The sequence below is a fragment of the Xiphias gladius genome, chromosome 23 (genome assembly GCF_016859285.1).
Source record: "Xiphias gladius isolate SHS-SW01 ecotype Sanya breed wild chromosome 23, ASM1685928v1, whole genome shotgun sequence".
In the NCBI taxonomy this organism is placed as follows: Eukaryota; Metazoa; Chordata; class Actinopteri; order Istiophoriformes; family Xiphiidae; genus Xiphias; species Xiphias gladius.
In genome coordinates this window covers 14,831,225-14,899,986 of record NC_053422.1, presented here as the reverse complement: position 1 = coordinate 14,899,986, position 68,762 = coordinate 14,831,225, and the positions used below count along the sequence as shown (strand labels likewise).

Below are 68,762 nucleotides of genomic sequence, written 5' to 3'. Positions count from 1 at the left end.
AGATATTTTGAACCACAAATGTCAACCTCATGGGGGAACCCCAGAAGAAAAGTCAGCAAACACTAAGGTCATCAGGATTCATCCACTGGTGACCATGACAGTCTGTAAACAAATTCATGGCAATTTATCCAGTAGTTGTCCAGATATTTCAGTCTAGACCAAAGTGATAGATCAACACAAAGACCCGACATTGCCATTAGAGCCATGCAAATAGCATGGATACAAATTAATGGTAAAACACATTTTTAAAGAACAGTCATGGTTTACAGAAGTAAAAAATCTTGGTTTGTGGATTGCAGCTATCTAATGCATCACCACTAAATTAAATGATGGTCATTTGGCAAATGTTTTTGTCCAATGCAAATTGCATTTTCCTGGAGCATTTTAGGGATTTTTGTGTTGCTCCTACGTGTACACACGAGGAGCTGGGTCTCGAACCGCCGACCCAAACAGTTATTGGCTGCTCTGCTCCAACACCAGGGCTACAGCCTGCCTTAAAGATTAATGCTATGATGTTAATGCCAACATCCGGCTGTCATGGAGATAAAAGAGGTAAAAAACTTTAATTTTTAAGGATTTTTTAAAAACAAGAGCATGTTTTCTGCCAGTCAAGGTTTCAAACTGTGGTAAACACATCAGTAGGCTTTGTCTTTTCATGGGCATTTAAAGCTTTTATTGAGCACTTACGTGCAGGCAGCGACCAAGTAAGTTCAACTCTCATAATAATTGATATTGTGGCTTATGGCAGGGTAAAAGTTCAAATTAAAGCAGCTTTGGAAGCAGTGGGCTTATGTAAAAAGACATTTACTGTGGGTCATGATTTCAAAGAATTGCAGAGATGGCAGTAACGAATGACTGTGGACATCCCCTCTCAGCTTTTCCTGCCAGGGTTAACCACCTCGAGAAATGCAGATCAAAACCTTTAAACATGACTAATGTGATTACCCTTCCCATATTTCCAAGTTGCTTTTTCATGGCAGAACCGTAGGAGTTTGCCCTCGGTGCCTGACGGCAGCTGCCTCAGTGGTAATGGGCAATGTTTACTGTTTTTCCGGTGCAGGAGCACAACCAGGCCATTAGCTGAGAGAATTTCTCTTGAAGTCGTCAGACTTTGATGATTTGCGCTTATCACAAACTGCGCCCACTCATTCTTTCCCAACTCTCTATCCTATTTTTCTTGCCTCTCTGTTGTGTGTTTGCCTGCCTTTCATATGCTGTCACTTTGTCTTTGTCTGAACCCCTCTCACTCCAGCTCTTCTCTCTCCCTGTCACAGTCTCCCCCACATGATTAAGCCTGTCTTGGCCAAGCCAGTGTGTTGGCTCGTACGTGTTCATTTGCATGTCATTAGCGTGTTTCGCTGACGTTCACCTTCACACGTATCTTCTTTGCAGAGGACGAACTGAGACTCAGGCCCTGACGTCAGAAGGCTCACAAAGGAAATGAAAAGGCTGGGAGAGACTTTCAGAGGGCTGATATGAACTCATTCACTGCCACTGCATGCTGAGCATTTACCCTGAGAAAGAATGGAATAATTGCCTTTTCTTGACATTGTAGAACATAACAGGTTCATAACTAAAGTCTGACAGGGCAGCTCTGCAGTCAGTGTGACAAGTGACCTATCACATCCATAACTGATGAACATCATTTGCAGCACTGTTGCACTGATCAGCTCCCACTGTCCAGCACGTGGAAACATGAGCCTCTGGGGCGCTGAACCTCTGCTCCTGAAAGCTCACCGAACGGAAGAGGAAGGAAAAAAGAGTGAGGAAAAACAGAGAGAGGAAAAGATCCTCGGACTACCGGAATAAATCATTTTGAATGGAAACACATAGCAAAGTCTCACTGTTTACTGTGAGAATAGTTCAAACACTGAGCAATAATGAGCCCATCGCTTCTGTGCATGTCACTGGATGAAGTGCGACCAAAAGGGCAAGCAGGGCATCAGTGGGAGAACTCCAAAACTTATACAAAATGTCAAAAATGAACACTTAAGGAGATGAAAATGAGACTGCTTTTAACTCATACAGTTTTTTTGTACATGTGAATGGTTTTGAAATGGTTTTCATCAGCCCAAAAACCACAGAGGTTCATGTAATTTTTCAGGTGCACCAAAAATGTAAAAATAAACAAAACTGTAGCTACATTCATACACAAAGAACCTCACTTATAGTGAAATGTAGTATTGAATATATATTTACACTGTAAAACATTACAGATTTAACTGGAAACAACTATCCATCTTTAATGATTAATCTTGCATGAATACGGTTTAATTATTTTCAAGTTTGGTCCACTTAAAATTTTAATTTATCAGATTTCTTTCCCTTTTCAGACCCATTTTGGAACTTATAAACATTAGTTGATCTTGTGACTAAATCGATCATTTCAATAAATATACTGCAGAGTGTACACTAAACTGCTTGAAACTTGCTGTGTGCATTTTAATACAAACAATACATGAGTGGCAGCATGTACCGTATTGTGTTTGAGCAAACTCTGGTGCAAAAGAAACTCCTGTAGGAAGGGATTGGCATGAGTAAAGTAAAGGTCTGAGTTGCAAATGAAGAACTTACTCTTCAGGCTGTGAAAATGTAATTGGAATATGGATAATGACATCCATTATAATAACTGATGAGCTGACTTTGAACCAATTATTCACATTTAGTTCAGTTAACTCACATTTCAAGGCAGTGGGGGAACGTATGTCTTTTAAGTTGAACCAGCATGTAGTGTCAGTGTTTTACAGTGTAAAGTTACAAAGTGCTTAACAGATCTACAGCTGGATTATCAAACAGAATACATCTTTATCAACCGGAGCGTCCCAGAGAATTAGACTATAAAATGCTGTAGCTGCAAACGTACAAAAAAAAAGAGACCTGAATTTATGAATTAAATATTTGCCTACTGTTGTTGCTCCTCTCCTTGTTTCTGTGTACGCACAGAAATGTCTGCATGGGCGTTTGTGAGCAATAATGTGTGCACTGATCATCAGAATACAGCCAGGAGCTCTCTGCATCCGGTCCTGAGTCAGTTAGAAGTAAAAGAGGAAAGCGGGGTGAAGACAGGGCACATCTGCCTGACGGTCTGTCCACTCCTCTGGAGGTTTACGCACACGGCTAAAAATACACTGCAACAGACTGCAAAGACACATTGGGAATTGAAAGAGACAGAAGAGATTTGATGTGTTTGGTCTGTTTCAGAAAGAGGGACACAATGAATCAAAGATTTAATCATATGGCAACAACATCGTTAGTAAAAGTGACTGCACAGCCAAGATGAAATGTGGGTCTAGAGCTTGCAAGAGAACAAAAGCACAGTGATTAGATGGGCGCATTGTGAGTCAGTCACATCACATCGCTCTGGGAGGCTGTATAGCCCATATTTGTTGGCACAGACGCAACTGGTGACGTCCTCTAGACAATTTGCTTGAGTGCCCAAAAATGGGACTGCCACATCCCCTGTGAAACACGGGGGGATTTGGTATTGCTATTCCGGTAACACTATATTTGCTCTTGACTTTGGAAGCCCTCAAACAGATCCGTCTGTTGCCCTGCAGGGTTTTCTCTCGATTTCTTCATGTTTGTCTTGGATGCTGTCTTTCAGCTGTCCCTCACATGTCTACATTAGGGGACCTGCCTTCACCTGTCCCACTGTTTACAGAGGACATTATAGAGATCTTCTGTTGGAATTGCCAGAAGGGGGCATTGATTTCAAAGTGTATCAAGGTTTTAGTTGGATGGGATGACGCAGACCTGGCACCAAAAAAAGTCTGTCAAAGGTCTAAACACATGTCGTCTGTATGAAAGTGGTGTCTTTACTCTGAAAATGTTTAAAATGTGGTACATTACATGCAGCATTTTTTTTTTATCAACTAACATAATACACCTGAATCTTTGACCACTCTGCCAGCGATCGAGTTGCATTGTGAGTAATATAAGCACCAGGTTTTGACAAGGAAGCAAAATGCATGGAATAAAAAAAAAAGATGGTTCTCTGGTTTTGCTGCAGCGATTTTGATCCTTCCTTTTATTCAAACTGTCCATCACAATACCGACAACGTCACTGCCTGTACGGCTTGCAATACGGAGTTGTGGAGTACTGTTTTAAATGAAAGCCTGTGATCGATCTGAATCTCTGTGGGGAACTGCTTTACCAAAGGGTGGCAACGTAGTCGAAATGGCACTGACCCAATATCATTTCTGATTTATAACCAGTCTACTCGGAGGAAATGCATTTAGTTATTAATCTAACAAAAACACATAGCTCTACATTTGTAAATTCTACCTGGTGAACAGTCGATTTGTGTTCAATAAAACATGTGAAAAATGTGAAGGAACTGGGGTGTATCCTCGGTAATGATCTCCTTACCCTTCATTTTAACATAGATGTGCCTCTCTTGCTCTATATATATAATCAGAAGAATTTTGTGAAGGTTCAGTGCCCCATCACATATATGTGCTATTGGCTATGCCATTATTGGCTTTTTTTTTTTTTTTCCCCCTAAATTTTGGTGATGTAGTATTTCAATGTTTATCTGTTGCTCCATTCATTTCAAATGCCCACAATAGACTACTTGGCACCTACTTTAACAGACCAAATAATGTTTGAATAATTTGTCGCACTGGGAACTTTGTGCCAAAAAATGTGGAGATTAGTGCCTGAAACCATAAGCCAGTTGCAAACAGAGACATCTGACGAAAAAACATTACTGGGTGCTGGATGAGAAGAACTGTGGGTGTACTTGTAAAAGGATCATGTCATAAATGTCATAAACATATTTGAATAAATCGACTTAAAAATTAACACTGACTGTTATGTTTTAGGGACTATATGTTGTTTTATATTCAAAATGACTTCACATAGCATATCAACAAAACCCTCCACATTATTCTGATTATGTTTTGTATATTTCACAAAACAACATAACAGTTTACAAAACGCAACAGCAACGAATAAGCCTTTTGTTGTGTTGTGTTTTCGGTTTTGTTGTTTTGTTTTGTGAATATTGTTGTGTCTTCTATTCAGTCGTTGTGTTTAGTTCAGTTTAGTATTTTTCCCCTAGGGTCACCATAATATTCGGCAGGGATGATGAATAATCTTTATGGTCGAAATGCGTATTTGTGCTTGTCCTGAAAATTAATACATGCACGCTGTAATGGTGTAATGTATATTTTTTAGAAAGTCTAAGTAAGCACGTACGTCACGTTGACAAGATGGAAATGTGTCAAAACTTCCTAATAATGGTTTCGTCCGTCACAGTGAAAACCCCTTCGGCAAATATATTGGTACAGTCCCCATGCGCGCCAAAGTTTTGTAACAGTAATGGCGTCGAAAGCAGGTGAGCCAGTTGTGCATGTTTACTGTGAACGAATACAACTGCGTGGTTTAGCTACATTATAGAGATGTGATTTATGTTCTTTCAAGTTGATACACAGTTATAGAGTATTATACCTCTTGGTGCAGAGGCTGTCGTCTCGTGATTTGGTTAGACTGCAGCCATGGAGCCAACGTTAGCTTCATGGCTAAAGAGAATTAATGATGATATATTTACATTATCCAGTTTCTGGATTTAATTCACGGCAAGTGTTTGATAGCTTGGACCGGCTGAAATGACTGACTGACTGTCATCTACTTGTGTCTAATTAATCATTATTGACTAATGTCTAATTAGTCATTATTGAAAGTGTAAGCTGCGTGAAGACAAACGAGTAACAAAATGTGTTGTTCAGGGCGTCGAGGGACGAAGCGCAAAGCGGAGGCTCCGGCTGAGGAGGAGAAACCCTCCTTGGAGAAGAAGGAGGACCGAGGAGACGGGGAGGACGATCAGGAAGGCCAAAGGGTGGTCATTGAACACTGGTGAATAATATCACATCCTACCCTCAAAATATTACATATACTGCTGTGTAGTTTGATCTATCATAATGGATCATATTCATGAGCTGAACATATTTTTTGTATGTCAGATCTTGACCTGCAAAGTAGTTTTTTTTTACTATAAAATCTATTGTGTTGCTTATATGCTCAAACCTGCAGGGAGACATGCTTCACTGTAGTGGGTCCCAACCTTCGTAGTCTCAAATGCCCCTGCAGCCCTGTTAGATGGGTGCATGTACAGTACCCTGTCACTGTAACACTTCAATAGATGGGATGTACTCTGTTTCGGAATCAGTCCCATGCAGGTCCCTCTGCAGTCGGCAGAAGAGAACTGGGAAGATTGTGGTATAGTTTTGCTTATTAAAGAAAAATGAATTATTAGCTGATCTTTAGTATATTTGTCACAAAAACCTTTCGTCTATAATAAGCCAGCTGCTCAGGACATGCCTCAATTTCCCACCAACCTAAGTCAGTTGTTTTGACGTCATGAAGCTCAGGCAATAAAGTCTACACAGGGGTATCAGCGATTAAGTACTCCAGTTTTGTTTTGTTTTTTACTGCATATGGTTGTGAACTGCAGTCCTTAAATAAATAAATTTCCCCCAAAAAATGCAGTTGAGCATGAGTATAAAATGTTAATATTCAAGTAAACAAACCTCAATTGTACTTAAACATAGTACTTGAGTAAATGTATGTAGTTTCATCATCATATGCAGCCACACACCTCATGAGTAACTTACATAGCCTATGCAGATGTCAACCTGATGGTTGTTCTGTTATTTCTGGCAGTAAGAGCTGACGAGTGTATGGGCGTAATGCTGAGGAGGTGAAATCTGCCCTCCTGGCTGCCCACCCTGGAATTACTGTGGTCCTCAACCCTGAGAAACCCCGCAGGAACAGCTTCGAGATCACTCTGCTGGATGGAGGCAAAGGTGAGGAGGACAAAAAGGGGAAATCCAGGAATAAGTCAGACATGTGGTATCCCAGAGGGAAGACCATCATTCTCAGCCAAGTGTTACTGTCTCCATTTTTGGTATTTTACCCAGCTGCTGTGGCTATTTAAGGTTCAGTTCACAGTATTTCTCCAACCACTGCTTGCCATGCACCTGGTTTGGTTTTATTTTCCAGGGTTATGAAAAATTCACCTGAGATAGATACCGGTGGTCAATGGAATTTCATTTGAGGTTCACAACATTTAAGAATTTCACTAAGCAATGTGTCTTCACAGAAACAATACCCCAATTACTCGTGACAATCATTATTGTTGTGTTACCTTCACTTTACAATGAAAAACAGTTCCCATTTAAAAAACTGTTTATAGCAAGGCTTGTGGAACCCTCCAGAGTAAACTGGGAAATTGTCAGTGGAAAGCAAAATAAGATAATGGGGTTTTTCAGAAGGAAAGATAATATATTGGCATGTGTTGTGAACTCAAACTTAAGAATTAGCCAGAAATTATTTAAACACATAAAATATTTTCCAACCATTCAATAAAGCCACAACACAAAACTTTATTTCATCCACAAGTTTAAAACGTTTCATGTCAGCTGTAAATATGAGACATTAATTATGGAAGTAAAGAAAGTAAAAGCTTGTACTAAGCCAGAGTCGGTGTATCTTAAGGCTCATTAAGCCCTGCTCAAACAGTCAACAGGGGGCTATGTTTGCTGGGAGTGCAGAGGTAGCTACAGACAGAGTGCTAACAGTACCCCCATGTCTAATTAGGCATAATGTGTGCTCTGTTTTTTTTGCGTTGATATGCATAGCGACATTTTGTGATTGAGTTAAGAAGTGGGTAAACCAGTTGCTCATTTTTTAACCACTTAGTTTTTATTTGACACATTCAAAACATCTTAAATTATCTTGAAAGCATTGGATTTTACTGCTACCCTTTTGAAGGTTTTGTAACGTGAGTAGTATCTCTTATCTTCTGTGTTGTTCCTACAAATGACACTGTTCTCTTGTGTCTCGTCCCTAAAGAAACATCTCTGTGGACTGGAATAAAGAAAGGTCCGCCTCGTAAGCTGAAGTTTCCTCAACCTGATGTTGTAGTTACTGCTCTACAGGAGGCTCTGAAGGCTGAGTAGACACCTAGTGAAGGTTTGTTTCAAAGCTGTCTGACAGAACACTTTAAATGGGAACAGACAAGAAACAAGAAAGCTCAGTTACTAAACTATAATTTAATTCAGTTGTAATAAATAAAAAATTCCGAATAAATTAAGCTTGAGAACTCATTACATTACTTTATGGTGGAGATAAAAGGTTGCTGCTTTTAAATGAAGTTTCACATGAGGGTGCAAAACAGGGATTTAACATACATGTATATACATGTATATACTTTTTTTTTTTTTTTGAAGTATAAGTTGAGATGGGATGCATTTAAAAGGAAGTTTCACATCACCATTTATTTATTATGGACTGTCTGGTTTATGGACAACAGTTGAACTTTTAAATACAGTCCTGGTTGAAATTGTTGGCACCCCTGAATTTTATGGACATAATTTAGAACATCTTCAGAAATAAATGCAAATTAACCAATTTTTTACAATCAAAATATTTTAACAAAGCGCCCACGCATCAACCTTGGCAGACTTCTCACCTGAGTTTCTTCCTAGCACCATGTCCTAGAAGTGTCTTGGCAGTTTTTATGACTGTAAAACTTCTTGATAACATAGCGAACTCTTGAAACGGGGATTTCAAGATCTTTGGTGATTGCCTTGTAGCCTGTTTGTAATTATATTTTTTGATAATAGCATTTCTGATGCTCTGACAGTTCTCTTGTCTTCAGCATTGTGAAAAAGAAACTACAAAAACATCAGCCCCTTTTTACATTTTATTTTTGTAGTTTTTATTTCAGTATATGAAAGCATTTTTTTTGTCGTTGTTACTACCACTACCATCATGTGTTAGTCAAGCTCATGACACTGTAAACTTTCAGCATTTAGACTATATCTAAACAAATTCTTACTTTGACTGGTCCACAGTTCACATTTGCTAGTTGAATGCTAATTTTTGCACATGTGGAATCATGTTTTAATAGACCACATTCAGTCAGTTTTATTCAATTCAGTCAAAACTGCTTTACCCCCATACCTTTCAGAGGTGTTTCAAACTGCTGCTGGTTTAGACTGATGGCCTCATAGGTAACTCAGGCTGTTTTTAAGAGTACCACTCTACAAACAGTGGAGGGTTGGGAATGTTTATATTTTAGAGATTAACAGAAAAATCCTTGCCTTACATTCAGCCAAGAGTTCAGGAGATGTGGCCCGTGGAAGCAGAATGATGAGGAGTGACCAAGGAGATGTTCTCAGTCCCTCCTCTGATGATCTGAGCTCCAAGAGCTCACATCCTCTGGATACATGGTGACACCTAGTGGAGCCTCTCTGCGCCAACACATTTCTCAAATGCAAAGTCTTCCTATTTGTCAATGGTTACTATGCTTTTATGTCTGTTTTGGTAAATAAAGTATTTCTTGTTGCTTAGTAGTTGTATGGGTGTTTACTTTTGTTTGGTTTTTTTAAACTTAGTGAAGAAGTAATTTTTTGGGAAGGATTTTATTTCTGTAGTTTCAGGAATTGTATTGTTGAGGTTTGGAGAAGAAGAACAACATCTGAAAGATTTTTTTTTTCTGTAGTGAGTTGTGTTGATACAACCATTAATGTATTCTCATAAGTCAATTACAACATATACTGCATGTCTTCTTTTGCTTAAGTTGTTAATAAATTCAGGAATGATGCCTTGAGAGAGAATTTAATTTGGTCTATTAATGTGATTTGGACCAAATGAGTATTAAATATGTCAAAGCCAAAATGTGTTAATTTTGGTTTCTAAACATACATACAAAAGTACAATTTGCATCTCAAAATTCAAGGGAAGGTTATAGAAACTAAACGCAGGCATTACTGTTGATCAGAAAATGTCCTGGTCTAGTCTTATTAGCAAAATTATATCTAAAATGGGCAGAGCATTAAAAGCAGAGTATCTACTATTAAAATGTGTCCCTTAATGTTTATCTCCAAGCATGTTAAAAAAGATTCTACAATTTTTAGTACTGACACATCTGGACTATTGCCCTGTGATAAGGTCCAGTGAAGCAAAGAAAAATTTGCAGAAGCGTCAGATGGTTTAGAATCAACGGATAGTGTTTTCTCAAGAATAATCTTTACTAGGAATAGGCAATGCCACAAAACTAGACAAGTGACTGGAGATGTAGCTCTTCAACCCTAGAACTTAATGCTTTAATGAAAACTCTTCAGGGTGGCCATTCTGTGGAATAAATTACCATAGTTTATTAGAGAATCTCTGAATGACATTGCTTTTGAAGAACAGCTGAAGAAGTTTTTAATGTTGCATAAATAGACTTAAGACTATAATGAGTAGTGTAGTCTGTACTGTTTTTGGATATTTGGTAGATTGCAGTGTATGTGCTGCTGCACTGCTGATTATAGTAACAATCTTGTACTGGACTTAGTTTTACTTAATTACCTGTTCCATATGTAAGTGCAGGTATTTATACATGTTCACGCGTATATGCATATAAATGTAATCTTATCATTTGTTTCATTAATTATTTTTTTTAGCTACTTTTTAGCCATGGACCACAAGAAGAGTGTCCGTTACACGGCTAATGGGAATCAAAATAAAATAAATGAAAGACGTATTCTGTATATAAAAGGCAGTTTATCCACTTCTAATCGCCTAAGTGACATCCAAAGCCTCATGGTAACACTTGTGACCATGTCATAACAAATTTAAGTTTCTCTTTGTCAAATAAAACTATTTTCACTTGCAGGTCGATACAACTAATTAAGAAATCGTTAGTTTTAAACGATCAGCAAACGGCAACGAAAATAGCTTTATACTAAACAAAATATTCTTCTACTAAAGCTTATCTCCAACCATACAGTCGTTTTCAACGTTTTGTTTGAGCTTCAAATGTTTATTTTTTTCCTGGACTGCAGTAAACGTCCCTTAGCATTGGTTGCTAACGATTGGTTGCTTAGGACGTGACTTCAACATCACATGGTCAGCCAAGCAGCGGTTGCTCATGACTTGAGAACCTCCTTTGATTCTACAATAAGGCTTGAAATTAGGCCGTAAGTACTATATATCAAAAAATTATCAACCCGTAGATATTCCCCTGACAATGAGGGAGTAGTATATGCTTATAATTTGAGCTATTGGAGGCAGTTATTTCACCTTTGCCGCTGAAATTAGTAGGGCTAAATTAGCCACGGCCTGCTAACTGCTAGCAAGCCTGTCTATTAGCCTGCAAGTGACTGATGGGCTAAATCATTTTTTTCAAGGTGTGCTTAGCCTAAACTTAACATGCCCTAAACCCTGCCGTACATTGAAGATCTTTCAGATAACTCTTACTGTAGCTAATGCCCAGTTTAAGACTGCACTACTGTCTCCAACAGGTTGACAGCTGAGTTGCCACTTAGGATCGAAGGTACATGATGACATTAATTGAATCCTCAGTTCTTTGGCTGCGTGGGTATGAATAAGTAAACATAAACCCATTTTTTTGAATCTTACATTCAAAGGCCACATTAAAAAAAAAAAAAAAAAGGAATTCACTTGTTTAAAAGTATCAATAATCCTTCTTTTTAGCCCCAGTTTGTTCCTGTTGCTGATAATGATACATGAGAGGCCAAAACTGGGGCTACTCTTTTTAATAAGTCTCAGTTACTATTTTATTGTTTTATATATGAATGTTTTTACATTAATTGGGTGTTAAGTACACTAAGATTGCTTCTGTTTTGTAAAAGATCTATGTCAAGCGGCTTCTTCATTAAATATAAGATTAAAAAAATAATGTAGAACTTTGTGGCTCAGCTTTTGACAATCATTTGTCAATATTCTTAACATTTTATAAAGTCAATGATTAATCATATATGTATTAAAATACAATGTAATGTGTCTTTAATTGCATCCCTGAAAGTATTCCAGTATTTGAGGCACTGTGACGTTTTATTGTGGTGTTGTTGTACTGTATATGCTTGTAGGGCTGCAAAAAAAAGTTATTTTCATTATTGATTAATTTGTGTTTTGTTTTTAAAATGTCAGAAAATAGTGAAAAATGCCCATTATAATTTTCCTAAGGCTCAGGGTGATTTATTTAAAATAGCTTGTTGTATGCAGATGTTTTGCTACCCCTGTCCATATTTTGTTGTTTTGAAGTGAAAAAGTGAAAAAGGTAAATACAATCCAGACAACAGATGCCGAAAAATTATCCTTTCTTTAAATGTTAGTGAGTTCACAGGTATTTTTTATTTCATGAACTTAAAAAACAGGGGAAAAAAATAAACAGTAATTGTAACTGAATTTGCCCAAACTTTTCATATAGATGTATACATGTAACTTTTTCCTTTCAATATGCTGTTATTGCCAGATGTTTGTAACATGGTATTTTTGTTATCAGTCATGGCAACAGAGGGTGTGGAAAAGACGAGTGAAGATGCTCCAGCAGCTGGGAAAGTCAGCACCAGATTTGACCTGGAGAAGGAGACTGAACTTCGGTTTGAGGTGGAGGCAGGAGAGGCAGCAGAGCAAGTCGAGCTGGAGCTCCTCACAGGAATGGCTGAAGTGTTTGGCTCAGAGCTGAACCGCAACAAGAAGTACACATTTGGACCAGGCTCTAAGATCGCAGTTTTCACCTGGCAAGGCTGCAGTGTGAATCTTTATGGGAAGCCAGAGGTGAGCACCTGGAGGAGGGTCTGTCAATTTCATGAAAGTTTCCATGTGGGTTGTGTTCTGAATACCTTAGTGTTTTAATTTACCAGTGGCTTATAGAGTCACATTTAACCCTGCGTGACTTAGTGTGTTTGACATTTGATGAATGAGAGGCTCAAATAACCATCTTTTCTCCCTCATCACCCCAGGTGTCTTATGTGTCTAAGGATACTCCCATGCTGCTCTACCTGAACACACACGCTGCCCTTGAACAGATGAGAAAACAAGCAGAGCGGGACAATGAAAGGGGGCCGAGGGTAGGTTTGAATAAAGAACTGTTTTCAGGGGCCTTTATGTAAGATTCTGAGATCCCAGTAAATGTATTTTGCATTGACACTGAATCATAAATCATCCCTCAGGTGATGGTGGTGGGACCTACAGATGTGGGGAAGTCAACAGTGTGCCGGCTGCTATTAAGCTATGCTGTAAGGGTGGGCAGGAGGCCAACACTGGTGGAACTGGATGTCGGACAGAGTGGGGTAAGATGAATTATCATAATATTCTTCGTGAAGAAAGGTGTTGAAGATGTGGGGGCAAAGCATGGCAAGGGCGTTTGAGTTTCTTAGTGCAGTCCACTTTAATGGCAGAACAAATAAGGAAGGGTATAGTATCTTGGCATAATGTTTACAGCCGATGATGTGCTTTCAAGCCATTGCCATCAATTTCAGACGACAAAGATTTCTGGACAAGATTGATAACCCTGTCATACTGCTAGGGATATAATCAAATTTCTATAATACCCTGGATGTAGGATGGAAGCTTTCAAAAACTAAATTAATTTGAGTGACATTTGTCCATTAAGTGGATTGCCAAGTGCAGAGTTCCAGTAAGAGTAGTTATTCAGGCCTCTGTTAGTAATACACAATCAAATGAAGTAATTCAGCTAATGTTTGTGTGAATTAAAGTATGTCTATTTCTTGTTGTGAGCTATTTTAATGTAACACTAATATTACACAACCACTGCCTGTGGATTCACAAGAGGCTATGTCTGTTGTAGCCTACACTTGAATCAACCTCCTAATTGATTATAAAGAAGGTGAACACCACAGAGAGAAGATTTGTTTTACTCAACATTTAATTAAAAGTGCCAGGTGTAGTGGGACTCAGTTATTTTTCCATTTCTTTTGGTCATGAGAAGCAGCAGTACTATCTAGCTGTATTGGTAGTGTTACTTAAGATAGTGTTAATGTATCATGGGTAGTTTTTTAATTTTCTGGGTCTTACTTGTTTTTCACCTGCACCTTTGAATTTCAGTTTTGGTTTTCTGTTCCCAAAGTTGATTTGTAAAAGTGCCACACGCTTTAAGTGAATATCCATTATACAGATCGTATCAATATGAGGTATAAAGTACATTCTGCTCTATCAGGTGTCTGTTCCCGGGACAGTGTCAGCACTGTGCATTGAGCGACCGGCAGACGTGGAGGAGGGTTTCTCAGTTCAGGCTCCTTTGGTCTACCACTTTGGCTCTACTACACCAGGGACCAACATCAAACTTTACAACAAGGTGACAAGAAAGATTCTACATATTTTCGTAACATAACAATTTGAAGCTCCAAAAAACCCACTGACAAACTACAAAGTTATTCTGCATTGTCCACCTTCATTTGTTTGTCTCTGCCGACATTAATCTGCTTTTTTACGTGACGTGTAGTTGACGTCCTGCTTGGCCGAGGTATTTTCCCAGCGCTGTGAGGTCAACAGGAAGGCCAGTGTGGGAGGCTGTATCATCAACACATGCGGCTGGGTGAAGGGCTCTGGATACCAGGCTCTGGTCCATTGTGCCTCTGCCTTTCAGGTGGATGTGGTGCTGGTGCTGGACCATGAGAGGCTCTACAATGAACTCAAACGAGACCTCCCTCACTTTGTGCGGGTTGTGCTCTTACCCAAGTCTGGGGGGGTGGTGGAGCGCTCCAAGGAGTGCCGGCGGGAGGCTCGGGATGAGAAGATCCGGGAGTATTTCTACGGCTTCCGCGGGGTGTCCTTCTACCCTTTTTCCTTTGAAGTGCGTTTCTCAGACGTTCGCATCTATAAGATCGGGGCACCATCCATCCCCGACTCGTGCCTGCCACTGGGAATGTCTCAGGATGACACACAGCTAAAGCTGGTGCCTGTGACACCAGGGAGAGACCTCACATATCATGTGCTGAGCGTGAGCAGTGCTGAGGACGGAGAGGAAGGTGCTAGAAAGGGCATAGTGGAGAGCCCTGTGTGTGGCTTCATTGTAGTGACTTATGTAGACACGCAGGCACAGGTGATGAAAGTGCTTTCCCCAGCGCCCAGACCACTGCCCAGACACACTCTGCTTATCATGGACATCCGCTTCATGGACATGAAATGAAGTAACACTTCAGGGAAGATGTTTGTACCAGAGGAGCAGGATTTTGTTGGCTAGATTTCTCTTGTTTGTGCTTTGCACAAACTACAGATAGCAGGGGAAAAGATTTAAATACTGAAATTGGTCACTGCTGTAAATTACGCCCCATTTTATAGACAACACTGTACAGATATTTGGAAAATTTGTAGCAAATGATGTTTTATCACCAGTGTAATTATTTTCTTGATAATCTGTTTTATAAACATCGTGTTTTTTCATGAACAATAAATTAAAAAAAAAAAGTTCTGCATTTTGTATTAACCACACTTAGTTCCATGGTCGGCATATTTTCCTATCCTACATATGCACTGTGATCAGTTCACATTTATTTGCACGTCCAGTGCCTAATTGGCTGGTTATGAAAAACAGAAAAACACTTGTGTCTGTACTTAATTCAATTTAATCGGCCTTAAGAAAACTTTAAAACTCCATAGATTTTCCTGGATTTTTACTGCTGAAGAATCACAGTACATTTTGCAAAGTATTTCCACAAAGCCTTATCCAGGTGTGCAAACATCTTTTGAATGTGTCAGTAAAGTGGGAGATGTGTGCTGTCTTCTCTTTTGTATACATCCTGTAGTGGGACCAGTGGCAGAATCTAACTAAGTGCATTTACTGTTAATTTACTTATTTAGCACTGTAATTAAGTACAGTTTGGAGGTCCTTTTACTTGAGTATTTCCAGCAACTGACAGCTATAGTTACAAGTTATTTTACAAATTAAGATTTTACATACAAAGCATATGATCATCTTAAAAAATATGATACATTGTTAGATACAATTGTTAAAATTTAGCTTGCCCTGAAAATATTAAAACACTACTTACATGTTAATGCATCAGTAATAAAAATCCAATAATATATATGATATCTGCAACACTGTTAATGGTGCCATTTTGCATATTGAGTACTTTTACTTTTGATACTTAATACTTTTGTGGTTTTTACTTAAGTGAAATTTTGAATCCAGGACTTTTACCTGCAATGGAGTATTTTTATACTTTGGTATTGCTGCTTTTAGGAAAAGTAAATAATTCCTCTCAATTCTTCTTCCACTACTACAAAGGACCCTAAACAGACATACCAGTATGTCAGTAGTGAATGTTTAGGAGCACTATAATATGATCTCATTTGTTTGTTTTGTCAACAGCTGCCAGCTCACACTGGAGCCAATCAGATACAGTGTATATTCTGTTTTAATGTTTCACATCATTAAAATAGATATTCTTCTAAAGAAGAACAAGATACATGGGATACAACTTGCCAGCATAGTCTAACTAGAATCACTCTTTGACACAGGACTTTGTGATGCCCAGTGTATGCCAGTACTCAAATGAAACATCTGCATGTTATTTACATAGATGCAACACATTAAACTGATGCAAATGGCGGGTCATTTTGTATCAGCACACATTTGTATCAAAGGTGGATCTGTTTTGGGGGTTTCAAGTTAACCATCTGGGATCTGTGGAGAAAACTTGACAAGGAAAAGAACGGTTTTACCTAACTAAAGTAAAGTACTATAATGCCTGACTTTAAACAGGAATGCCAGCCTAGTGGTGTTACACGAAATGCATTTTTGATTCACATATTTCTAATATAACTTTGTAAGGCTTTTCTGTGCTGGTCTGCTGGAAGAAAGGACACACTGGAGGAAGAATTTGATTTAATATCAGCTTTCAGTGGGAGTAATTCAGTTTCATTTTTTTCTATTTGTGCTTAATTAAGCTTTCTATTCAGGGATGGTGAAGATTATTTATTTACCAAAATTGTATAGAGGGGCTACTTGCACTAGAATTGCAAAGTTTAAGTGAGAAATTAATCATTTCAGATGTTTAATTAACTGATCTGTAGCAATTTAATCCAGAAACTATCCACATAGATAGTTTCTAGGAATATTAAAACTTTTATTGTAATTGGCAGATTTTCAGTTCCTAATAGGACTTGTTATTATTGCATATTAAAAGCAGGAGCAGCGCTGAAAGGTCAACCAGTTCAGCCTGCATGTGAAAAAACCTTTAGACACGGCCATAGCTACCCTTGACGAACAGCGATGGAAAGTAACCAAATACATTTGCTTAAGTACTGTGCTTAAGTACAGTTTTGAGGTAATTGTACTTTGGATGAGTATTTCCATGTTATATTACTTAGCACTTGTATTCCACCACATTTCAGATAGAAATATTGTACTTTTTACCCTGCTATATTCATCTGACAGCTGTAGTTACTAGTTTTAAGTTTGACGCGAGGATGATATTTGTATATTATTTTAAGATCTAGTTCTGTAACTTTATGTGGTCATAAAAACGAATGTGGGTCACAACCATAGACTGTGTGTAAAGTTTATACAGAGTATATTCTGTGTATAAGGTTTATACACTATATATTCTGTGTGTAAAGTTTATGTACTGTATTTTATACATATAGAGTTTATACACTGTATATTCTGTATATAAAGTGTTTATGGTCACAACAGTTATTTTTCTAACAGCCAATCAAAATCCACCTTTTTTGAGCTGGTTCGTCAGACCACACCCCCTAACCCTCTGATTGGCTGTCCATCCCACCTGGGGGACGATGCAACCAGTTCCGGGATTCCGATGTCGGCCTAGCCAGCGAGCTAACTTGTTTGCTAGCGTCTAACTCAAGGAGGACCTAAACGATCCACACCCTACAGGCAAGACAGCTTGCATGTTCGGCATTAGTTGCTTGTTTTACCTGCTCTTTGTGGTGACCGTTTAGCTAAAAGTAGCCACATTTATCTTGTCAGTGAAAGCTATTCGATTAAGCGAGTGTAAAGCTTCCATGCTAACCAGGTAACGTTAGCTAACTCTTATAGCTGTGGTAAAGGACTGAGCGGTGTCGCAAAAAACTTTCGAGGCTAGGTAAGAGCTAACTGATTATTGAGTATGAGTTGTGGTTAAATCTCTCATTATGGCTCGTTTGACGTAAAACATCGCAGCCTCTGTTTATTAGTTTTAAAAAAGTGAAGTGTAATTTAAAGGGGTTCATTTTTATGGTAGTGTTGTCTTGACTGAATCCTAGTACTGCCCTGGCCTGTTCTTTAACGCCTGGTCTGTTTCAACCTATGGCTCAAAGATGCACTGATAGTCAGTCAGATGTTACAGATTTAAACAAGGCGTCCGCTAGGAAACTGTCAGTGTGTCACTATCCCTCCGAAGACGATGAAATTTGCTCGACCGGTCACTTAACGATGTAGCTTGCGAGTTGCAGATGGTCGCGGTGACATGACAGGCAGTACTCCACACGGAGATTTTAGGATTAACATCCATTATAGTCGAGGGGGATTTGTTGTGGGGCAGATGAGATGATTAACAACAAGCACACTGACACTCTGGCTCGGCCACAGCTCAGTATTTGTCAGTACTGATGATGGCTGAAAAGAGGGGTGTGTCCAAACTATCAGATTACACTGTTAGTCCGGGTCCGTTTTCACACCGTAAGCGGACTAGTTTTTCATCTGGAGTTGAAGGAAATTAACGTGATGTGTGTGTCACGGAGCGTTGTCTCCATGGCGATTTGAATTTCCAGTAGTGGGAGGTGATTAATTTTGATCACCTGAGGGCAATTAGCTGACAGCTGTCTACAGCAGGGTGTTGAACAACGTTGTTTATGAGTAATGGTGAGAAAGGCAGACTAATAGTGAATAACACAAGTTTTTTAGGTCTTTCAGAAGTTGGTTAGTCAGCCTGATTATTGTGAAATCAGATTAACATCTCTGCTTCTCGTGTCTAACTCTGCCCTGTAACCCAACAAGGAAATTAACTTTTGACGTGAAGTTCAAACTTGCAAAATGAAAAATGAACATTTTCAAACATGTCATTATTGTAGGTACTTGCGTTCTCCATTCTGTTATAGTATGCAGACCCATGACTATTTATTTTATTCATTTAATCTGAAGAGTATTTTCAAAGTAGTAATCATTGGGTCTATAAAATATCAGAAAGTAGTGAAAAATTAAATGCCCATCACAGTTTCCTGAAGCAATTGCCTTCATTGTCCAACCGAGATTTTTGATTTACCGTCATGTAGGAAAAGGAGAGTGGCACATCCTTACAACTAAGAAACAGCCAGCTGCCACTTAGTCTAATAAAGTACGAATTTCAGCTGTAATTGCAACTTCTTTTTTTTTTTACAGGGACATCCAACAGTTTACCCCCAGAGGCAGTGGTGAAAGAAGACAGGTGGACAAAGAGGGAAAAAAAGGACTAAAATGCATCAGACTCCATAACATCACTGCTGCACATGGCTTTGTTGAAGAGATGCAAAATGGGAAAGGAGCTCTATCTGCAGAGAATTTGGAGGTGGGAGAGGTCTCTACATACGGCCCCGGCCAAGTGCGGTGACACCTCGGTGAAATACATGGGGCTTCTTTTTGGAATGAGTTGATTTTGTCCCCATATTGGCACAAAGACTGAACGCAGGGGTCTCAAAAGTCCCAGGGGACACTGCTTGGCTATTTGAGCTATTTTACTTGTAAAGGCAAGACTAGACATCATTTCATTTTTTATTTTTATTTCTTATTTTTATTTTTTTAATCAGATTTTGAAAAATAAATTCCAGCTGGACTTTTGTTTGATGTTGAGCTGTTTCCTGCAACTGGTTTAAAAGTGAATTTGTTTGTTTAGATGTTTTCCCCTGCTGACTTAATTCGAAAAGCTGGAACTGTCTCGCCTGCCGCCATCCTCAGTTTCTTCCACCCACCCAGTGCCTAAATAACCTGTTTTGGGACAATCGCAGAAGTCATCAGCACCTGCTACGCTCAATCCTCTGCCTGTTCTCCTCCATGTGCTTCTGTTCTCAGCCTGCTGGCTATCCACCCACTACCTCTTTAATTTTTTGGTCTTTTCTTTTTCTATTCATTTTCTCTGAGAGGCGTAATCAGAACTCGATCACAGTGACGAGCATTAATGTAAACACTGACTTTCAGGAGTGGAGAGAAACCTAGATTGCTCTAATTTTAGTCGCGTATGAGAGTGTCTGCACTTTTGAGTACATGCACAGCAGTGTTAGGGTTGCGCTGGTAACAGGGAACAGCTTAAGATTAGATTTATTTATATTGTTGCACCAAATACATTTACATTAAAGCCATACAAAAATATTTATGAATTACCTAAACATATTTTTGTATTACATTGCTCTTGTGTAGTTTTGCTTTTATACGCTTCTAATAAGATTATGCACACAATTTAAATATTTACAACAAATTGCACACATGCAAGTAGAGCTGTATATTGTTATATAAATAATTCTCCTTTTTTTGTTGTTGTGATTTTTGAGTCTATTAGTGCTGGGAGACATTTTGTGTGTAGACACAGAGAATCCCTCATGTTTCTAATGAGTTGCTGCTTTGCATAGTGTTGGGTTTTCTTTTCCAGTATATAGTAATGGCCCCACCTTCCAAACAAACACCATATTTGCCATTTTGACCTGTAAAGTACCTCTTATAGTAGGTAGACAGTAGATATCTACCTCTCTCTCTCTGTCCCCCCCCCCCCTCTCTGTTTCTGATGCCGGGCTTCAGTGGTGGGGGGGTTGGGGGAGGAGTAGGTGGCCCCGCTTCTGCTCCTCCCCGTCCATTTCGACCCAGCCGATATGTCCCAGTGTCTGCGGCCACCACTTTCCTTGTCGGATCCACCACCCTGTTCTTCTGCTTCACGTAAGTGTCTCTTGGTCCATCTCTCTCATATATGCATGCACACTGGCAAGTAATACAAACATGATGCCAAAGGGTCACATATACTTACACACAGTTGTGTCACTGACTAATGTTTGTACATATTTGTGTTTGATAAAGGCAGGTGCGAATATCCTTGTGTTGATGTGTTTCATCTGAAGATGCCCTGCTGTTTCGAACCCTCTTTTCTCTTGCGCACAGTTCCTCACAATCACAGCTCTGAGCTCCCTTTTTATAATAAGAGTCTTCTATTTCTGGCCACTGAAGAGCTTCACTGGAGCTGTTAGGGGGAACACAAGCACAAAGGCTTATCGGCAGATGTTGATAGAGCATGGAGTGTGACTTGGTCAATTTTCCCATTTGTGTCTTGCCAGCAGGTGCAGGGATTCAAGCATGCTTGTGTATACTCTCCTTGCTGCTTTTTCTGTCCTGAATACAAAGAAAACATGTCAGGCTTTGAAAGACTAGTAGTCATGGCAATGATATGTCAACTTGTTATTTTGTTTTCTTCCTTTTTTCCTGCTGTCCAGGTGCCCGTGGTTGTCAGAGTATTTCTCCTCTGTCATTCCCATTTACAATGCAGTGATCTTCCTCTTCACCCTCGCCAACTTCTGCATGGCCACTTTCATGGACCCTGGAGTCTTCCCCAGAGGTAAACACACAAGAACAGTGTGGATGTGCGAGTCTTTGTAATCATGTAATCATGATGCAGTTCTTTTCAGTACATTATAGATAAATTCAGACTAAAAAGAACACAAAGAATCATCAAATAGGCAAAATATTGCCAGCAATACACTAGAAAATGGAATAATTTACTGTGTTACCACAATGTAGGGAGATGATCATGTATTATGTGGGTACAGTCTCAGTGCCTGTGTGTGACTGTTGTCTGTAGCGGAGGAGGATGAGGATAAAGAGGATGATTTCCGCGCACCGCTCTATAAGACAGTGGAGATCAAAGGCATCCAGGTGCGCATGAAGTGGTGCTCAACCTGCCGCTTCTACCGCCCGCCGCGCTGCTCGCACTGCTCAGTCTGCGACAACTGCGTGGAGGTACACACACACACACACACACACACACACACACACATCCCCACACACACCTAGTGTAATGGGCTTTCTATCACAATTCCATGCAAATATGAGTGAATGTTACACAGGGAAACTGGGTGGAACAGGGTGACTGTGTCTGATGATCTGGGCTCATTTTTTGCTTTTAAATTCTTTCCCCTCAGGTTGCCCTTTTGTTACTATTTGTATATTTTTTTACTTATTGATAGAATGTCAATGGAACTTTTATAACACCTGCTTGGCTTTGTAATTGTTAAAATATTAATATGAAAATTAATGTATCTAAGTTTCAGCAGCGCTAAGTCTGAAAACACTGCTTACATGGTTGCATTACATATACCTGTGTGTGTGTGTGTGTGTGTGTGTGTGTGTGTGTGTGTGTGTGTGTGTGTAATGTGTCTTAGGTTTAATAGAAATTCGTAATTTCACAGTGAGCTTTTATAAACTCCTGCGTGAATTGACTGTGCAACCTAGATCTGTCCTATTCTTAGTTTTCCCTTTGTGAGTGTGGAAGGTAGAAATTGTGTGCACATCTGATTTTGATTTTTTTTTTTTTTTGTAGTTGATGCTTATCATCATTATTTTCCTCTCTGTCATGTCTTTACTGGTGCTTGCACCTTCTTGTCTATTGACCCTGTGCTTTCTGTTAGGATTTTGACCACCACTGTCCTTGGGTGAACAACTGCATTGGTCGGAGGAATTATCGCTATTTCTTCCTCTTCCTGCTATCACTTACCACCCACATCATGGACGTATTTGGCTTTGGCTTGGTTTATGTCCTGCACCACCGCCAACAGCTGGACACACCACATGCCGCTGTTACGTATCCTTCACTTGGCACACTGCAGTCATAGAAATGCAGAACACTTTATGGAATTTTCATTTCTTTTTTTTTTTCTTTTTTCCTTTTTTTTTTTCTGCTGGATTTGTCGTAATCTCCTTGACGTTCTCCTCCCAGTATGGCTGTGATGTGTGTGGCTGGTCTGTTTTTTGTCCCTGTCGCTGGCCTGACTGGGTTCCACGTAGTGCTGGTGGCCCGCGGCAGGACCACAAATGAACAGGTACATAGAAGAGCTGGTTGCATTATCACATCCTACGTCACTGACTTAATTCAGATTCAGTTAAGACAAATGTTTTTTTATTGTATTTTTATCATTAACGTTGGTGTCCATGTCAGCTGGATCGTTTTTTGTTTTGTTTTTTTCTCTCCCACTCCCTCTCACTGTAGGTGACAGGAAAGTTTCGGGGTGGCGTTAACCCTTTCACCAATGGCTGCTGGAGGAATATTTCACATGTGCTCTGCAGCTCCCAGGCCCCCAGGTCAGCCTTCCTCTCGGATCTGTACTCATCTATTTACTCCCTTCCTTTAACACTCTGCTCAACAATTATTCTTTTTCCACTGCCCTTTTCTTTCCACTGCTCTCTCTCCCCTTCCACTTTTCCACCCTCCTCTTTTATTGTTCTCACTTGTCTGTTCAGTTAATGGAATAAATGAGTACAAGCTTTCAGTGTGAGTGGTTTTTGGTGCTAGATTATATTTGTCTTGTTTGAGCAACATACTGTTGTTTCATGCTTGTATCACTTTAATTAGGATTTAAATAAATGTGTATGTCCATTCACAGATACATGGGCCGGTGGCGGAGCCCTCAATCAATGGAAGTACAGCCACCATTTCTTAGACCGCCTCTCACTGAGGGTCAGCTAGAAGCCAAGGTCCTGGACAATGGCATCCAGAATGACCGACACAGCACCAGGGTGAGTGGTAGTTAATCCCACCGACACAAAAAAAACAATGCCCACGTGGAAGTTTTGGATGGAAAAACTGCACAGAATCCCATGTGTTCATGTTATTCAGAAATTATTGCTACACGTTTGATTATATGTATTGTGGTTTTTTTGAATGAGTTTCAAGGTTCCTGTGGTTAAGATGTACACTATGCGTATATAATACAGAAAACCCTACCTCATATGTATACTTAAGACCCGATGTTAGCAGCTTCATAAGTGGATGTTGAGACTGAAAATAGTTTGAGTAAATCGATGAACTTGAAGGTCTAACTAATGGCAAAAACAATGAACAAAGGTTTGTGATACAGAGTTTATCTCTCTAGAAAGTTATAATGACAACAAACATTTGATCCTCTATTAGAGCAGTTGCAAGGTAAACGGTAGAACAATTATCACTATACATATCAATCAATTAGTTTTTTATTGATTAGAATGAATTTTCATTACTTTTTTGATTGTTTTTTCCAGTCCAAGAGCAGTCTAGATCAGATGGAGAGCCAGTCCGCTGATGCAGAGCCTCCACCTCCTCCAAAGCCAGAACTGCGTTACCCTGGCCTGCCCCGTGCTGACACAGAGGGTGAGACATATACAAATACAAATGCATAAGTGACCCTAGGGAGTTGCAGGTATTGCCCTGTTACGTACCTGGCGTTAACATGCATCTTGGGTGATCCGATCACAAGTGGACATTTCTAAGTAGAGCGACCACTTGTGACTGGATCTAACCTCCCCGCTTTATATGCATATAAACACGTATATCATTTCCGTTTGCAAAGACCAAATGCGTTGTTGTTTTTAACTGGTGGGAGGCAGCAAGGAACTTCCAATGCGTAGTCTGCTGGAAATTAAAAGAAGAAATCAAAACAACACCGACCTGGGTCTATTCCTTGGCAAGTTTCAGGCAAACTAAATTGCCACTTTTGTCACTTTTGGTTTCTTGCAACTCAGAGAGCAGTTTGTTGACTGAAGCTCCACCTACGCCATCAATGTACAAGTACCGGCCAGCCTACAACAGCCCAGGAAGGAACCACACTGCCCTCACACACCCCAACAAGGTATATTTCAATTTACACTTGCACAGACCTCAAAGTATCAGGTATCAACTGTTAACATAACATTACATAGGAACTGCCTGTTAATCATATTAAAGGAACAATCAGCTCAGAGTGAAGGGAAGCGCATGTCTGTCTGATTGGAAACACGGACACATAGAAGACACATGTAAATTTAAGTTTTTTTTTTTTGAATACACACAACCTTGATTATTGCATAGCCATCTTTTTTACCATTTGTAAAAGACAAGGGGATGCGCTTATCCTTTCTCCACACACACACACACACAAGAGGTAAAGAGAACAAAACGAACAATATCCCATAGATTACTGTAACAAATGGTCTGGTGGCTTTTATGGCCTCCCCCTCCTAATTTCCTTTGTGGTTAATACCATGCCCCTCTTTTTTGTTTTTACTTTAAATTGATCATTCAGTGGCCATCGATTGATCAGTAAGTCTCAGCTAGTGTCATCTGTGTGTGTGTCTCTTTTGCTGTCTCTGTGTGTTTGAGTGAATCTTTCCTTTCCCCTGAGACTGCATTGACTGGAATGTGTAGTTCATGTATAGTATGTATTTGTATTTCCATTTATGTGTTGATACACACAGTCTTTGACATGCAGTGTCAGTGCTTGTTCAAGCCAGTCAATGTTTCCAAACCAGTAGTGTGATGATGGAGTAGAGCACCGGTCAACCATCCAATTTCTTCCTACCACTTTTGGTTTTTTTTGTTTTTTTTCTGGTAGAATTTATAAAAAAAAAACATTAAAAAAAAAAACTGGGCAACACCTTATTTTTAGTCGCTCTATTTAGCATTTATAAGCAGTATACAACAATTAATAAATTGAATTAATAAGTATAACACTATAATGTAGTTGTCAACAGATATGAGTGCTAATGTATTTGTTGATAACTATATCTCCTCCTGTGGGCACCCGTAAGTGGAGGCTTCTGTATGAACTGATAATGAACGGTAGTATAGTAAAATAGCTGAAATAATATGAAATAATATAAAATTGCTGACAAAGGGCGTACATTAATGAACACTTCAAAATCTCCTTATAGCTGCTTAAAACTACACTATAATGTGTTATAAACCTTTTATCAAATGTTTATACTGCTTAAAAATGCTAATTACGGAAACTACAAGTAAAGTGTTATTCATGCCCCTCCCTTCTTCACTCTCGCCTTCATCACTTTTCCTTACCCTCTCCCCTTCTCTGCCTTTGGTCTGTTTCTTCTCCTCTCTCCTCTCCTCAGATGATTCGTGGGGAGAGTCTTGACTCTCCATCTCCCTCCATCCTGCAGTCCAGCCGTCAGCCTAGCTACCGCTCTGAGCCGAGCAGCCTGGACGGGGCCACAGTGGTGGGGGGAGGTGTAGGGGTGCGCAGAGGGGGAGGGGAGAGGGGTGAGGGCCCCGGAGGCCCTGGTGGGACTGCTGGGGGGGTGTCGGGGGGCATGTCGGGTTACTCCCTGACAGGGCGCTCCTACACCTCCTACCCATCTTCTCTCATTCTGTCCACTGGTGGCTCACGCTCCTCCAGCCTCCGCTCAGCGCACACAGCACATAACCCGCTGGCCACGCTCCAATCAGAAGGCACCACAGACACCAGCTACAAAAGCTTGGCCAACCAGACGCCTCGGAATGGCAGCCTGTCCTATGACAGCCTGCTGACACCATCTGAGAGCCCAGAGTTCGAGTCAGCCGCCCACGAGCTGTCGCCGCAGAAGCCTCATGCTCTGTTTCCCTCGGCGACTATAACAGGCCAGCCTGAGGTGGTGTCACCCAGTACCCCGCTGCAGGGCTATATGTCGCCCTTCCTCTCAGCTCAGATCGCCCAGCAGAGGGAGGGGCAGCTGCTCCAGGGTTCTGCCACTTTTTCCTCCCCCCACAGGGCATACCTGCGTGCCGTCAGCCCGCCCCCTCCCTCTTCCGCTGGGCCTCCTGAGACCCAGCACCTGCTCCAGCATAACCAAGACTCCTCTTCCCGAGGTCCTCGTAACCCTTCCTCCTCATCCTCATCCCCTGGGGTTCGCTCACTAGAGCCTGCCGTTTCCCCGCCACCTCGAGGCCTCTCCCTCAGCAAGTCCCAGTCCTACACTGGGGAGGCAGGGCCACAGCACAAGCCTCGACCCGTAGGAGGAGGCAGTGTGCTGGGAGGGGGAGGAGCCGGAGGAGGGCAACAGGCTCCACAGTGAGTAGTGATCCGTCGCCATATCCGTCAGCCTGCTGCTCTTCCTCCTCCTTTTCCTCCTAATCCTCCTCTTCTTCCTCCCTGGTTTGTGTCAGCCCTCCTCTTCCTCTCTGATCTGTGTGAGTCTTCCTTTTCCTCCTTCATGGTTTACAGTCAGTCTTTTTTAATGTTTAACAGTTGGACATGTATGAAAGTTTTGTGTTCAGCTGTTGGTCTGTGTGGATTAGTGTTAAAAGCATGCCAGTATGTGTTTTGCACTGTGAAAGCATGCCTAACCACGCTGCTATATTTTTGTCCTGTAGCCTTTTTTGTCCTTGTCCTGTTCTTACTCACTCAGTATAGTTACCGAAAGCCTTACAAGATCATTGGTAGAGAAACATTTTGCTGTTTGTGCTTGTTTGTTGTTATTTTTGAAGTAGAACCACTCACCTCCACATCCCTTTCTCCTCTTTCCTCATCCTTAAAATGCGCCCCCCCCCCACACACACATCCCTCCCCTTCCTGATGGCTGTCCAATCAGATCCACCTCTCGCCCAGTCTTGGCCAATCACACCACATCCAAACCAGGGGGCGGGGTGAAGAAGGTGACAGGTGTTGGAGGGACCACTTACGAGATATCGGTTTGAGTGACAGATGTCCTCCATGGTCTATCACAAAGAGGGGGAGGAAAATTCACTGGACTACTTCGACTTGTCTCTTCATTGAGCTGGATATTATCCACGACTGCAGGCTCCTGAAAAATGACGGTTTTCCACTGCAATGGACTAAAGGAGGAATCCTGTCTGGTACTCACTTTGTTATCTTTGTAACACCACTGGCCATTCTTCAGCCTTTCAGATTTGAACAAAGAGGAACTGGGGACACTGGTTAATTTTTCACAGGATCAGTTCATGTCCATTTAGCCACTTTGTGAGCCATAGACTGATGTGACTGTATCATCACGGCTGGGTACAGGTATGTCTATAGAACACGCATAGCTATTCAATGATTTGCTGTTTTACTTTGGTACATTAGCACAGTACAGAGTACTGACAGCGGTGTCCAACACGTAAGGAAAGGATGGCCTTTATCCAGTGGATGTAAAATTAAAGAGGGAGGATTGAGGACTGTTGACCAATAGAAACGTCTTCTTTTCCACTGTCTGAATGGCCCACACAGCCTGTTAATTGATAAGAGTAGTGGAGACAAGAGTCCAACCTATAAACACAGAATCCTTTTAGTTTTATAAATCTTTTTTTAAATATTGTTTTATATACATGTATAAAATCTTACAGATTACTATTGGGTCAAATTGTCAGGTATTGAAGATAACTGTTGATGAGGGTGGCAGATGTACTGTGTGTTATTATTCACAAAAGCGATTTCAAATCAGTTGCCTGTTTATATTTGATGGCTGCATCAGCCATTCATGAGCTCTTGCTGGAATGTTCATTGTCCAAAGAGAATGATGATGATCCTTTGGTGGATAGCTGAAGTGGCAAATAATTGAGCTTAATTTTTGAAAGCCACAAAGAAATTCTGAATCACGATCGCAGCACAAGCATCTTTGTGGAATGTACGCTTGTAATGTTTATGCTAGAGACATTATGCAAAATCTGTTTGTAGCTTTAAGATCATTGTATGTCTTTTTGGTGTTTTTTTTTGTTTTTTCTTTTCTTTTCTTTTTCTTCTTTTCTGTAATGTTTTGTCTGTCAGTCAGTTTAGATGCTAGCAGAACCTTGTACCTTTTAACGGATGGCCAGCCAAATAGGGGCAGCGAGGGAAGGGCTTATTTATTTCACCAGACAAGATAACCTTGTAGTTCTGGACACAATTTCAAACCAGTCTCTACCACTTTGCTCGGTTTTTTGTTTTGTTTTGGTTTGGGGTTTTCTGAGCGAGAGAGAGAAAGTGTTTTTTTTTTTTTCTGAAAAAGCTTATAAATGAAATTGTGAATGCAATACACCACTGAGTAGATTTTTAAGGGGGGACTGGTTTGCAACTGGAGACTGTGTTGATTTGGTTTTTTGCCTTGAGACCATTCATAGTGAAACAAGCGCATTTTTTTTCTATTGGTTTTTATTTTTTACACTTTTCTGAGGAAAAAAATTAGATTTTTGTTTTGATTGATTTGCTAATTTAAAAGAAAAAATTATGTAAAGGTACAGTTTTTTTTTTTTTTAACTCACAGATATGTCGAGAAAGGAATTAGTACAGGAAGGGAGGTGTGTATGTGAGTTTGTCTTTCAGGATTGGGCATTACAGTAAAGGGTGTATATCTTTTTCTTTCCTTCTTTTATAAAGGCCCACAGCTGTGTGTGCAGCAGAATGTCAAAGCTCGATTAAAGTAGCACATCTTTGGGGGAAAAGTACACGCTTGAAGCACACAAGTACCATTGTTCAACCCAAGCAACTGTGTTACAAGTTTTCAACCCTCCCGGGCTATGTCTTTGGTGTGCATGTGATTTTTGTTTGTTGTGCTGAATGCTTCACTGGCGTGCAAATTTGTGAGAATTTTGTCAAATGCCTACCTGGTTCATGTGTGGGTGGTAACAAGAAAAGATGTATCATTAATGGCAGAAGCAGCCGTCGCGCAGAGATAAAGAGAACCTGTGTTACTTTTCTTCCTTCTCTGGCCAAAGATGGTGGCCATTGAACAATTTGAAACTATGTGAGTATAATAAGTATACTTCTATGTGAGATAAAATATCGCTATTGTGGGCTGTGATGAATGGAACAAGTTTCACAAATATCTGTAACGAGTACATTAAAGACATTTCCAAAATGGCCTTATCAAGAATTTTTAAAAAGATGTCTTCTCAGAATAAAAGGTCGAACTGATGAAAAACTGAATGCGTCATGAATCTAAACTGTGCACACAGCCGTTTTTATTTCAGTTTCACCTCTTACCTTGGTTTTGAAATATGACACATCAGTAAACATACTAGTTGCAAAAATACAGGCAGCAAAAGTTGACATGCAGTGATGACATGTTGCTGAAAGTAGCCAAAAAACAATCATTACAAAAAAAAGGCATTTGTTCTTAAATAACTTAAGGTCTGTAATAAAATGTCCCCAAATCATCGCTTGATCTTTTGCATGGCTGCATTCAAACCACACTGCATCATACCCCGTCAGACCAGGGAAATGTGGTCCAGCTTTTTTGGGTATTTATTTGCCACAGTAAAGACTTAACTTAGAGATGACATCTAGCAATGGTTGAACCCATTTCCTTCTCTTCAGCAGTAACATAAGGCATGGCAATGCTGGAACAAAAGGAAAGCCTTCATGCAGCCCCTCTCTGAAGCATCCTCTTCACGTCACTGGTCTTTTTTGCTCTCTGTGGGCTGCTCTGGGGCGTTGGTGTCAGCGTGGAGCTCGTCGCTGCCCTCCTCCGGATGAGAGCCGTTCTCCTCCTGTCCCTTCGCGCTGCGACCTTTGTTCAGCTTCTTGGATTTCTGGAAGAGCTCGTTGAGGTTGAACTCTCGGATGATGTTTTCCTAGGGATGAATAAGCTTCATATTAGCGTGACTGTGGGCATGTGGAAGCAACCAACACCTAGTCAGTACGAACTCCATGCATTTGTTACAAAGAGAACAGGCACACCTCATTGAAGGTCCAAGACACTGCTCTTCCTTTGTTGTCCACCATTGGACGTCTCATAATTTCCCGCCCTCCCTGAAAAAGCAGCAGTGAAGGCAGCTGCTTGGCCAGAGGGGAAGTACTAACCCTGTACCTGTTGAGAAATAATTCATGGGGCATTAAATAGCTGTGCTCAGAGAATCCGTCAAAATAAGGAATGTTTGGAGAGTATACAGAAACAATACCTCTCTGAAACCTCTCCAAAGCGTCCGATGTCCACCTTCCCAAACCTGAGTCCAGCACAGTTGTACCTGCAGTACGTAGGGGAGACATGCATGAGACATTAAGGCCTCGAGTCATAACTGCAGCCTTGTTCAAACATCCAACATGTAGTCTGTTTTGGGAGCGCATTTCACTTAGTTTGTCCTGCAGAACCCAAACATAGCAGTTTAATCCAACAATGTGACTTGATTACAAAAGGAAACATTAAATGCATTTTACGAGGAAGTTGCAGCTTATTTGTTTAAAATCTGAACTCTACACGTGTAAAATTTGGGCAGAAGTGCTGCCTGGCTCATGAAAGGGAGTTATTAAGCCAATCTTTCAGAGAGTACATGATTTCAAAACAAAACACACTATTACAGTACTACACAAACCAGAAGTCTTGTCTGTCTCACTGACAGAAACCTCTGTCTGCAGCTGGTATTATGTAAATTCAATTAGTTTACATTTCAGCTCTAGGACATCAAAGTTTATGGTGCATTCAGAACAAATATGAACTCAAATACTATCTTAGCATTTAGAATGCTCAGTCCATTCAATAAATACTTTGATTCTTAAGTTATAATTATTTATTGCTAATAAGTAAGTTGTCATCTTCTTTCAATATACTGTAGTTTCTGCAAAGTATCAGACATCGTGGTTGCTTAAGTACAATTGCAAATGGTGATTTGCAGGTTTTTTGTAATCAAAAAGGTGGTTTTTGCAGCTGTTTTGAACACAGCTCAGCCAATCATAACTAAACGTCTGTTTCAATAATAATGACAAATAAACTTCAGTGACTGCATCTGAGAAAGCCAGACAAAAACATTGTAAACTTGATCACTGGGAGTGTGAGAACCAGCGAGAGTAAAAGTAGGCAATTTCTCACTTAAGGGAAAGGTTGGCAAAGACGGGAGCGAAGGACTGGCAGTCAGAGGACCAGTTGGCATAGCATTCAACGATCCAGGTGACGCGACTGTCCCTCTGCAGCTCCTCCTAATGACTCAATCACACAAAATTAGATTAGAACAGATTAAGCAGGTGTAGATCTCTGTCATTCACGCCAACTCACCTCCAGCGCTGGGGCGTCATTAATTAGAGAGGGCGAATATTTTAATGTTTCAGTTTCACATGTCTGTCATTCAATTACTATATTGTAATTTTAACTGACGTACTAAGTACATTTACACAAGTACTGTATTTAAGTACAGTTTTGAGGTACTTTTATTTCACTTGATAATTTTCACTTTTTACTTTTACTGACCCCTACATTGCAGAGGGAAATGTTGTATATTTTTATTGTATCTATTTTATTCTACGATATTTGTTTGAGAGCTGTCGTTACTTCTCAGTTAAAGTTTTTATGATTAAGATTTTGTTATTGATTAATCAACTGCTTTCCAACTATTGTGACCTGTGACAAATTAGAAAGGCAACAACAATAAAAAAAATGGTCAGTTGGGGCCCATTTGTCCCAGATGTCTGGGTTCCACTAAAGTGATTTCCCAGTAGCTTTCATTTAAACACCTGCTCTAAGAGGTCATATTATCCATTATTTCGTAGATAAATCAAAGATTAGAGAAAAGTCCAAAAAAATTAATATATATTTGTGTAGCAGAACTGTTTTTTCCTCCTTTCTACCCCATTATTTATCTGATGACCCTTTGTGACTCTTAGGAGGGGCCTGACCCCTGGGTTTGAAACCACTGGACTAAACAGACCTAACTAGTAGCTCCATCCCGAGCAGATACAACAGTAACATGCTGCTACACAGTGATGCATCAGTATTAACAATCTAATAATATCATGTATACTAATATATCAGTCGCAGGGGAAATTTCATTGCAAAATGAGAACTTTAACTTTGATACTCTAAATACATTTTGCTGATAATACTTTTGTACCTTTACTTAGGCAGTACTTTTACTTGTAATGGAGTAATTTTACATCGCTGTATTGGTTACTATCACTTAAGCAAAGGATCTGAGTTCTTCTTCCACCACTGGACCTTCCAGATTTGATGAACACTGTCCAAAACACAGTCATAACACTTATCACTGCATATGAATACTTGATTAACCCATAAACATCTAAGGGATACAAGAGTCCCAACAGACTGTAAGGAAAGTGATTTCAAAGCTCTTATTTCACAAATCAGAAGCCTGTGGCACTACAGTACATTCAAAGGATCTTCTTACATCATGAAAGATTTACAAGCGTTTAAACAACGGCAATTCTTCATAGTCTGTAGTGTAACACTCACATCTATGGTCTTGTCACTGAAGTACTTGATGTACTCCGGGCCCATGTAGAGAGGTGGCTTACAGGTCATGACGAATGCTGGAGACACGGCATAGATAAACAGACTGATATGAGGTCAAAGAGGTTTCCAGTGAATGGCTAAATGTAAGTTTTGTAATTTTCTGAAGCTATGAAGATCTCAGTTAAAAACCCTAAATACAGTGTTTGAACTGAAATCAGAGCTCCATTAAGCTGTAGTACTGATGGTCTCAATAAGACCAGTGTTGAGAGGAAACATCCATAATAACACAGCAGCTACAGCTGCAGTTCACAGGTACCTCTCTTTTGTTTTCGTCTTAACCAATCCCCCCCCCCATTTTGGCTTATTTTATGAATATCTAGCATAGAAACTGTAGGCGATCCAAGTCAATATCTGGCTTTAATAAGGTCCCGTAAGGAATTGAGGGTTTCCCAAAGTGTCTCATTATTGCAAAGGTCACATACGTAATGAGGTTGCCCATAGTTTAGGCACTCATCTACTGTCAAAATTGACTATTACACAAAATGTTTCAGGATCCTTCCCTGCCTCCCACCTCCGCTATCTGTAGTGGGGCCACTTAACACCAAAAGACAAATTGCCCCATCTTGAGGTGGAGTTGATGGGTTGTTTATAAGGAACCCTACTGTAATAGTCCGTACATATCCCTGCCCATGACTCAAATTTCGTCGTGAGTGGGCCAGTATTTGTATCAAAGGTTATGAGGGCACTGACCAACACACAATGCGAGGTAAAGGATGCCGAGCCGGATGTCCAGCCTGAAGAAGAGGATAACGTTGGCCACTTTACTGAACAGGAACAAGTTGCCTATGTGCTGCTCCAGTGTGACTGAGAAAGGGAGAGAAGAAGAAGAATAAGGGAGGAATAATAAATGAAGCAGGTGAATAACCTTCAGCCTGCCGATACAAGGTCAGAGGAAGGGCAGATTACACTGCAACTGTGACGTTGACACAACAAAGCAAAGCAAAGTTTTTCTTAAAGCGCTTCCTTGCTGTGACTTAGTGCAGGGCTTCTCACCTCAAGGATAAGAAAAAGTTACACATTAGGCCACATATACCTATTTGGCTGAAGCAAGTTACACATTATAAGAGACAAATACCCAGTGTCCTTGCTGCTGCGGCGGGGGGTTGCTCTTTCTGTGCAAAACCTCTGGGGTAAAGATCTTGGGAAATACTTTTCTTTTATGTCTTTTGGAGGGTAACCGGCTCCTGAACTGAACATCATTGTCTTGGTGCACAGGCCACATGCATGTGTAGGCCACTTTGATGAGGAGACTGTTTATAGTGTAAACAAACACTTGTCATGTTATGACAGCAGTTGGTTTACTCATAGACAAGTGTGTGTGTGTGTGTGTGTGTGTGTGAGAGAGTGAGTGAGTGAGTGAGTGAGAAAGTAGGCTTGGTAGGGGCATTAACCTCCCACAAGGCTCCAGGGCTAAAATTTGTTGTTGGGTCCCTATTGACTCCACTATACATGGCAACGTCATTATAGCTCTGAGAACCCAGAAACCAACTAGAGTACTCTAGCGCTGAAATGACTACTCTATTTATTAAATTAGCTGATTGAAGGAAAATTAATTAGCAAAAAAAAAATTGATAACTGGAAGCAGTGGTTACTTACTGGCTCTCCTGTTCTTCATCATCACTATTGCGCTGAGAAACATGAGAATCTCCATTTCTCTCTGTAAAACAGAAGCACAAAACGGGAAACTACTTTGTGAAAAGTGGGTGAATCGTCTTACAGCCGCCAGCCGAAGCCCCACCATATTTAGCAGCAAGCAGCACTGCAGCGCAACCCTCCCCCCGGCGTGCTCACCCAGTCAAAGTCGCAGGAGTTGCCGTCCTCCCGCTGGGTCGCCAGGTGCTCGCACAGACCGGGAGCCTTTCTGACCACCAGGAAGGCGACGGTCATGAGGAACGACGTGATATAATACGGTTTCAGCAGCCATTTGTAAATCTGAGGCAAGTGGTACAAGAAGGTACAGACGCCTGTGATTAGACCCATGTTGGCAGAGGGGACGGTCAACACACCACGGGGTTAGAGGAGGAATGACAGCTGAGGCAACTGACTGGACTGGATTTGAACTGCGTCTGCGCCAGAAAAAACGCTTTCGTAGTTTCTGGACACAGCGTTTTGCCGTAGATTCGTAGATTTTATATATATATATATATATATATATATATATATATATATATATATATATATATATATGTATATATATATATATATATATATATATATATATATATATATATATATATATACACACACACACACACTACACATATAATTAGTTCAAAATAAGATTAGATCTAGTATCCAGTCAGAACCTCACCTTTGCATGCCTTGCAAGTTCAGTCAGGAGGAATGCAACTATGTTCTGCAGTAGCAGTTCCTAGCCACGGAATTGAAATAAGCAAACACACATCACATTTCTAAGTATGTATACCACTGACATTTTAGCCATCAAATTATTATATTTAAACCACACGAAGTTCTGGTCTGTAGTGACTCAGTGTCTGCTCTGTCTAGTCCTAAATCATGTACATCTAGTAATCGTCAGGACTTAGTGTTTGAAATAATGACATACTGGACTATGGGGAAAGTGGAATTTCTTGGGTCAGCTTCCCAACGGGACTAATGGGAAAATCTGACAACTCGGCTACTGTAGGAGTTAATCAACACCAGCAGATGGCAGTAATGCAGCACTGAAGACGTCAGTTGCTCTTAAACCTCGAAGAAGAAGAAGCAGTCGATTTGGCGGTTATTGCAAAACGTAAACAAACGAAGCTAAAAATGGAGGCCAGCGAAGTAGCAAGTCAAAAAGAGACTGTAGAGAACGCTGAAAATGAGACAAATGAGGCCGCAGGAGAAACTTCCTCAAAGATGCCAAACCCTGCATCCGTGTGTAAGCCGTCCGAGGACACAGGAGCTCGGTATAACAGGCTCAAGTTGCTCGACAAGGTGATGCAGAAGAGCCTGGAAAAGTTCATCGACTACGCCAGGTACCGGGACTTCTGTGTTTATGGTGCAGAACTGTCCCGAAACGACGGTGAAAGCCGTGTGTGCAGCAGTCCCAGTTTGTCGCTATTATTGGTCGTCAGAACTGTTAATTTCACTACATTTCAAAACGCATATATTGCAATTTTTCAATTGGGAGCTCAATACTTTGTCGCAGTGTTGGAGAGAGCATTCAGATCCTTTACTGACAGATAAATACTCCATTACAATTAAATGCCCTGCTTTGAAAATGTTACTGTGGTAAAAGTATGTAAGTATATTCAAAATTTACTAAAAGTATTAAAAGGAAAACAACTTAATACAAAATTACTCCTGTGATTGTTGTGCTACTATATATTAATCACTAGCTAGATTATTATCACTCATGTATTAATGTGTAAGCATCATTTTACAGTTGTAGTTGGTTGAGATGGAGCTCATATTTAACCTATATTGTATAGGACTGCAACCGTTGATTATTTTCATTATGGATCAATTGATTATTTTCTCGATTAATCGATTGATTGTTTGGTTTGTAAAATTTAAGAAAAATGTGAGAAATGTCCATCACAATGAACCAGAGCCCAAAGTAAGAACTTAAAGGTGTATGTCTTGTCCAAACAAAAAAAGATCAATTAATTTATTAAAATTATTAAAAGGAAAAGCAGTAAATTTTCACATTTCAGAAGCTGGAACCATGAAAACCCTGTTTGACATTTTTATATGAAAAATGACTTTTGATGATTAGCAAAGTACTTGCTAATTAATTTGCTGTTGTCAACTAATCATTTCAGCTCTAGTACTTGTAAATACTGTTGGGGAGTTTAAGATGAGATATAATATCGTATTTTTGTATGCAAAAATCTTAATTTGTAAAGTAACTAGTAACTTCTCTCTGATTATTCTTATTATCAACTCCTCTCAAATAATTCAATTTTAAATAATATACAGTGACATATAGAAAAGCAGCAAGTCCTCGCTGTAAACAGTCAATCTTTGACATTTTCTCTTGAGAAATGACTTAACAATTACTCAGTAATCTAAATTGTTGTTCTGCCGATCAACGTATAGGTTATCAAACTAATCATTTCAGTACTAGACTTAGTTATCCAAGAAAAGGTCCAGAGTTTTTTGAAAAGCCACGCTTCGCTGCACTTTTGGTTGACACTGCTTTCACTAACAGTTTTAACAGATTCGCAAGCACGTTTCGTCCGCTGTACAAGAAGAACCCTCAGAGGATGGAGAGCATTCACAAGCAGTTCATAGAGGAGCTGCGGAGGACAATACAGGTGTGCACCACAATACATTAATACAATGTACAAAAATAAACAAATGGGAGGTCTACTGCTCTTTTGTTTGTATTATATATATATATATATATATATATACAGTACGCACTGTTCTGCTTAACTTTATTTTGACTTGCTTACATGAATTCCTGTGTGTGTGTGTGTGTGTGTGTGTGTGTGTGTGTGTGTGTGTGTGTGTGTGTGTGTGTGTGTGTAGGAGGACATCAGCAGACTCATTGAAGAAGGCCGGTTAGAGGTCAAACTGAATGAGCTAGACAAACTGGAGCGTGCTGCCAAGAACAATCCAGACCCTGCATGGTTAGTAAACAGCAATAAAAACTCTTTACTTTATAGCACTCTCCTATGAAATGCTCGATTGTTTACATGTCAAGCTTTTGATTATACTGTATATGGTCAGTTTTACTGTAAACCACTTTCCCCTCTCTTACAACATCTGAATTTTGACATCCATCCATTCCAAATGACCACGAATCACCTCCTGACCTGCATTTTGAATATTTTATTGTCTCAACGCTTGTATACACTGTATTTTACACTCTTACAGTATGTGTCATTAATGTAATATAAATTCATTGCCCTTCTTGCACTGTACATCACCAATGGGATTAAAATACAAAACATTTCAAACCTTTACTATCTCACTTGCTCTGTTAGGCGGCCCAGTGGGGTTCCTGAGCAGGACTTTTGCAGTTTTTTGATGCCCTACTATCAAAAGCAGGAGGCTTACATGCGACTGGAGCTGAAAAAGATCCAAGCGGAGAATGCTGCACTTGCACAGAAGGTTCAGGCTGGCAGAGAGAGTGTTGCTCAGACTGAAAACCGCATTTCGGCAGCTGTTGAAGAGTGGAAGGTAAAGAGTGGAAAGAGTGAAGATCAGTAAAACAGCAATTAGAGCTGGAAGAGAAAGCATTCACAAAAATTATATTTGCTGTGTTTATTTTTACACTCAGTAAAAGGATGCACATGTAAGCAAGTATAAACCATATCTCTTTTACAAGATACATAGAAAATACATTGTTCTAATTTTATTCTGTTTGATTCTGTACCAGCTGTTTAATATACCTGCATTTCTCATAATCTGCATTTTACTTCTTGGGTAAATTAGTTTACCAGGGATTGGTGATTGAATATCTAATAAGGGACCCTAAACTTTATACAATTCATTTGGGGTTTTCCTTAAATTATTGAAATATTTTAATGAGTTGTTATTCTCGTTTCCATTTAAGGACGTTTGACATATTTATTATGAATGGAGCTTTATTGCTTCTAGACCACATTTGGTTAATTTTGAAGGACAGGTATTGCTGAGGGCCAAAAGATATCTGAGCAGTATAACATAAGCAGAAATATAAAATAGATGTTTTCCTTGAGTGTTAACAGTTTTGCTTTTGTTTTTGTTTTGTTTTTTTCTCACTTTTAGGCATCGGTCACAGAATTTGAAAGGCTTGCGTCTTCTCTCCGCCCTGCTGATGTCTTTGAAGTGTGATCTTCAATTTGTTCCACGAATAAACTAATTTAACTGTACATATTGATTTTTGTTTACTATGCATGTTTGTCTGAAATTAAACTTGAACTATTGAAAATGAAATTAAAGTTTTGCTCCTTCAGTGATTATATCCGTGTGGGGCAACATACACCAATCATTATGGTAATGTGCCTGTTTATGTCTGGTATTACGGTACGTTGTACATGAAAATAATGCCACAAAGAAGTGAAGTCGAGTAGTTGACACTCGGATGGATTCACCGTGAACCTCAAGCCCACAAATAACAGGCCAAAAAGCTTGAAGAACCCCGTTTTTTCTTCCCATGTAAATGTATTATTCGTGATAGATATGACGGAAATGTTCTCAACTCTGTTCGGGCAAAATGAAGCTCAGGGACCGCCGGGCTCGTCGTCTCTGGGTTTCGGACCGGGAAAACCTCCGCCGCCGCTACCGCAAAATCAAGTTTCCATGGCGGGGCAGATGCCACCGCAGCTCGGGGATGAAGGGCCTGCTCTTCGGAAGCCTGGAGCCATGAATGAACCTTTCTACTTACTGCGGGAGCTACCCGGTATTGTTGGACTCGCACAACTACTGTGTGCTTCGTGTTGTATATTTCGTAAATTTAAAGAAAGCGATGAGCTTCCGTTAGAGGTTGCTAAGCAGTTTGTAAACAGTACTAGCCAACAATATAAGTGTTACCGAAGCTAGTTACCGGTATTAGCCAGCCTGTTTTTCATCGGTGGGTTGGTGTTTATTTTTTTTCTGTGACACGAAACATTTCCAACTGATTTTCCCATGATTTGGTACTAGTTCGTGTTTTAAAGTTAGGACTTATGTAACTGCTGTTATCACTGGAATGAGCATACCTGAACTAACAGTAGCTCCGGTTGGAGCGATATTTTTACCTAATTTGAGAGATGTATAATTTAGTGATAGGTGACCGTGACTTCTAGTGAGTGTTTGATACTGATATGAACCCGTGTGTTTAGTGGGAAACGAGTTAACGGGGAACACAAACCTCATCACGCACTACAACCTGGAGCACGCCTACAACAAATTCTGTGGGAAGAAGGTGAAGGAGAAACTCAGCAACTTTCTACCGGAGTTACCAGGTGGGTGTATGTAGAAACGAATGTGGCCTGGCAGCCAAGTGTTAGTGGACGGGGCTGCACACACTTCATTAGAACAAATAAGTGGAGTTGAGATACTGATTTATGGTCAGTGTAGGACACCAGCTCCATATCCAGAGTGAGTGGAAATGGAGCCGTTATCTTAAAGGGTCAAAACTTCACCAACACTCGCAGTATTAAGAACAACTTAATTGTGAGACTGTCGCGTTCCAGCTTGTAACCTTCATCAAGGTAATTAAAAACATGTTTTGCCTCTTTTCCCACTTTTATACTAAACCTACTAATCAAAAGATGACCCAGATGAAGGACACAAACTGAAATTCTTCGGTGTGACTATGGAGCTATTCTTAATACTACAAGTGTTGCTGGAGTTTTCAGTCTTTTAAGACTGCTTCTGTAACTGTTACCCCAAAAACTACACCACACCTATCTCCTGTAGACGTTGAGCAATACGTAGATGTTACATACAAGTGTAAGACTGGTCCAGCATTGTGATTCTGATCTGATCTGTAAACTTCCCAAAATAGCAAATATAGTGGTGAAAGTAATAACAGCTCAGTGAAACCCCTAACATGCCACTGCTTTTGTTTTCTGACAATTACTTGCCATCCAAATGCCTCCAGACTGATTGTTTAATTGTGAGCACAGCTGAACATGTCCTCATAGCTGTGTGTTCAGTGCACACCGCCTTGCTCTTTCATTGCTTATACCGTATTTCGATCTCTGCCAACTTCCCCTCCTCATTCCAACTTGTTTCTCTTCCTGTGTGCTGCAGGTATGATCGACTGTCCGGGCACTCAGGATGGCAGCTCATTGCGCTCTCTGATTGATAAGCCTCCAGTGTGTGGGAACTCCTTCAGCCCACTGACCGGCGCTCTACTCACAGGCTTCAGACTACACACAGGACCGGTAAACCAATATACGACACATGCACACTCACAAGATGTAAAGTCACACACATTTTCAGCATGCTGACACTAATTACTCAAACTATTAACAACATTTATCTTTAGTTAGAATATTCAGGCCGGCTTGAAACCAGGATCTTTCATATCTTAATTAGATTGTTAAATTGAATACCTAACATGCATGCGTGTTTTTGTCTCTGTTTTTCCCAGCTTCCAGAACAGTATAGACTGATGCACATACAGCCTCCAAAGAAGAAGAGCAAACACAAGCACAAACACCATCGACCACAGGACCCACTACCACAAGGTATGACATAAACTATACCTATGCACAACCAAAAAGAAATGTAACGTGGTTTCAGACCACTGACCTGCTTCTTTTTGACATCACAGAAACTCCATCAGACTCTGATCCCAAGAAGAAGAAGAAAAAGAGGGACGACGATCCCGACCGCAAGAAAAAGAAGAAAGACAAGAAAAAGAAAAAGGTAAGAAAATCTGTTTATCAAGACCACAGTAATTCACAAAATTGCCTGTTATGTGTTATTATGGATCCCAGTGCTATCACATGGACAAACATGGAAGTCCATCCAAAACCCTTATCCTGACCATAACCGCGCAAAACCCATACCTAAACTTTATTATCTTAAAAGTCATACCAAATACCTAGTATTTCACCAAATACCAAAACATTTCCAGTTTTAAACTACTGCATAAACTTAGAGCTGTGTCGATTTTTGGCCTCTAGGGAGTGAAAGAACTGAAAAACTAAGTTGCATGCAACAGCCGTGACTTATTATTGCTTAATAGAGCTAGCAAGCCGTTTCCAACTGAAATGTACAGTAGACAGGTAAAGACATTATCATCCCATTGGGGTCATGTTCCTGCACATCTTACAAATGAATAAAAAAATTCAGCATTCACAGGTCTTTTAGCTTGTGCTCTTCATAGATGTCTGAGAAAACATCTGGGTCTTCAGCTTGCTTGATATTTAACTCACCAGCTGGTTCACTAAGTGTGTCTGTCTACTTTTTAGTGCTGGGAAGGTAGTGTACAATATTTTTTGGTGGAAGCAGATATGGGGAGACCAGTTGAGCCTGAACCATACAGTAAATGTGTGAGCCGTAAGAGAAATAATTTATTAAAATACAGTTGCAGAGTTTGGTTATTTGGGCTTTTATTGGGCTCACTAAGAGCCATCCTTTTTCACACTGCACATAGTAATTTGAAGAAATGTTAATGTAAAAATATCGATGAATGCAGCTTTAACCATCTGGTTTGGTCTACTAGTCACCACTTCTTCCCACAACTCCGATGGGATCTATAATTTTGCATCACTTGGTCTTTTCAGAGAACATTTTCAGCTCTTAAAACAAAAGTTCTGAGGTTCACTTTTCATGAATCAGCTAAGAATCCTGTGTCCCTGGGCATTCATTAATCAGCTTGTGGTTGATCAGAAGAGTTCCTATCTGTTGCTTAAGCATCTCCAGTCACTTGCTCATAGTCCCCACACACAGGCACAACTATAAAGCCCAGTCCCACTTGTATGTCAGGAATGAGCATTATTAAATATGTGTTTTGCTGATGCTCTGTCCCCCTCCAGAACCGCCATAGTCCCGACCACCCCGGCCTCGCTGGATCACAACCCAACAGCAACAGCCTCAGATAGACAGGAGCCCACTGTGTGCATGCCTGTGTTTCGATGCGTGCGTGAGTGTGCATTTTGTAAGAGGATGCGTGTGTGTGTTTTACAGATAATTGTATTATTGAGAGTATGTTTAATGAGAGAGGGGATGATGCTAGTGGTTGTATGATGTATGTGAGTGAAAGGAGGAGCGACACAGTGGATGTAGGTGATGACAGGAAGACTTGTTACAGAACAGTGTAAAAGGCAGAAAGATGCTGATGAGCTGTGTGGTTTTATGAATGACTGAGCAGGCACTGTATGTATGTCCCTCTTTGATTTTGTTGTGATATCTTTTGACCATAATGCCAAAATCAAATAAACTTTGGTTATTATCTTTGTTTGTGTCTCCTTCTAATATTTTTTTTTTTTTTTGGGGGGGTTGGAGTTTTTGAGTTTTTAGATTATATTATCCACTATTGCAGCAAAAATGACAATCAACTGATGCTGGGGTACCTTGTTGCTGTGAGAGAACTCTTTAAATGGATGTTTAAAAATGCCACTTAGACAATAGGTTTACATTCATACATTTATTTTTCAAATGCGCAAGCTTGATATATTGATTAAAGGCAGGATAGAAAGGTGTACATTTAGCAAGACATACCAGCACATCAACTCCAAGGTAACAACAGAAGATTAGACAAAACCAATGTAGAGGATGCAGTATTAAAACACAGATAAAGCAAAGGATGTTTATTTTTGTTGTAGAGACTGTCAGAGGCATTGAGTAAATTTCATACATCAACAATTCAGGTAGCAACTACTCTAAATCCCAATCATAAAAGGCATAAGCACAACAGAGTCACAGTAACTTGAATGCCGTTTGGCAGTACTTGTCAGCTTTAATAGAAGTCTGACAACCGCTTATTCAACAGGGACTTTTAAGACAATTTACAGAGGTACAAAAGAGGTCAGATAGTTATTGCTAGAATTACCGGTACAATGGTTTCAAACAATAAATTCTGTAATGTGGGTAAACTGGGTCTTCCCAATACTGATTGAAATGCGCTTAACCGTTTTTATACTAAAGAACAGAAGCTACAGCCCCTAAGATGACCATCAAGCTGAATCAACACCTGCGACAATCAACAAAAACCAAACATTCTGACCAAAGTAGCGTTTATTGCAGGACTCATGCATTGTGTCGTAAGTTACCTGTGTTATTTTGCTTCTGTATGTTCTCCTGAGGAAAAGTACTGTACTATCGAATAGGTCTAGAGTCCCTAATCATGGCTTTGGTTTACAGAGAATGACATTTGGCAGAGGCATTAATCTCACACTCACTTCTATTGCAATGAAGCCAAGATGTCAGCAAAGGCACAGAGTTCAAACAAAACACAGAATTTTTAAGTGTGAGCAATGGACACATTTTATATATGTAGAACTATAAAGATGAAAATAAATGTATCCAACAAGAATGGAAGCATCTACTAAAGCTGTCATGACACGGACATGGACTGAGTCAAAAAATTGAAAATTGTACATCACAGCTGATTTCATAAACCTACATGACAGTCTTGCTGTGTGCAGCACATTTTCAGAATAGATACATTTTGTCGTCACTTTGGAAGAAATGTACACTTTTCTGGTTTGATCTTCAGCTGGCTGAAACGACGGGATCAACGGATACAGTGAGATCTGTCTTTTTCATGCGACTTCAAGCATCAAAGCAGAAAAAGACCATTAAGGAACAAGTTTAACCACAGCCACTGTCTCCTCAGCCATTGGTTAATATACTGTAATATACTGTACACACCCATATATAGTAAAGCAAGCAGAATATGCAATAAAATAAAAGACACACCTCAGTTCTATTTACAAAATACAATTTTGCTGGACGTTTGTTTGCTCCAAAATCAATACGTGACAAAAAAAAAAAAAAAAAAAAAGCAAAACGGCAAAAGCAGAATACACGGTAAATCAGATGAGCTTCATTTATAATTGGCACACTACAAAATAACATTTTGCTTATACAGAAAGAAACACTTCCCTTTTTAATGCTACTGCAGCTAGAGTATAAAAAGACACTTAAATACATATTTTATACACACACTAGTTCATTTCTGTGCATAAAGCAGTACAAAGTGTTTAACAAGACTGACACACACTGTGTCAGAATTGTAAAAATCAGTCATACTTTTCCTCGTGAAATCACCTTTAAAAAAAATGGGCTGAATCAGCATTACCTCTAACGAACATGAATACACAGGGAGAAAATTCTGCACTGATTCAATTTGTCATTTGGGGTTTTTGACATTTAAAGGGTTAGTATTTCCTGACGTGAAAAAACAAAACAAAACAAGGAAACAGTCGGTTGCAGAGAGACGGTACAAAAAAAAGTAAACAGGAGGTAGATATGTGTCTCTACGACCAGCCTATCTGTGCGTGTATGTGTTTGTGTCTGTGTGAACAACTGGGCTCTGAAAACACCCCAAAAACCTTCTTCATACGTACCAGAAGTCTGGTATTCAGATGCTTTCAATTCTCTTTGATAGCTTGTATGCTTTTAATAGTGTACTGATATAGCTTTTGCTGAAAGGATTACAGTAGAAACAGCACAATATACAAAATGTTTACTTCATAAGCAGACTTTTGAAACAATGCTGATCTAGAAAGTTTAACTTTCCTAATATCTTTAAGCTGTTCTTTGGTGATAGCAAAGATTTTGATGGTTATAAAAAGTCTGTGAGAACTATACCGATCAGCCGCAACATTAAAACAGGTCACTGCTTTTTGTTTGAATGGTGGGGCTGATCGGTGTATGAAACAGTTTTTTCAAGTACCGTGATATCTGCAGTCTGACACACAGAGGACACGCCAGGATTTGTGCATGTGTCTGTGTGTGTTCGTGTGAGTGAAATCTATGGCTTTAAATCACACTAAACTGGGTCTTTGACCTAAACAAAAATAAATAAACAGCAACAAATGATGATGACACATCTTCCCCCGAAAAATCAGTCAAAACACGGGGGTGGGGTTCTGTTTGCGCTGCGATATAGTTTTTGGGGAGTGAAGTTTACACCAGCAATGATCGCAAAAATAACTGGTGCTCCTTTTGAAGGCACATGCAAAAATAAAAATACATCCTGCAATTCTCCCTGTCATGTCACCTAAGCCTCCACAGCGGCGAGGCCATTGCTTTGGGGCTTGTAGCCGTTGGCCTCAGTGCGGTTGAGCGCCTGCATCTCCTGACCGCCGGCCCGCTTGTCTCTGGCCGCCTTTTCTCTCAGCAGGTGGCTGCGGTGGTAGTACAGGTAACCCGGCAACAGGAAGCCAGCCAACGAGAAGATCAGCAGGCCGAGGTTGATCTGAAGGATAGGTGGATGACAGAGATGCAGAGTTACAGTCCTACAGCCCCTGGTTGGGGGAACATTTGCTAATTGGCAATAAACACAAGGTGAGGCTGATGAGAATGTCACTAGTTTATTTAAGTATTTAGCAACTGAAATATCCTTGATGATCGTGCCGGATGAAGGGTTAAATGATCCCCAAGGTTACATTTGTGTCTCAATTCTCAGTGTGTAGAGGGACAATTTTAGTATTAAAACATACGCATAAACACGAGTTATATTTTATAGAGAAATTATTAACAGCGAAGAATAATTTAATTTGACAAAAATCTATTTTGGGCTCAATAAATATATTTACGTGTTTGGTTTTGTTCACATAAGTGCACATTAGTAAGTTACCCCTCTCACTCAGTTTCGCCCTCACAGCATAACTGCCTTACAACATAACTCAGTCTGGCCTGCCCTCTTTCTAAACCTGACAGTGTCAAAGTGCAGCCAACCACAGAACTCGAGTAGACAACTTCCGCACGGCTGTTCAGTCTTCAGTTACATCACCAGCAGGATTATCAGTCATTAGGGAGGTAGGGAACGACCAAATGAGTAAAACTGAGCAGGATATTATTGTTGTTAGCTCACGCTGAATGCTAAATTTAGATTTAATAGAATGTATTTTTGTTAGCTCAAATTAGTTAACAGATAGTAAATTAATAATAATAATAATTTATGTGCTTGCAAACAGTCTTCTTCTGTCCCACTGAGACACAAATCTAACTCCATACACTTGCTGCCATGCTGAACAGTGCTGAGAGCGTGTTTCTGGGTGTCTCAGTGTGAAGTGTGCAGGCATGCAGATATAAGAGTGGGTCCTCACCCAGTAGGGGTCTCCTTTCAGCGGTCCGACCATGGCAATGAAGAGCGGCTGCTGCAGCAGAGCAACCACAGCGCTGATCATGGACTGGAGGCCTGTCAGGGTGCCAAAGTGGTTGGACGGGTAGCTGTGGAAGAGACACAGGGCGGTTACCAAGAGTTTGAAACAACGAATGAAATTACACTGAGATCCAGACTGAAGAGAGAAATAACATTAATGGTAGATATTAAGAGCACGGAGGAGATAGTGGTCTCCACTCAGCTTGCACTACATTAAACGTGACTTTTCCGTGAGTCATTTTTTGATGTGGAGGTTGATGTGGCTCTGCAGGGCTCTCTTGGATTCTCCCACACACTGAGTTAAATGTATGCAGACCCTTCTGCTGTGTACAGGCCCACACACTTACTCATGTGATAAGGGACTGACACAGACATACAAATCCTGTGTGACAACATGTCCTGTAAGTGTTCAACAAACAACAGGGGCTAAATATTTCATTTGCTTTATATCATATGATATTGTACTGCATGGTTCAAGACTAGACTCTATAGTCGATATTGAATCGAAACAGTTCAGGAATTCTTTTAAAAGAATATGTTGAAAGTGTTGCAGTAGTGCGGTTGTTGAACACATAAAATGTCCCCTTATTCTGTCACCACATCTGGTAGCTTTTATCAAAATTTAAAGTGCCGCTTTATATTCAGTGTTCATATGGTGCTGTGGAACGACTCTAAATGGTTCAGCAAAGAGTCTCTTGTCTCATTGCCAGGTCTTAAATACTGTATAAATGTTAAGTTGAATGTTAATCATCTTACCAATGAACTGGAAACTCTGTATATCTACTTCATTAAAAATCTATTCACTCATGACACCACTTTAACAATTTGCTTCGTGAGTTAAATGGGATTTCTGTGAAACTTAACAACCCTAAGGTAACTCATCCATTTTCCTCTTAGATGTGATGGTGTTGTTCGGAGCTTAAGTTTGATGTGGCTGATGAAGCAGCAGTGCAGCACTCACACAGCAGCATAAAGGCCTCCGCAGCAGGAGTGGATGAAGCCTCGGACCATAGTGTGGAGGATAAAGGTCAAAATCTGGAAAATACAAAAAGAAGCAGTACAATCAATGTATCTGAGTGGTGATATTTACTCTTTACTTGTTCCCTTGTTGCTAAAATATGTGTGTGTGTGTGTGTGTGTGTGTGTGTGTGTGTGTGTGTGTGTGTGTGTGTGTGTGTGTGTGTGTGTGTGTGTGTGTGTGTGTGTGTGTGTGCGCTACCTGCAGAGGTAGGTTGTCTATGAGGCAGCAGCATCCGAAAGCGAGCAGCAGCAGGTTGGTGAAGATGATGGCTCTCATGGCGTTGGTAACTTTCTGGATCTTACGGTCTCTCTTGGGCCCGCTGGTCTGTCTGATGGGGCGCAGGCAGAGGCGCTATAGCGTTACTTCATCCCACAGTCACATTTACACTTGTGTTCACCATATTTCATGTCATCAAACGGCCACAGCCGTGTCCAGAGTGGTCAGCGGTTACTTGGCACAACAGTAAATGTAGAGGTTGTGAAAGTTTGATCAGTTTTGCTTGTTGCAAGCACCCTGGTGGCCCAGTTAAGTCACATACCACCTAACCCCCTAGCCGCAAAGTCCGGGGTTTGATTCTTGCACTTGACCTTTTTTTTTATGTCAAACCCTGTACACACTCTCTGTATCGCCACTCTCCAACTATCCAATAAAGCAAACAATTAAAAGAAATAAAAAATGGTAACAACAAAAACAGCTTTATTTTATGCTAAGGAGTCTGTCAGGGCACACTGCATTTACCTGTTCTCTATGCCTGGGGGAACAGTCTTCTCCTCTTCACACTCCTTCATCTTCCAGTCCATGATGTATCCAATCAGAGGACATGTAACCAGACACAGCAGCTGCAGCGTGCCGAAGATGGAAGAGTAGAAGCTCACTAAAGGAGAAAGAAAAAAAAAAGAAAAGAAAATATATGCCAGACAAGTTACATAAATGATGAAATTTAAAGCCACATTATAACACTGCTCACCTTTTTCTTCTGCCTCAATCACCAGCTGCTCAGATGCTGAAACACAGAGAAAGACCCATTCTGTCAGTATTGCTTAAAAGATTTTAAACACGTACGATACATTAAAAAACCCAGCAACTGTTTGCTGGGACTGCGGTCGAGGGCTGGACACTCACAATCCCCTTCACCGTGCGTGACCATGAACTCCAGCATCTTGTTCATCGCCCCCATGAAGAAGATGATCCTTAACTGGGACATCCCCATGGTAACCAAACTCCACAGGAAGATGGGAGAGAACACGGATCGGCGGAAAGGAACGGCATCTAAAGAGAGAGGGAGATTTCTGTTTTATTTAAAGCAAAATTTGCAGTTGTACTGGAGAATTTCTTTGTTTTTATATCCATATATGAGGGGAGTTCAGGGCTGATGATTAGGATTTCTTTCTTCTCAGAGATTAACTGTAAACATTTTGGGACATCCAGTCTGTCAGTGTTTCAGCAAAGCCCTTATGTCATATAGTTTAAATCAGTGGTTCCCAACCTGGGAAGATGATAAACAGGACAGAAAAGCAGAAAAAGCTACATTTCTGCTAAACAAAACTGCTTCTTTTAAGATTTTGTCTTATAAATTAGTAATTTTGCCTCTTTCGGTCTCCAAAAAGTATTTAGAAAAACCAAACAATATGTGGAGAGCGAACTGCTTTTTGGGTGAATTGGTCACACCCTGGCGACATATGTGATGAAGGACACAAGCCCAAAAGGTTTGGGAAACACTGGTATGAAGTAAGTGGTTGTGGTTGTGTGTGTGTGTGTGTGTGTGTGTGTGTGTGTGTGTGTGTGTTTGATGACTTACTGGGTGCAGCGTCAGGACCATTAGGAAGCTTCTCTGTGGAGTGTCGTAGGTCTCCATTTTTCTGGCCCAGTCTCTCTCCTACAGCCTTCTGGTCCGATGAAGGCAGCTCTTTCAGAGTGAGGATCTTACTGTTATACACACACACACACACACACACACAGCCACACATTACAGTTGGAGGGGTTGGAGTGAAAGTCCTGAAAATTATTGCTGTGCCTTTGTGTCACTGAGATGTGGTGAAGGAACCGACCGGCGGCCACACTGACCTGTAGTCCACCTCATCAGGTGTCGGGAAGCCTTCTACAGGCCAGTTGAAGAAACAGTTGAAAAAGACAGACCCAGCAAGACCCGCCCACACCCACATGATCACCTGGAAGGACACGCCTGCATCGTAGATCAGCTGGGAAGAAGTTAGAGGGAGACAAAGAGGATTGTTGTTTTGTTTTGTTTTTTTAAGTAATTTGCATTTGCTTTTAAAGCTGTGTTAACGGATGTTTTTTGGCCACTTGTGGGCAACAGAAGAAGCTTTGAACACAACAATGACATATAACCACTTTGTAATGTTTTTACGGTGAATGCGTTAGCAAACACATTCAGCTGACACAGAGCAACATCAATATTGATTTGGAGTCTCGTTTCCATCTGTTTTGGTCTCTCCACTAAATCCTGGGAGAAATCTCTGCCTTCTAAGCTGCTAAATGCTCAACTACGTTGTCAGTCGCTTTGTGCTGGGCAGGTAGCGCACCGTGGAAATCAGGGCTTGTTCGCTGAAGACAGCTGCCTGGTGCTGCTTGAAACAAAGTTGATGAGTGTGGAATTTATGGGCCGGAAAACCGAAACACAATGAGCTGAAAGGGGCTGCAACGCTTACTACAAAAATATTAGCTGGTGCAGCTTTAAAGTTTGAATGCAGAGCCACTTGAACCACATTTTCTCTGAAACTTGACCGTAATCCTTTTGGGATGTCGACAAAAGACCACATGTGAGTGTCAGTCTAACAGTCCTTTTGTCAATGTAAGCTTCGTTAGTTACCTTGACCCCGGGGAAGGTTACAGCAGATGAAGCGTAGGAGCCAATCATCAGAGACATAACGGTGGAACTCAGAGCACCAAACATGTTGGGGAGCTGCAAGGACAGAGGAATGGAGACACAAAAACAAACGATATAAATAGACACAATATATGTCATTTTATCACACTAATTAAACAAGTTCACTTAGACCTCAACAATTACAATACATTAAGCCTGTGCGCTGTCTTCACAGACCGTCCTGAGTCAAAAATGTGGTGCATTGGAGGTGCATTATGTTAGTTTGACCAGCAGAGGGCAGACAGCGGTTTAGTGTTAGCAGGATGAACCAGACTGGGAAGGCTGCTCTTTAATCAAGACACTGTGGATTGCTCCTGACTCCAGAGTCTGCACCCAGTAACACCTCGCTCTCCCTGCAGAGCAGACTCATTAAAAAAATATTAGTTTCCATGTCAAGGGAAACAAGAAACAAAGTCATGTCCCAGTTTGGGTCCTGACCCCATACTTCAAACACAGACTAAGCTATGCTTAGACACACATTCATGGTCCTTATTCTTGCAATTTTTAATCCTAGCTCAAATTCTTTTGAGCTAGGATTAAAAAATGTGGACGCCAGTCTATAGCCAGCTCTCGATGAACTTCCCTGGGCTGTTTGGACCCGGCGCGGGGGCATACATGACACACAGCAAAGGGGACAAGGCGGCGGGCACCAGGCACTAACACATCATATATTGGGTCGACCTATTTACAGTAGTAAGCAGCTTAGTGAACATAACAATGACCTATTGTGCTGGCAGCACACTCAGTGTCCTTTGATTAGAGTTTTAAATGGGTCAATCACGATTAAAATCACATGTGTGGGATTTTAGGTGTGCCGCATGACAAGCCCACTATTCTCACTCAACACTAACCATGGTTTTCCAAACTTCTGCTGGCATCACCTAATCTCCCTGCTCGGTCTGAGTTCATCGAGTAGTGTTAGTGTCCCTTTTTGCCCCCATGAGTCCCCCTGCCCCGCTCAGACTAAGCTCCCTGTCAGTCGCAGGGGGGAAGCACGAGGTCACTTCGAGAGCTGACACAACGACGAGGTTGGCAGGTAGACAGGAAAAAAGACATCTTTCCTGAGGATGTTCGGGAGAGAGCATGACTTTCTGAGCGATAGGAGAAAAACATCCCAGATAACACCCGTCCTCATTCAGTGCTTCTGAGAATCGAAATACTTCACGGCCCGTCTGGGGCCATGAGATCTGCAGCGCCTGCCTCTCTCCGCCTGCGGAGGTTTGTGGAATGTAGGCGAGAGGGCCCTCTGAGCACACAGGGGAGTTTGCATCTCTTACTAACGTTAAAGCAAAGATATTCCAGATGTCAGATGTCAGCTAGCTGATGTTTGCTTTCAGAAGTGTAGGAGCAGCAACATGAGTGGGTCTGAGAGATTGGTGTGTGAGGCGGAAAGCAAGAAAAAGCCTGAAATGTGTGCGTGCATGTGTCGATACATGTGCCAGCACCAGGCATGATTCCCACCAATGTGTTCTGGCAGTTCTCCTTAAATATATATTCCACACAGGGCCATACAGTACATGTCCTGCCTGCTAACGCTGCCAGGGGGGACGTGGACAGAAACACGTGACTGTCTGGAGGCGCACGGGGGTAAGCTGGTGTCGGAAAGTCACACACAGATGGAGCTTTGGCTGTTCACTTGTCATGATTAATCAGTTCAGGCTCTACTCCTGCTGTGCTCACTCACTTGGGTGTTGTAAGACTTTGGCACTGAGTTTAATTAAGACCTTAACCGCTGAGAGAACAGGCCAAATAGTAGCTTAATGAGTAGTGAAGTTTTGATGCAGCGCTAAACATGTGGGAGACAGGGAGATGCAAGGAGAGACAGTGGGATAAAAGGGAAGAAATAAGGAGAGAGGTAAATGAAAAATAAGCGAGGATAGAGATGATGAATAAGAGAGGTAGAGGGAGTAACTTTTTTTTTGTTTGTTTTTTTTTGTTTGACTGATCTCCCCAAGCCACAGCTGCAGCTCCGCTCTCTGGGGAGTTCTCAGCAGGAAACACTAAACCACAGCTGATTAGCACCGGCTTCTTCTCTCCACCTCAGCTCTTTGCCTGCCCTTCTCACTGAACACGGACGGGTCAAACCCTTGTTCCTCACAGCGTTGGCACAGTGCTCTCGTCCAGCTGCACTGAACTTGCATAACGCAAAAAGTGGTCAAATGTAAAGATGTTGGCTCAACTGCCCTGTATGGAAGCTTTAAACATTGACATTGGGCTCCTGCTTTTGAGGTTTCTTTGTATTTGACCCTGAGCTTCTTTGGTAAGAATGGTCCCCAATTACCTGTAGTGGCTTTTATTTAATTTAATTTAATTTAATTTAATTATGTAATTAAAAGTAGCTCAGCGTCTCTCTGTTAGTTGACACCAAAGTCAGCACGAGGAAAACTGACACCTCTTGTAACTGGAGCAAGGAACAACCACAAGCACTTCTCTCATTAGCATGTGATCAGATAGGCCTCTGTATGCAGCCAATAATGTTGAAGGGCAATCCCATATCTGTTATGGTGAATGCAAGGGGGCCATCCTCATTCCTTCAGTGCTGGTATGACACAGGTGACAACAAGTTGATCACGAGTGAATCACCTCTGTTTTATGAAACCGCGCCCTTGTATGAACTTCAGAACCACAAAGGTGTGTTCGTAAAGGTTAATGAGGTTAGAGACCGGTCTAAAGTAGTTCCTAGGAAAAAATGGGTGCTGACATTTGGACATTTTTCAATTTTTTTTTTTTTTTTTTTTTTGGGTGGATCACTTTTACATTATGCAAGGGAAGAAAAAGGATGCAGCCAAACAAACCTTAGCAAAGTTATGTAACATGTTTTACAGTGCTGTTACATGTCAAATTAGTTACAGTGGGTCTGATCACAGGCTCTGATCATGGTTGCATGTGTATGGAAATTGAAATTGTTTGGAATTTGGGCATGATTAGGATTGCATCTTTTGAAAACTCTAAAAATAGTGATAATTAGCCTTTCTTTTTCTTTTTTTTTACTTTTTTCCCTTTTCTCTAATTTCTCAAGCATTTTAAATTTACATGATCTTTTTTTCTTAAATAATTTCACTTATTTTTTACTTTTACTCATACATGTACCTACTGTATACATCTACAGACACACATACTGAATCCACTGAAACAATCCTGATTTTCTGTATTACTGTGATGCACCTTCCATGTTCACACTATGCTTTGTCTGTTTATGTTAGAATTAAACTGTTTTCCAGAAAAAGTAAATGTAGTGGATTATTTCATCAGCAATGTTCAAAACTTTCCTTAAAGTTCTCTTTAAGGTTTTATACCAACTTCTCTATATCACACCAGATAATGTTAACATGTATTTTCTTATTATACTTTGTATTATGAATTGTCACGTCACTGTATCAAATCATATGTCAGGCCCTCTATATAAGGGGGGTATGTCCCTCATTATGGGTACAGTGACTGACTATTGAAGGTCACATGCTTTTATAACACAATAACTCATAAGAATATTTTGCTTGTTTTATAATCCATTTTGAGCTGTCACTCTCAAGCAGATGGCTTAAATCATGATACGTGTGTCATTTGCTCTTCAGAACAGCGAAAACAATGTTGAAGTCAGTCAATGCCGGTACATCCAACCAAATTAGAAATGGAGAGAGAGAGGGGGGCGCACACAGAGGTCAAACAGGAACAAAGAGGAGGGGGAGTCGAACATTTCTCAGGTGTGCGTGTGTGTGATATTAATCTTGGTTTTTTCGTGTTATTAATAGAATAGAAAGAGCACATTGCCTTCCTCTTTGAGAGTAATGTGAGTGTGTAGTGTGTAGAAGTGATTCTGCTATAAACAGGCTGTCTTTACAGATACTGAGCCTTAATTACTGATCATTTTTATATCTAAGTGTCAAAATGATTTGTATTTACATTGCCAGGATTCTTCATGCGGTGTGTTTGTGTGTGTGTGTGTGTGTGTGACAAAGGCAGAGACAGAAACGCAGACACATATGAAACTGAGGCTCCTTCTATGTGTGCATCCATGTGCAAAAATGTGACCAACATGATTTTCTCTGAGAATACAAAGCAGACAGTTTGAATGATGCTTTGTACCGTGTGATATCTACTTTGAAAAACCTTTTCAAACCAATTTTCTTTTTTTGTGGGAAAGGCACTACCTGAACTTTATGAGTCAGCATCAATAAAAATCTGTGATCCAGTGTGAAAACTTCTATGATTTCCCAACTATGCACTTCACCATTAAATGTAAAAATTTTCCCTTTTGTTTTCCTATTAAGTAGCTTTAAAATCATCATATTCCCCCCTGTCCACCCGTCATCACAGGTCTTACTTTGTCCGACCAACAGTCCAAAACCCAAAGATGCTCAATTTACCATAACGTATTAGTTGTCAATTTATTTTTCTCTCGATTGAGTAATTGATTAATCGAGTAATCGTTGTTGCTCTAAAATGGAAATATTCCAGATTGCTTCTGCATCATTTTAAACACAATTCCATAAAATGTTACGCTCATGTATTTGGCATCTTTGGAAACTTTGGGATATTAACTAGAATTTAAAAATAAATTTCAGTGTGTTTAAACGAAATCGGTTTTTCACCTTGAGGCATCCTTTATATGGATGATATTTTTCTTTTGGAACAAACTACTTTTTTGTTTTTCTTCCTGTAAAACAGCCATGTCAGCCATTTATCAGCACTATCAGCAGTTTTCTGTGAGAAATACAGGGACTGTACAGGTGCAAAATATCTACTTAACCTGAGTTAGCCCACAGAGAGACACAGACAGAGACAGTGTCTCAGCTTTTCTTTTCTACAGAACCAGGCTAAAGTCAGCATGCTGAGGAGACGGTCATCTGTGCATACTCAGCTTGGACCTTCATTATCTAAACATCTGTTTCATGTTCGTCTCCCTGTGTGTCCGCACGCATGCACACACATTTGTACATCCACATGTGTGCACGGTCGTGCAGAGTTGAAAAGGTTCTGCATAGATTTTCTGTTGACTGCTGGGCAGAACAAACAGAAGAGGGCAGGAAGATGGGAGGACAAGAAAAAAAAAGGAAGGACGAAGGAAGCGACAGGGAACAGAAGAGACAAGAAAAAGTGTGGCCTTGATTGTTTTAAATAGAGGTGAGTGGGCCGAGCTTTGGGGAGGGTGTGTGGTCAACGGCAGGCTATTATTGGCTGAAACACAAATCGGAGACTTTCCATCTGGGAGAAGTCATATGCAGCTCTGTCGGAAACAGACACACACACACACACGCGCGCGCGCGCACACTGTACTGACACACAGCACTACCTAAATACTTGCCAGGACACAGGAGGTGACGGCAACCTTAAAACACACTTGATAATGTTGGTACCAGCTGACACATCACACACAAATACACATGCCTGACGTGAAGGTAAACAAACATAGCTCCCTGTCACAACACTCACTGTTTCCTCAGCTGAGACAAATACAGGCTGAGACCTTCAGCTACCACAGCTCCTCTGCTCATTTGTTCCAGGAACACAACCATACATTAGTACTTTCTCAGAATCCCAGTTATGTAAACAGTTTTTTTTCTCTCCCTCTTTTCAGTGCTATTATATGTGACAGGCTGCACAGTGCTGTCAGAAAGGAAAGGCAAATTTTGGTGCCAAATTGTGCAAATACGATCATAGTTTATCCTCTCCTACTGGATGACAAATATTTCCTTTTGGCTCAGAATCTCACACGTATCACTAAACATATTTGGTGATTTTTGTGTGTTTTATTTTCTTTACCGTGGAGCCAACTGCACCTTGAATGACTGGCTCTGTTCACATTAACGATTACATTTTTTCCTGGGTGTCCTGATCATGTTTAAACAGCTTTTAATACACTACACACTACAATACACATTTTAGGAAGTGGTCAGGAACACGCATAGACCAAAACGATGGGTACTGGCACAGAGAAGATTGATCATCTCTTTAAAGGATTTATAACAAATCAGTTAACAATCAAAACCAGAGGAGATCATAAGCTGGCTTTTCCTGACCGTTTGAAAACGACCAAACTGGGTCTGTTAAGAGCAACAACCATCCTCTGTAATAATTATAGAGGAGCAGGAGGATCCATTTGTCCACAGATGTCTGAAAGTTAACTCTGCGCATTGTACAGCTGCAATAAACCAATTCATGTATCAATGATGTACAGAATCTGTACAGTCAGAATCTTTTCCTCTTGGTTGTGTGTCTCACCGTGAGGGAGGTGAAGGTCAGGCAGATGCCTCCAAAGCCGTTCAGAGACAGAGCCAGGAAGATGAGCGCTGACAGTGCTGCACAGCAACAGAGAAAGAAGAGTTAGTGCCAAGGTTCACTCTCTCAGAAACAATATGTCCACCGTGTCTGCCGAAAGCCAAGTTGTGCGTATTTATTTACTGACTACACTCGAATATAGGGCTAGAAGTTGGTTCTGATAAACTGGTAAAAAAAAAAAAAAAAAGATTTTGTACCTCATTTCTAATATTAAAAAGATGTCAATATGACTCTGTAAGCTCTTGATTTATCACTAACTCTTTTTTTTTTTTTTTAATTTTTTAATTTTCTTTTTCTTTGTTTTTGTCATGTGTCTGCCGCTACATTTGTAAGTTCATTTTCTTCTTCTTGGAAGAAGAAGTTGGTACAAGAGCTCAATGAAAAAAAGTCACTGGGAATCAAATATTGCCTTTATAGGCACCACGCAGGAACGATAGAGTCTGATTATTTAAGGTTTAAGTCACACGATTCCCCTTTGAAAGTACAAGTGCATGATTGCCATTGCTTCCAGGGGTGACTGGTAGTTGGCATGTGGAAAAAGGAATGTGAAAAATGTGGAGAAAAGTTTAAAGCTGGGCGACACAGACCACACTGTCCTGTCGTGTGGTCTGAAAGAAGCTTTTAACAGAAGAGAATATGTATCAAAGAGAATATATGTACTTTAATGTAGTTATATAATATAGTGTAATTAACAAAATATTACAAACTCCGCCTTCCTGTCTTAGCTATGAACAACGTGTTACATGATGTAATTAAAACGACAAAACCGCAACATCATATGTTGACAGGGAGAATGTTGCTCTCCTAGAAAATCGGCCGGCCTTGTAGCTGACCTCAGCTGGTGTCCTTTCACCTGTCACGCATCGCTTCAACAGATTGAAGCTTCTTACACAGTGGAAAACTCCTCATGCCACACAATGTTCAGATACAGATTTCTGCCGCAGACAGGGGCATCTAGGTTTTACAGGTTTCTTGTGTCACATATTGCAGCTGATTAATTAAAACCTTGCACGTGTGTTTTGGTGTTTGCGTTTGTACTCACCATGAGGGTTGTAGGCAGACACGGCCATCATAACACAGGACAGACCGAAACATGAACTGTAACGAAACAACAAGGAAAATTTAAACTCTTGCATACTGTATTACACCATTTCTAATTTGTGTTTGTGTAAGAGAGTCAACAAGTTTAGAAACTCACAGAGGGCCATGCTAGAAACAAGTGTGATGCAAAGGAGTGCCCCACCTACGTTCACTGATCTCACTCATCCCACTTTTGGAATGTGATTTGTCAGCTTTTCTTTTTTTGTTTTTTTTTTACTAAAGCCTCAGTAGCAGTTGAGGAATTTACTACTGTTTTATTCAGCTTTCACTCCTCATTCTCACCACCATCGCATCAATGAATGAAATGTGTAGTATTCAAGTCTCCATGTGAGACAATCCACACATTATCATAAAGAAAATCTGTATCTAAGAAAAGGTTTAAGTTTGTCAATCACAGTAAACATTAAAAGACACTTTAACATTTCAACCCCACAGACATGAAAATTTCCTTATATATGTGACACGTCTGTAAATATTTTTACAACCATTACCTGCCCACCAGGCGAATTGGCCGTGGCCCAAACTTGTCCATTAGGATACCGAGCGGCAGGGTGGTGGCGCTGAGTAAGAAGGAGCCAATGGTGAAGGCCAGATTCAGCATCTCCTCCTGGTCCACGCAGCTGAGCCACTCCTCCACCTCACCGCCGGAAGAGTTCCCCAAAGACACGACCACTGAGTCGTTCACTGTAGAAACGAGCGTGGAGGATTGATAAGATGCGCAAGTGGTAAGAATATGTAAAGAAAAAGTCCAGTCAACAACATGTCCCTACTCAGGTGTCGGGATCTCGACAAGGGGTTGGAAGCTGCTTCTTTGCAGACTCTCCTCAAAAAATTTTTCAAGTAAATTATTGGCTCATTTTATCTCTCAGACCTTTATCAAGGTAATGCAATCAGTGACAAGGAGATTGCAAGCAGCCAAATGCCAAAAAAGACTGGGAACCACTGTCTTAACCCTCGTATTTTCTTGACATTGGGTTTACCTCTTTATTATCTAAAGTTTCTCTGCCCCTGCTGCTGTATGTGTAAAAATAATTTTAATAATAATTGTAAAATCAATTGTTATAAGGGTCCAATAACAGAAATTCAGATAGACTTATTTGGGATTTGAGAGGGTTGGTGCTACATAAAAAGTGGAGTCAACATCACTCACTGATATAGAGCATATGAAAAGAATGAATTTAACTATGTTTTAAACTGTAGCTGGACTCTCAAGGTGGTAAAACAAAGTCAAGTATGATCTTTTTTTGAGTTCTTAAAGTGTCTCCAGGGCCCCAAACTGACGATTAAAAAATCAGTGATGTTGACTTTACCTAAGCACAGGTGGGAGTAGAAGCCTTCCCTTTTCAGCATGATGAGCAGGGAGCCCCAGCCCAGCAGCACAGCCGAACACAGCAGGTTTTCAATCACCGCCGTCACCGCCATCCACCAGCGCCTCCTGTAGGCCTGGAGGAGTGAGGGCGACATGGCTGCTGCTCTGTGATGGAGGAGAGAGGAGGACGAGGGAGGAGGGACAGTGGCAGAGAGAAGGAGGAGATGTCAAGGGGTTGAATGGGAGAACAAAAATGATCTAAAGCTCAGAATGAAGTAAAGAAACAGGATCAACATCTATGAAGTAAACAGACGATTAGTTGAATGACAAAAAAATTTACTGACACGGGTTTTGATAACTGATTGTTGTCATGCCAAAAAAGCCAAACATGTGTTGGATCTATTTTCTCAGATTTGAGGATTTGTTGCTTTGCTCTGCTCCACATCGCATGTTTTGGCTTCGCACTACCACTCACACAAAACAGGTAAGTTCAAGCGGTAACCTTGGGACTCTTAGGGAACTGTGATGGCATTTTCACGCTTTTCTGAAAGTCCATGGATTAAACGATTAATCAGAAAGATAAGTGTTACATTAATCAATAACGGAGATTGCCGTTGGTTGAGGAGAGCTGAGCAACGCACAGAACTCCTGCTTCAGTTGACGGATTTTCATCAGTTGCTTCATTCATACTTCACCAGTTGTTCGACTACCAGCTAACTAATATTCATGCAGATGTATGTTATTAAGCTATTATGTTGCTCACACACTCATGCCTTTGCTGCTGCAGCTCTCTCTACCACCCCACCTTCTCCTCACCTGTAAAGTTATTGGTATTGTTTTAACTTGGATGGAATTTTCTAACTAAGTATCTAAATGTATAACATTTGCTTTATATTATCCGAAATGAAAAAAGTCATTATTTGTTTTCCTTAATTCGTGTCTAAGATTAAACAGGTACAATACTATGTGTTCCATAAGGTGAGATTTAATTTACTTTTAAATTAGCATTTTGAGATGTTAGTAGGTACATTTTGACAGGAATACGCATATATGTAGCAAGGACCAATGCCACATACCATAGCGTTTATAATAGCCTAAGCTAGTTGGCAATACTTGTCCCTAGATCCGCCTTTATACAAACAGACCAAACTCAACAATAGAAATGATAAAAACAGCAGAAAACACAAACCTGAACAAGAAAATATATGAAAACTAAGGCTGCCTCTAAGATTACTTTCATTATTGACTGATCTGCCAGTTATTTTCTTGACTAATCGATGAGTGTTTGTTAATAGTAAAAAATGGCCAGAGCTCAGGATGATGTCTTCAAATGTCTGGTTTTGTACAAACAACAGACAAAAAGATGTTTTGTTTTTGCTTTTTGCTTTTTTTGCTTTAAAAAAGGCTTAAAGTTTGGATTAGCAAAGTTTTCACTGATTAATTTACTGTAAATCAACAAATTGGTAAGTCTACTACACTACTAAAAGCTATTTCAATTTGGGTGAAAATAATCCCATTCATGATCCATTTTGAGTTCTGTGGGTAATGAAATTAAAATTATTGATCCTCCAAACAGAGAAGAACTTGTGAAGGGTCGCCTTCTTTCATTCTATTGAATTCCACTAATTAAAGAAAGGTGATATTTCATTATATTTGCTTCACTGAGGACACCTGATGGAGTCCCTCATTGCCTAAAGACTGCCGACGTGAACAGTCATTGTTTTGTAAATCCCAGTTGGGTACCTGACACCTTGCTCTGCATTCTCCTCAGCAATGCACACACTGTGCTGTAAACAGAGCAGCTATTCGCATTTTAAAGTCGGTGACATTTCCATCAGAAAGCAGCACAGACTTGGACTGAAAGGGTCTCCCAGCAGCCACAGTTTAGCTCTGAGTTTATCTCTCTGGGTCAAAAGTAGTGATTCAGCTTTTATGTAAACAACACACAGACAAAAAAGAGCACTGAAACTGATGACGTGACTGACCAAATAAAGTCAGGTTAGTCGTGACCACTTCGAAAGTACAAACACACACACACACACACACACACACACACACATATATATATATATATACAGAGGACATGTCACAGGTCATTGTAACCTGTGACAAGACAGAACAACACAGAGAATCCAATCACGACCACCCTGACGGGATCACACACACACATCTGGAAAATCTATAAAGGGAACAAAGATCCAAATATAACCAACTATTCCATTTGATGGGGAACCAGAGAAGAAGCGAAAGTAACAGAGGGCAGAAAAATCTCAGCCGCTTGCAGTCAAGGCCTCAACAGGAAACTCTTTCAGTAATTCCTAATGAAGGCATCTCTTGAGCATTTGTGTGTGTGTGTGTGTGTTTGTGTGTGTTTTACTGGAGAAAGAGAGAGGATCTAATGGGACAGATTTGTCTCTGCGTGTGCCCACGAGTCTACGTCTGTGCTCATGAGGCGTGCGTGTAATGCGATTAGCCGTAGCCCAGTGAACTGCCTTTGTGCTGAAAAGAGAGTCTGAAAAGGGGGATTTCTTTGTAATTGACACCACACAATGAAAACCCACTCAGCGTACACACACAACTCCCCGAAACTCAACAATGAGGTAACAGAGCGAGAGGAACGCTCATTCACTCTGCTCTGTAAACGTATAACACACCGATTAACCTGTTAATTGGTGAGTACACATGGTCAAGAAGCCAACATTTGGCTATGGGTGTAGGGCAGCGACTACTGATTGTTTCCAGATCGATTAATCTGCCGACTGTTTTCTGAATTAATTGTTTAACCTATAAAAAATTGGAAAACGGTAGAAAAATAAATAAATAAATAAATAATGCCCATCACAATATCCTTGCACCCAAGGTGACTTCAGTAAATCGGCCAAGCCATGACACCATCGTTCCCCCTTGGCCACATATAACATCCACTGTGTCATGACTTAACCTATGAGTTATCCCCCTTCTCTTATTAGTGCAGTAGAATCACATATCCAGATGTGATTTTTCTTAATGAGCCCTGGAGTATCAGCTTGTAAGTGTCAGAACGTAACCTTGCTGAAAACAGCAAAAATGTTGACGTACGACGTGAAAAGTGAGGCAAAATCTGTTGAAAAAAAAAAGAAAAATGACGACTGATCCCGTCTCTAACCTTAATTGTGCAACCCTTTCAGCATCTGCACTTTACTTAAAAGGACGGGTTCACATTTTTCTCAAGTCCATATTAATCCAGTCCTGATACTCCTATAAATACTGGCCATGAACGTAAAAGATGGGGGACAAAATCCGCATTCCTTTATCTGTATACAAAACATTCTTAGGTTTAGCCAAAGCTAATGTGAGGCTTAAGCAGTCAGTGATTGTCACATCAAGCTGAGAGGGGTTACACCAGCAGAGCTGACCCAGAAAATAAGGGGGTCTTCATTCTAATTGATTAATTTCATAAGTAGAGCTGGCAATACCATATAGGCTTCCATTACGCTTTTAAATCCAGGTGTAAATCTGCATTGGTGGCTGTGATACTCTGAGTTTTGTTAATCCTCGTCAAGTTCCCTCTCTGTCTCAGAGGGAGAGACAGAGAGGGAGCTCAGAGGGAACTTGACCCCAAAAGATAAGAAAGTCTCGTGTCTTTCTGCTGTGCGAATCGTAGAAGCCAGGATGTAAAAGTTATTTGTTTATGCGTTGATACAACAGAACAGACAGAAAGAAGACTCTTTCAGGCATAAGCAGCCCATTAAAGGTCTGAGTATAGAGGCTAGTGTCACATGGATTGGATTTACCGTGGCAGCGCCACGAGTGTCAACACACACAAAAATGAATACACACTTGCGGCAGTCAGTGCTCAGGACGAGACAATGTTGTAAATGCAACAGGCAGTCGCGGCTACTCTGCGTAACGAAAACAGTGTGTGTGTCCCTAAGAAAGGGCCTGGTGTTAGCTGCTCCTCGGTGTGTATCTGAGTTCAGGTTGTACGACCATGTGGGCTGACGCAAGACGCACAAGTCTTGCAGGTTCAACACAGCGATCTGACCTGCTTCCACCGCCTCTACTTCTGCCAATTACACATTCTTGCACTGCTCAGTAGCACAGCAGTGACGTGGAAACTGCGTGTCGTGTTGTCATCGTGGAGAACAGGGCTGCTAACTGTTAACTAGGCCACACGTTCTGGATAATAATAATGAGTGCCCTGGTGTTGTGTCACCGGTAAGCCGACACAAAGCAAAGAACTGCAGACAAGCCAAAACCACGCACCCTTTCAGGTTGGCGGGCAGCTACGAGCCCCTGTCACAATACTGTGAAGTGTGTGTGCGTGTGTGTGCGTGTGTGTGCATGTGTGCGTGTGCAGAGGGAGAGCAGGTGAAGCCTGCACTGGGAGGAAGGCCATATCAGGAGGCTGTTTCCTGAAATATCAGTGGGCCGACAGCTGAATGATGCAATGTTGCCATGACTAACTCCCCTGCTATGGGCATGGAGAGTTTTGATGTGTATGTGGAGGGAGGTTCTGTTATATTCTGGATTATTAAAATCTAAACAAACCCCTTCGACTGCTCCTGTGTCGGAATTTGAGCTGAACATGACATAGTTAATTCATCACGTGTGCTGCTTTCTTTCAAGTCTCGCCGTTGCGGCTCCCATCCAGCCCTGCTCTTTTTTCCCCGCGGGGATGTTTCTGACCTTGACCAGCCGTGGTTATCAAACCTCTGCAGGACACAAAGGACCGCAGGGCAAACTCTTTACTCTCACAAGTTTCCAAGAAAATAAACCACGCGCCCTGGGAGCCTCTGTTCCCCGAGGAGTCCAACCCCCGAAGCTGCCTGGTCGGCAAGCAGCTGTCTCTCCCTGGGCACGACCCCAGCCCCGGGCCCAGTTACCGGCGCGGCGGGTCGGCCGCTGAGAAGGCCGGATCCCGGAGCAAGTCTGCCGCGTTCACGCTCCTCTCCGAAATGTCGGAATTCCTTCCTGATTCCGAAATACCTGCCCACAGGTGACAGAGAAGGCTGAAATGATCAGCCGATGAGTTGATCGACGGATGATTCATTGCCAGCAACTTTGAAAATCGATTGCTCGTTTAAGGCATTTGCGGAAACAAGGAATACTACAGCTAAAACAATTTGCAGATGGACAGAAGATTCATCTACAGCTAGACTATTTGACGATCGACCTATCATCTTTCTCAAAAATGAATATTTGCTGCTTATACTTGTGTCAGATTAAAGTGAATGAATGATGTTTGTGTTTTTAGACTGTTAGTCGTAAAACACAATCAATTGGAGTAACATCACTTTGGGGTCTTGGAACTTGACTAACCTGACAAAAAGAAGTAGATTAATGAATAAGGAAAACAACTTTCAGTTGTAGCCTTCAAAAAAATACCAAACATTTACTGGTTCCAGCTTGTGTTTTATGTCACCGTAAATTAAATATATTTGAGGTTTGGACTGCTGGTCAGACAAAATAAGCAATGCCATGGCCATTTTTGTACATTTTTTCCTTATATTTGATAGATTAAATATAGATATAGAGCCTCTAGATTATACAACAATGACAATTATTGGTAGTTACAGCCTTAATTTATAGCACAGTTTTTCGGTAATGAAACTTTTTTTTTTTTGATCAAGTTTCTCCAAGTGACTTCGTGTAAAACTTACACGGGTTTTTTAAGGCTGACTTATTCTTTCTTTGATTTAAATTGGATCATAAATGGCTACTACAAAATCTAACTTTAATTTGTGCTCGTGAAGGCAACGTATGTCTTCATCCCCCTGACACAAACGTGTCTGCGGCCACAGCTTTCTGGCTAAAACGGTGAAGAAAGAAAAGGGAAAACTTTAAGATCAGAGTTTTAAAAACAAAAAAAACCATGAGTGTTTTCAGCTCTGTGCGTGTGGGCTTGCAGGTGAGCACCTTCACTGAATTTACTTCACTATTTACTACTCAGTGAAAGAGGCTTAGTGAGGAAACCAGTGTAGCAGCATGTGCAGTCACTTCCGAAACAGCTCGCTCCTTTCAAATAACTGTTCATCCTTACTGGGAGGTTTGTACTGAGACTTTTCCCCCTATCTGAGACTTACACACTTTTTAATATCACACACACACACACACACACACACACACACACACACACACACACAGGCACACACATATATGAGCTGTTCGCGGGGTTTTGAAACAGCCTTAGCTGTTTTTCAGCGTAAAAGTTGTCAAAGTCTCAGTCTCATGCCACGTGTGAGTATCTGCAGCCGGTTCGTCCTGCTGCCGCTTCATGCCGCCACTTCACACAAGTTGTTACAGTTAATACTATACTTATTAACAACACTGTTGATTCTTAAGAGGGGTGGCGGGGGGGCTTATTTACTTACTTCGGTTATGTCTTCTCAGAGAGGAAAAATGCTTGAAATGTTCCTTTGAAAGGCTTTTGTTTGCTCACTCAGTTAAAAAAAGAAAAAAGAAAATGATGAATTAAAGATCTACTCTCACAGCTGATTGTCGTTTTTTTCTTTTTTTTTTTCTTGATCAGTCAGCAGCGAGAGCCTCGACCCCTGACTTAAAACTTTTCCTTCCCCCGGCTTCCTTTTCTTCCTCGTGGAGGTTTCGTGATACGTTTCCTATGAGGCTCCACACTTCTTTTCTCTCTCTGGTTTCGACAGACTCCCCCTCTTCACCTAATTTGACTCCTAATTCCCTCCCCCTTTCCGTGGGTAACCGTCGCCGAGGGGTGGAGAGAAGTCACCACCCTGCTGACTTCATTCACTCTGTTTAGGAAGAATGTCCACACTCCGCTCACTTCAATGCAAATGTCCTTCACAGAGCCTGCAGTTGGAGACTCTCTAACACGTTAAATGCAAAACCTGTGGTGAATTAAAAAGGGTTATTCATGAAAAACTAAGCTGCAGCTGTGATATTTCATATTATGTAACAATAGGCCTTAATGACAGCAGAACAAACTACCAGTTTTTTAGTAGACACAGATCTACAGCGCCTTATACCTGTCATTTGTCTGACTGTTAATACTATGTGCAGATCATGTATGATAATGGACATTTGTGTACAAATCTACGGCAAGCAACTGAGGCAAAAGTCTCCGCCGCTTGGGTAAAAAAAAGTTCAACAGCCACTAAAAACACAAGAAATTTCGGTCCACCGAAGAAAATGAGTTCAGCACTGCATTCCACAGAAAGACTACACAACAAGATACTGAGAGAGCTACTTTTAATTGTATCAGTGTTTCTATCTCTTTACTTCAGAGTAATAAACACGCTTTTTGCTGAGTGACAATCACGTTTAAAAGAGAAATCCTATGCTACTGCTGTGGTGACCGACGGTTTTTGCACAGTCCTCTGTTCATACACGACAGTACCCACGCTTTTACAAGTTAATCGAGCAGTGCAGTGTTCTGACATTCAACTTCACTGAGACAGAAAAATACCACAGTAGGAGAACGTTACTAGGCCTCTACCATTATTGACATTTGAAACTTTTTCAGGTCATCTTACCATAGTACCGCAGAACAAACAGGGGGCATGGCAACAGTGTTTTAGTTTTGTCATGTAATCTACATTTTCTCATGCTCTCGACTATAAATTAAATTAAAAAGTGAATACGCTTTTGTGATATTTACCCTTATTATTTATGGCCTTCAGTGGGCAGTTTTCAAGGGAAACACTCAACTCAAAACTTAAAGTTAAAACTTAAAGGTGCCCCTCGGAGTTTTCTTGTCAACAGACAAATTCTCTTTTTAGCATCCAGTGTTTCTCACCCTGGCTAACTGCTAGGAACATTGAGGCCTGACAAATGTGTCGAAGGCATTTCCTTCCTCATAAACATTTGCAAAGAAGATTTTTTTCGTAAAATTCTAAACCTGCATTGTTCACATCCATGTGAACTTGCTAGCAGTCCTTTACCTGACAATATCTATGTTTTATTTATATTTTATTTTATTATGTTATTTTTGTATTGTAAGTCATTCTTTTGCCTGACTTTGTGTAACTTTGTTTTGAAAAGTGGCATAAAAATAAAGTTTTTTATTACTTTTATTATTATTATCATAAACCATTGGCAGGAATGTGCATTGTGTGTATGCGGTAGAACAATTAAAACAAATAAAATGTGGAACCACTCTTAAAACATTGCTCCATAGTGCTACAAGTGGTTGAAAACTCTACGGGTTACCTTCAAACGTAAGATTTTCATTGAGATAACACACTTACTGTGCGTTCCAAAAGAACATGACACGAACTTTAGAGGTGGCATGATTGCATACAAAGTCGCCGGAAAGACACAAAAGTTTAAAGTTGAAAATATTTTGACTTGATTGAAAAATGATCGCGTATCCTGTAGCTTTATGAGTCTGCTTCATAAACATACAGAGACGAGAGGAAAAATACGAGAGACTGGAGGCCATTGGTAATAAAGCATTAAACATCTGAGGTAGAAAATTATGTACTTCAAAGAGGAGCTACAAGCAGAGAAGTTGGTCATTGACTATAGTGTAGATTATCAGCTTATATCAGCTTAACTTTCCTGTGTGCACAGAACATTCAGCCTCCATCTTTATTACTTTCTTGGATCGACATCTGAGCTCCAGTAAATCTCAAATAATTCTGGGTTCCATACAATAGCATTAGCGCTGCTTACTCACGAATCCGGACAGGGCTCGCACCATAAAGAAAGTCTGCGCCCTGTTGGGCTCTACGGGGAAGTGTCCAGTTTTCCATTTCAAACCTATAGCAATCTGCCATAGTTCACTCTAGTCGTCGCAGCTTTAGAATTGGCCATGAAACATTTGTTTAAGCTGCAGGGGCAAATCTAGGAACTCTGGTTTTCCAATTCCTTAATAAAATAATCCTGTGACCTTTAATCTCACCTGCAAAATGCAATGTCCATGTGAACAAGTCCAAGTCAGGTCAGTTTACGCTCAGGTTGACAATGTACTTTCCTCACAGCAGGGAAAGACTGCTGAAATATGTAGCTGAGCGATTATACACAGAGTGGATACACCGAAAGACCTGCGCAGTACTTCAGAACAACAGCACTGGTGGAACTAATACTTCTGAGAAACGCATACTGTCCAATTTTGGAAGGAACTGGCAGAAGCATGTGCACAAACTAATGAAAAATAAAATGAGGTTGAGGTGTGAATTATGAGACTTCGATGATTTCTAACCCCGATATTTCTGCAGTTTTGGAACATGGCACACGCAAATTACAAGACCGGGTTTGAGTCATTGCAGTGAAGTGCCGTTAATACATTACCACTTTGTGCTTTCTGTTGGCTCCAAAACAGCTTTAGCTCTGTTCTACAAGTGTAAAATTTTCTCTTGAAATAATAGGACTCCACTAACGACAAAAGTGGCAGTGAGCCCACCCAAAATCCAGGCTTCAAAACACACCCTCAGACACATATAGGTGATATTACAGATGCAGTGTCCATGTTTTTCAACACTCTGCGGTCAGAGAGATTGTTGATTAAATTGTACAGTAATTTTTCAGGCTTTACTGCAATGTGTAGTGTACAGACACTGCCGCTGTAGTGT

General features: G+C 40.6%; 7 protein-coding genes across 17 annotated transcripts; 5 read left to right on the top strand and 2 right to left on the bottom strand.

Annotated features, from left to right (window-relative positions):
• The first annotated feature begins 5,226 nt into the window (after positions 1-5,226).
• selenoh (selenoprotein H) lies at positions 5,227-9,357 on the top strand. Its single transcript, XM_040120051.1, has 5 exons — positions 5,227-5,339; positions 5,731-5,857; positions 6,665-6,807; positions 7,856-7,975; positions 9,120-9,357. The coding sequence occupies exons 1-4, from the start codon at positions 5,324-5,326 to the stop codon at positions 7,960-7,962; spliced, it is 393 nt and encodes a 130-aa protein (XP_039975985.1). The 5' UTR covers positions 5,227-5,323; the 3' UTR covers positions 7,963-7,975; positions 9,120-9,357.
• Positions 9,358-10,840: 1,483 nt separating this feature from the next.
• Positions 10,841-15,656, top strand: clp1 (cleavage factor polyribonucleotide kinase subunit 1). 4 transcript variants are annotated; one of them, XM_040119140.1, is made up of 8 exons: positions 10,893-10,971; positions 11,296-11,327; positions 11,489-11,563; positions 12,300-12,574; positions 12,760-12,867; positions 12,970-13,089; positions 13,977-14,114; positions 14,262-15,654. In XM_040119140.1, exons 4-8 carry the CDS (start codon positions 12,302-12,304, stop codon positions 14,946-14,948), a joined length of 1,326 nt encoding a protein of 441 aa, XP_039975074.1. In that variant the 5' UTR covers positions 10,893-10,971; positions 11,296-11,327; positions 11,489-11,563; positions 12,300-12,301; the 3' UTR covers positions 14,949-15,654. The 4 variants fall into 4 exon arrangements, with proteins under 4 accessions (XP_039975071.1, XP_039975073.1, XP_039975074.1 ...); XM_040119137.1 differs by lacking the exon at positions 11,489-11,563 and having other exon boundaries at positions 10,841-10,971; positions 14,262-15,656; XM_040119141.1 differs by lacking the exons at positions 10,893-10,971; positions 11,296-11,327 and adding an exon at positions 11,356-11,372.
• Positions 15,657-17,666: 2,010 nt separating this feature from the next.
• zdhhc5b (zinc finger DHHC-type palmitoyltransferase 5b) lies at positions 17,667-29,608 on the top strand. Of its 7 annotated transcripts, none has more exons than XM_040119253.1 (12): positions 17,667-17,868; positions 19,143-20,663; positions 21,212-21,333; positions 21,577-21,734; positions 22,403-22,575; positions 22,711-22,813; positions 22,981-23,072; positions 23,375-23,507; positions 24,009-24,117; positions 24,489-24,595; positions 25,851-26,785; positions 27,306-29,608. In XM_040119253.1, the coding sequence occupies exons 2-12, from the start codon at positions 20,515-20,517 to the stop codon at positions 27,409-27,411; spliced, it is 2,187 nt and encodes a 728-aa protein (XP_039975187.1). In that variant the 5' UTR covers positions 17,667-17,868; positions 19,143-20,514; the 3' UTR covers positions 27,412-29,608. The 7 variants fall into 7 exon arrangements, with proteins under 7 accessions (XP_039975187.1, XP_039975191.1, XP_039975192.1 ...); XM_040119257.1 differs by lacking the exon at positions 17,667-17,868 and adding an exon at positions 18,310-18,392; XM_040119258.1 differs by lacking the exon at positions 17,667-17,868 and adding an exon at positions 18,350-18,443.
• Positions 29,609-29,630: 22 nt separating this feature from the next.
• tmx2a (thioredoxin-related transmembrane protein 2a) lies at positions 29,631-35,004 on the bottom strand. Its single transcript, XM_040119260.1, has 8 exons — positions 34,722-35,004; positions 34,527-34,587; positions 33,621-33,734; positions 32,871-32,947; positions 31,497-31,603; positions 30,592-30,657; positions 30,371-30,500; positions 29,631-30,264 (listed from the first exon to the last, which is right to left on the bottom strand). Exons 1-8 carry the CDS (start codon positions 34,908-34,910, stop codon positions 30,085-30,087), a joined length of 924 nt encoding a protein of 307 aa, XP_039975194.1. The 5' UTR covers positions 34,911-35,004; the 3' UTR covers positions 29,631-30,084.
• A 193-nt stretch (positions 35,005-35,197) lies between these two features.
• si:dkey-6i22.5 (polyamine-modulated factor 1) lies at positions 35,198-38,804 on the top strand. Its single transcript, XM_040119263.1, has 5 exons — positions 35,198-35,911; positions 37,090-37,195; positions 37,413-37,513; positions 37,871-38,066; positions 38,637-38,804. The coding sequence occupies exons 1-5, from the start codon at positions 35,703-35,705 to the stop codon at positions 38,700-38,702; spliced, it is 678 nt and encodes a 225-aa protein (XP_039975197.1). The 5' UTR covers positions 35,198-35,702; the 3' UTR covers positions 38,703-38,804.
• A 110-nt stretch (positions 38,805-38,914) lies between these two features.
• On the top strand, positions 38,915-42,765 carry med19a (mediator complex subunit 19a). The gene is made up of 6 exons (XM_040119262.1): positions 38,915-39,270; positions 39,692-39,814; positions 40,608-40,741; positions 40,951-41,047; positions 41,134-41,228; positions 42,344-42,765. The coding sequence occupies exons 1-6, from the start codon at positions 39,051-39,053 to the stop codon at positions 42,407-42,409; spliced, it is 735 nt and encodes a 244-aa protein (XP_039975196.1). The 5' UTR covers positions 38,915-39,050; the 3' UTR covers positions 42,410-42,765.
• A 206-nt stretch (positions 42,766-42,971) lies between these two features.
• Positions 42,972-65,854, bottom strand: slc43a1a (solute carrier family 43 member 1a). 2 transcript variants are annotated; one of them, XM_040120284.1, is made up of 15 exons: positions 65,589-65,854; positions 59,237-59,400; positions 58,418-58,610; positions 57,868-57,923; positions 56,769-56,845; positions 50,493-50,585; positions 49,727-49,860; positions 49,461-49,588; positions 48,785-48,931; positions 48,630-48,665; positions 48,401-48,536; positions 47,861-47,990; positions 47,603-47,676; positions 46,586-46,709; positions 45,535-45,732 (listed from the first exon to the last, which is right to left on the bottom strand). In XM_040120284.1, exons 2-15 carry the CDS (start codon positions 59,388-59,390, stop codon positions 45,535-45,537), a joined length of 1,680 nt encoding a protein of 559 aa, XP_039976218.1. In that variant the 5' UTR covers positions 59,391-59,400; positions 65,589-65,854. The 2 variants fall into 2 exon arrangements, with proteins under 2 accessions (XP_039976219.1, XP_039976218.1); XM_040120285.1 differs by lacking the exon at positions 65,589-65,854 and having other exon boundaries at positions 42,972-45,732; positions 59,237-59,390.
• Positions 65,855-68,762: the final 2,908 nt, after the last annotated feature.

Bases quoted from the DNA above. Each gene is read 5' to 3' on its own strand.
- tmx2a (XM_040119260.1), bottom strand. From the start codon at position 34,910: ATGGGTCTAATCACAGGCGTCTGTACCTTCTTGTACCACTTGCCTCAG. The intron at 33,735-34,526 runs GTAAGTAACCAC...TCCCTTTCTCAG, and splicing joins GATGAAGAACAGGAGAGCCA to TCACACTGGAGCAGCACATA. The intron at 30,501-30,591 runs GTATTGTTTCTG...ATTTCTCAACAG, and splicing joins TTTGGAGAGGTTTCAGAGAG to GTACAGGGTTAGTACTTCCC.
- si:dkey-6i22.5 (XM_040119263.1), top strand. From the start codon at position 35,703: ATGGAGGCCAGCGAAGTAGCAAGTCAAAAAGAGACTGTAGAGAACGCT. The intron at 35,912-37,089 runs GTACCGGGACTT...TTTCACTAACAG, and splicing joins AAGTTCATCGACTACGCCAG to TTTTAACAGATTCGCAAGCA. The intron at 37,196-37,412 runs GTGTGCACCACA...GTGTGTGTGTAG, and splicing joins AGCTGCGGAGGACAATACAG to GAGGACATCAGCAGACTCAT.
- zdhhc5b (XM_040119253.1), top strand. From the start codon at position 20,515: ATGCCGGGCTTCAGTGGTGGGGGGGTTGGGGGAGGAGTAGGTGGCCCC. The intron at 23,508-24,008 runs GTGAGTGGTAGT...TGTTTTTTCCAG, and splicing joins ATGACCGACACAGCACCAGG to TCCAAGAGCAGTCTAGATCA. The intron at 26,786-27,305 runs GTGAGTAGTGAT...CTGTCCAATCAG, and splicing joins GGAGGGCAACAGGCTCCACA to ATCCACCTCTCGCCCAGTCT.
- med19a (XM_040119262.1), top strand. From the start codon at position 39,051: ATGACGGAAATGTTCTCAACTCTGTTCGGGCAAAATGAAGCTCAGGGA. The intron at 39,815-40,607 runs GTGGGTGTATGT...TGTGTGCTGCAG, and splicing joins CTTTCTACCGGAGTTACCAG to GTATGATCGACTGTCCGGGC. The intron at 41,048-41,133 runs GTATGACATAAA...TTGACATCACAG, and splicing joins ACAGGACCCACTACCACAAG to AAACTCCATCAGACTCTGAT.
- clp1 (XM_040119137.1), top strand. From the start codon at position 10,898: ATGGTCAGCCAAGCAGCGGTTGCTCATGACTTGAGAACCTCCTTTGAT. The intron at 10,972-11,295 runs GTAAGTACTATA...TGTCTCCAACAG, and splicing joins ATAAGGCTTGAAATTAGGCC to GTTGACAGCTGAGTTGCCAC. The intron at 12,575-12,759 runs GTGAGCACCTGG...TCATCACCCCAG, and splicing joins ATCTTTATGGGAAGCCAGAG to GTGTCTTATGTGTCTAAGGA.
- slc43a1a (XM_040120284.1), bottom strand. From the start codon at position 59,390: ATGTCGCCCTCACTCCTCCAGGCCTACAGGAGGCGCTGGTGGATGGCG. The intron at 49,861-50,492 runs GTAACTAACGAA...ACTTCTTCCCAG, and splicing joins TAACCTTCCCCGGGGTCAAG to CTGATCTACGATGCAGGCGT. The intron at 46,710-47,602 runs GTGAGTGCTGCA...TCTCTTCCACAG, and splicing joins GGAGGCCTTTATGCTGCTGT to CTACCCGTCCAACCACTTTG.